This window comes from Camellia sinensis, chromosome 15 (assembly GCF_055761805.1).
Source record: "Camellia sinensis isolate YWXY chromosome 15, ASM5576180v1, whole genome shotgun sequence".
In the NCBI taxonomy this organism is placed as follows: domain Eukaryota; kingdom Viridiplantae; phylum Streptophyta; class Magnoliopsida; order Ericales; family Theaceae; genus Camellia; species Camellia sinensis.
Window position 1 is genome coordinate 68,558,817 of NC_138975.1, and position 72,089 is coordinate 68,630,905.

Here is a 72,089-nt window from a genome sequence, read left to right on the forward strand (position 1 = left end):
GAGCATTAAGGGTCATATTTGACCAGTTCCATAAAGGAACCTCTGGTATTGAGAACAGATAACATACAAAAGCCATGGTATTGTTACCCCAGGTGAGGGCCATGAGACCATGGTATTGCCACCCACAGGCAAGGGCCTTGTGCTCATCGACCACGATGTTATTACCTCTAGGCAAGGGGCCATGTGCTAAGGATACCACGAATACATTTCAATATATGGACAATCATTCATTGACACAAAACATAGCATTTCAGAAAATAGAGCATTTCCTGTCATATCATATAGGAAAACACTTAAACGTAAACATACCTTTACAAAGTTATTACTCACATGTGGCTCCAATAGCAAAACAAATACACCAGACAGATCAGGTGATTAATGGCACATGACCTACACGAACACAGAACGGATACGAATTGACACACACACTCGAAATTTCTTTAACTTAGTTCTTTCTTATCTTGGTGTGTTTCTGGTTCTTATCCTCATTATTATGTCTTAATCAGGGCTTAAGAATGCCTAAGATGCAATGAGGATACCAAAATGTGATTCAAAACACTTAGTCAGATTTGCTGAAAACAGGGTCTTCGCTCAAGCAGAGGTTTAAACATAAGGGTGGTCGCTCGAGCAATCTGTAAACTCTGCAAAAGTACTGGTTGTGTGAATTTCTCGCTCGACGGCCGCTCGAGCGTGAGACTAAGATCTTCACTCGAGCGCAACTCTGGTCGCTCGAGTGGTCTATAAAACTTGTAAACTTCGGCGAGTATGCATTTTACGCTCGAGCCAACTTTTAGTTGCTCGAGCAGAACTACAAAACAAAGAGTGGTCACTCAAGCAAAGAATCTGTCGCTTGAGTGGTACGGCAGAACTCTGGAATTTTCAGATTGATGTTCTAAGTCCAAAACTCAAATTCAAAGCTGCAAAACATGTTCTTTTGGGCCAAAAACTTGAAGAAACATATGTACTCCTGTAAAACATTGTGAATTCAAAATCATTTTGCAAAATCATAGCCCAAAAGCATGCCAATTCTTTAAAGCCAAATCAAAACTTCATATCTAGAAAACATGGATGCAATGTTTTGTGCTCTTTGCTTCAAAAACATGAATAAATAAAGCGATAAATGCCAAATCATGTTGAGTTCTTAGTGTTATGCAAGTATAGACTCATGCATGTATGAATTCTTGACAGTCAACTACAAATCTTAGTGGATTATGCATGCACGGTTAAATTATTCCCCTTTTCTTCTTCCTTGGCTCAAGTCATGTCTTTAATCTCTATTTCCTTTTGAATTCTTACGTTTGGTGACTCAAATACAAAGTTTAAGAGTTGGATTTCTTACCTAAGCTTTCCAATTGGACTCTAGACAATTAATTCTTGAATCTCCAAGCCAACTCCTCTAAACTTCTTCTAATTCTCATTCTTTAGCTTGAATTTCTCTCCCCTTAAGTTCTCTCTTACTCTCTCACATTTTTGATGAGCAAGAATGATATGAAGAGGTGTGTATTTTGAAGGTTCTTGGGTCAACTTTAGCCTTATATAGGGTTAATTAGCATTTACTAATTAAGAGTGATTAACACCAGTTAATCTAGCTTAATTTAATCAATTTATTCTAATTAATTTGTTCCAAATCGAATTTCAATTGAACCTACCATAATTTTCTTGAAATCCCAAATAACACATAAACCATGTCAATTTCACATTCTATGGCCGATAAGGCTTTCAATTCGCTTACCGAGTCAGAGATACAGACATATATTCCTACCATGAATAGATATAAACACAAAGAATGGAACACACATGCAATTAATTCAGAATTTCACTTTAATTGCTTATTAGGCATATTTACTCATGGATTATAGGCTAATCACAGGTCGGGGTTGTTACAGTTTTCTCTCCTTAAAGAGTTTGGTCCTCCAAACTCGAATTACCTTCATTTTGGAAGAATGTCGGATCCAAAGGGAACAAGTCAGGGTATCTCTTCATCATATCCTCTCTTGTCTCCCATGTTGCATATGACCCTCTGTGGTTTTGCCAATCCACTTTCACCAAAGGAATTTCTTTGTTCCACAATCTTTTGATTTGGTGACTGTGGACGCGCCCCACAGGCTTTATGCTTTTCCACAGTTCGGACTCATTTGTCACGGTTCTTAATTTGACCTTGCAAAGTGCAATACAAGACTGATAAATCACCAAAGAGTCTAAATCCGACAAATCGTTCTAAAAAACTGGTTTTAGAAAAAAATGCCAAACATGGACTATTTTGCCAGATACAAAGTCGCCACCTAAATGTTTTATTTTAGGAGAATTTAGGAAACCCTGACTCGTGCCTAAGGCCACGTGTCCGTCATCACCAAAGTTGCCTCCGCTCGGGAACTTGGGTACGATTGGAGAAGGTCACTTCGTGAGCACCCCCGCTCGCCCGATCAAAGATCGACCTCTACTAACCATGATATCGAGTTTTGAAAACCTTATGTGCTCTTATTCTAGTTTATTAGCCTAGAATTACTATGGGATGTGCACAACATACAAGTATAGACTGGATTGCCTAAATTGGAACAAAGCATCGCATATCCATTTGTTTTGAAAATGGATTGAAGTTTGCTAGTCGCGAGTAGACTAAAACAGGGGTTTCGACGAATTATTCCAATTCAAGCAACCCAACCTTCACCCACAGGCATTTAGGAAGTTATATCACATAAGCAGATAGCCTCATGGAAAGCATGCTATCATGGCAACACTCACACTCATGCAGGATGCTAAAGTATAAAAACTTACCTAGTACTCCGAGCTAAAACAAGAAACTAGTTAGGAATCATGCATGATCCTAGTTCATGTTAAGATGGCTAATGCAACACATGCAAAATGCAACTAAAATAGGCTCGGCTATTCTAAGAATGGCATGTGAAATGCGGCAACTCAATACACGTATTCAAGTTGGAATTGAAATACTATGCAATTAGTATGATGCGCCGAGCCTGGTGCGTGCAATACAAATGAATCTATGCAAACATGCTAACATAAGGTATGCTAATCGAAACATGACCTAAAACTAACCATCAAAAGCAGGTAAGTAAAAGGGAGAAAGACGTGGGTTTGGAAGACATTCACACACGCACACACACTTATCACAAATTCGCCCTCTCGACGGAGGGTTCGAAAGAATAATACAAACGCAATAAATAATTAACTATCTAGCTAATTAATTATTACAAACCCTTAATTAATTAACAAATTAATTATAAAGTAAACTAACAATGAAACTCAAAAGGCTACCGCAGCTCTGCCTCGAAATTATTGGATGATGCATGCTCGATTTGCCTTGCTCGAAAACTCGTTGCCATGCCTCTGTTGCCTCTCTTTGCACTGTTCTACACCTCTGAGAATTGTAAAAATCCTAAGGTTGCTTCTGAACCACTCCCTGATCACTTTGGGAAGCCACCGGCCAAGAGAAAACACCACCGGCCATGGAAATATGGTCATCGACCAAAAATAGGATCACCAGCTGGATATTTGTAGTCGGCCGGCACTGAAAGTTGCCGACCGGCCATTTCTTCCTACAGAAGACTGGTTTTGCTGTAACAGAGGATAGACAGTGCATGGCATGGAATTTGCAAGCCAAATGTATGCACGAACCACCCTCCCTATCATGCTATGGACTCAAGGGAGTATGGCTCTCGACCCTCGGGCCACCAATCACGCATTTCGATACATGATGGCCAAAGATGTCAAGTGTGCAAATCAATATGAATGAATGCAACAAAACAAATGAATGCTACACACTCTATCATGTGGAATCAAGAGTGTCGGCGACCGAGGATTGAGGTACGTTTCGTCACTTCAAGTACGAACGTCCCTCATTCCTCATATTTGGTTTGACACCCCAAACCAAACATAATGCAATGTATGTGTGCCATGTACAATGCAAAGCATGTAACCAATGCAATGCAACATAGAAATGTAAGACAATGTAACATGAGTTATGTCAAATAGAGTGTGATGCAACCTAACATGCAAACATCATGGCAATGCAACAAGTATGCAATGCTACAATGCAACCTAGATATGCACTACAAGAATTAACACTTTTGGCAACAAAAAAATTGGTCGCTAAAAGTCAATTTTTGGTCGGCAAAAGTTATCCGCGACCAATTTTTTTGGTCGCTACTTTGGTCGCCAATTGAGGGTCGGCAAAAGTAATTCGCGACCAAAATTGTGGTTGGTCGGCAAAAGTTAGATTTCGCGACTAAATTTTTGGTCGCTAAATATTTAATTACCGCGACTAATTTATTGTCGCCAAAACACTTTGGTCGCGAAAAGTGATATTTTCCCGACCAAAAAGTTTGGTCGCCAATTATCACATTCAACGACCAAAAAGTTTGGTCGCCAATTGTGACATTCCGCGACCAAAAATTTTGGTCGCCAATCGTGACATTCCACGACCAAAAAAAGTTTTGGTCGCCATTTGTTACTTTTCGTGACCAAAACTTTGGGTCGGCAAAAGTGAGTTTCCACAACCAAGAGCTGTTTTAGTCGGCAATAGATGTATTTTTTGCGACCAAAACTCTTGGTCGGCAATTGTCATTTTTTGCGAAAAAAAATAATTTATTTGTCGCGACTAATAAATTGGTCGCCAAAGCAAGAAAACAATACACCTGTAATTCCTAATAATTCATTCAATCCATAATAAACCTATAATTTTAAAGCATCATTCAAATTAACTGAATCATTAACATTCGACACAATACATAATTCATTAACATTCGACACAATACAACTATTCTAAGTTTTCATTCACAAGTCACATCCATCTTGCATAACAAATTGAAACAATACATAATTCAGATTTACAGCATCAAGAAAATTGTTTAATCCACTAAGTTGCCTTGATAGCCAATCAAAAAATCCTTGCGCCCTTCCGTGCCACGCTTCGCATCCATCAAAGCAGTAGTGATGTAAGGCACCTAATAAAGAAACAGAATTGGAAAATTTATCAGAGAAGCATGATAGTGGCAGCAACACTGGATTGCAAACCCGTATCTTTGCAAAAATCAATTAAATCCTATAAACATGTACATCGTATTGAGACAACTACCTGGCATAATAAAACTATACCTGTTGCTGTACCTGCAAATTTCAGTACACGATGATTAATAAGCTAACAACCATAACAAATACAGGCATAGTTAACTATCAAAGCTCCATTGATTCAGTTCACTTTTATATATGATTTTTTAATAAAGTTGGTAAAGTTTATTTTAACGAATAATACCACAGATTAATTAAAAAATGAATGATTCTGATGGTCTTAGCTTTAGATTAAACTTTGGGTTGTAGATGAGCAGCTTGAGCAGACATTCAATCAGCACTGATGATCAAGGCCCCTAATCTAAGTAATCACACACAAAAGATTAACGTGTACCAAAAAAAAATATAAATTTGCAGTTCACATAAATAAGGTGGCATAACATTTGTGCCTCCTTTCCGTTCTCTTTCCCAAGACATCAAGGGAAAGCATATTCATCCATTCTGCTACCCTACCTACTAGATATGATATGAATGAATACATCTGACGAGTTTTCCTTAAAAATAATAATAGAAAACAAAATTCCTTAACCATAACCAGGGAAAACTCCAATAAAAAAAAATCACATTCATTTGAGCTATCACCTTCAACATTTCAGCTACTGTTGTTAGTTGATGGATTGTCAGTTGTGTTCTTCTGCTGTTCTAAGTTTACCAGGTGTATACCATCAAATAAATGTGCTTTCTTTGCTAAATATGTAAATTTTTTTTTTGTTGGCATTAAACCCCAACCTTCTCCTGTGCACCAAGCAGAACAAAGAAACTTTAAGAGGGGAAAAAGTAGTAACCTCCATTATTGAATGATCTCGTTCAGCAAATGCAGAACCAACACAACCTTGGAAAAATTTAACCTGCTTCTCCGCTTCCATATTCTGAAAAGGAAAATATAAATAAATGGAATCAGATTACAAGGATCAATATTATGATGGCCAACCTACCCTGAAAAATATCCCTATTGGATGCCTTTCTCTATCCCTACTGAAAACAATGAACCATACCACTGTCAATTTAGACTCTACAAGCCAATCATTAGTTTTCATGCAAAAACAAGACCGTCTTATCTTACAAAAACAAAGGTTGAGGAGCAGCATTAATTGATGTTACTTTCCAGTATTAAGACAGCTTATTACCATTATAAATGATAAACAACCAAAACAAACAGCAATAGAAAAGCATAGAACATTGAAGGATCATAGAACTCTTTTAAAACAGCTTATTATGAAGGATCATAGAACTCTTTTATTATGATGGCCAGCATTATGAAGGATCATAGAACTCTTTCCAGTATTAAGGCAGCTTATTACCATTATAAAATGTGTAAATTCTTGTAGTGTGTGAAACCCTCCACAATTATGAAGGATCATAGAACTCTTTTAAAAAAGCATAAATCCACTATCCATATTGACACTTGTATCGTGAGCTTTTGGAAGACGATTTTATGAATTTGGTATCCCTTGGACCAAACACAACATTGAATCACGACCTTATTTTCTGCTGATAACTCTAATGTAGTCATAACCATTGATTTTAGGTCATTTCCCAAGGAACAAAGAAAATTATATAACATAGGTATCTAGTAGGCCACACATAACTCTTCCACTTCCACACCTCAATGTAACAATGGCACAATCACTTTAGACCTAATTTTGGAGTGTCCATATCTTGAGGGTAAAGCGCTTGATACAATAGTAAAGGTTAAGGAATCAAGCATCTGGCAGCAGAATGTGGTTCAAGTATAAGGACAAGCCACTCTTTGAGGTTGTGCCTAAAGGCCCAAGGTTGGGTACTTTGTGCACTTTGATGGAACCACCACTTAAGATAAGTTTCTTCTACTTTTTTAGTTATTCAAATACCAATTAAAATACAGGATGAATGGCCCACTCTAGATGTATGGCAATTGACCAACCAAAAGGAACAATACTACAGTAGAAGAATACAAAGGAAAGATCACCAAGTACAGATGAATTTGCAATGGAAAATCCACTTTTAAGTGTTCAAAAACTATGGTGGTACACGGCACCACATCTGATCTATCTCTCTCTCTCTCTCTCTCTCTCTCTCTCTCTCTCTCTCTCTTACACAGACACAAGCACATTCATAAGTGGTACTGTTCAACGCTTCTTTAATGCATTTAACTTTTGTCTCATCTATTCATTTTTATGCATGTTTTGGATGTACACAGACAAATGTGGACCATTAGATTGTAAGTCAGAGAACAAGTTGGATAATAAGCTGGCATGTAGAAGTACTGAATGAAGATTGACTAGAGGATTACTCACTTATTTGAGCTCCCAGCCTTCTGCACACCTGATTTGAACAATCTGAATCACATAAAGGACAAACGTTAAATAATGAGATCAAATATCCTGAGAAACTTCCAAAGTTCAGATTAAGTGCACAACGATACAAACCCATTACTGAACATATCTAAAGAGCCAGCGATCATAATCCGTGCATTATTTCTAGCCTGCACCATATAAGAATTTTTAACAAATATGATTCAAGTTTGGTAGATCTCAATACAAAAAGTTAGCATTTATCCACTTAAAATATCTAAACAAAGACTTGAACCGTTGTCAACAAATATGATTTAACTATAAGTTTGGTAGATCTCAACCAAAAAGTAAGCATTTATTTATTTACAATAGTGAAAGACAAATAAAAAATAAAAAAGACTTCGACCTTTGTCAACTATAGTTAAAGTTCCAAAGTGAAACCACATAAAAAAGAAATTGGTGCAGGAAATGATTAATGCAAATGCAAACCATTCATGAATTACTTATTTCAGTTATGGGCAAATAAATATTAGATGGTCAAAGCACCCAAAACAAATGTTAAAGAATATGAAGTTCAGACATCCCTGCCAATAAGAATTTTTTTTCAAGAAAAATTTCACAAGAAATTAACTAAAAATGTTAAGATATAGGCATATAGCATTTTTTGATCAGCAGATATAGGCAAAAAGCATTACAGAGATCGCTTAAACAAACTCCAAGGCAGAAAGAAAACTTGGATTTTGGATTAGCAGAATATGTAGAAGGAACAGCAGCAACATACCTAAGGTTATATATAAGGGTTGGCTTAATGAATAGAAATTAATCTCAATTTCACACGTCTCGACTATATATATATGTGTGTGTGTACTGATTGGACTTGTCCAGTGAAAACCAGTTTGATCAAAAATCAAAACTAGCACTTTCTTGTACAATTCAACTGACAGCAATGTACAAGAAATGTTTCCCTCACCTGTTATGCAAGCAAAAATCTAGTACTCTCTTGTACTTGTATCTATGTTTGAGGGTAGGAGGTGAGATGATCCAAATGCAATGCTGTTAGACAACTAATCTAAAAGCTTAAGCAGATGGAGAGGGTTTGGTTAAGCATTTCAATCATCAACATTGGACTAAACATAATGAGAAATTATTTCCTGTAAACCGTAACGCCCTTCAAACCTGACAAAGGCTCTAGAAACTTGCCTGATAATTCATATGCATTATCCAAATGTAGAATAATTAAGGAAATAAAAAGTGAGTCTCAAAGCATATCAGCTACCGAGGCTTACTGTTCAATGAAGTTAGTGATGTGTACAGACACAGATAATAAAAATAAAAATAAAAATAAAAATAGAAAGGCCCTAGATAATTTTACTGAAGCACTTGTACGAAAGAAATCTTTACCATTTTCTGGTGCTGATTTAAAGCTTGTAGTTTATGTTGCTCATATTGATTTCTTCTGCCTTCCTTCTTTAGCTGCTTGAGAAAAACGTCATCAACAATACATTCAATGATATACGTGCATACCATAAATAACATGTTCAACTAGTTTGCCTCTTTCTTTTTTTTTTTTTTTTTCCTTTTTGATTAATTAAATCTGAAGCATGCATAAGTTAAAACTTTTATAAGTGAAACATGTTTGCTTTTTAAAAATGAAGAATCCCAGGTTACATGGATAACTGGGAAACGTCAAGTACCTGAAGCAATTCCGTCTCATGAGAGGCCTTCCTGGGACAATAGTTCACCACCAAACATTGTTAAATCAATCTGCAAAATAAAGTTCAATTATTTGATAAGTAAAAATAAGATAATTTGGAGAGAAAAAAAAAAAAAAACTGCTTAGAAAACAGAATTCAAGACAGGCTGTTCTTATACAAGCACTCTGTATAAAAAGTTTAGGTGAGTATATATTTCTTTTACCAGGTACACATCCATAATGTATAGAGTCTGCTATGCGATCACTATTGACTTGTGAACCACCGGGCATATGCAGAACTTCGTGGTATAGAATTTCTGTAGGTATACCAAATGTCCAGTGCCTCTAGTTATTCTGTTGTTCTGGGTATCAAGTTCTGTGTCATTCTCTCATTCACTTGCTAGTGCAGCTCTCATTTCAGAATTGCGATGACCTGCCCAAAAACCAAGCATTTTCCTGTACATTGTGCTAAGCTGATATTAGTAGGAAATTTATGAAAAGTATTGTTCCTTCCACTAACATGAAGTTTAATTTGCAATTCGGTGGAAGCATAAACACAATGTCTAATAGATAGTGAACCACAAAAACATCAAGCAAGCTAGACATTTGAACAGAAAGGCCATGAAGGATCAACGCCAGGTCAAATCAAGCAAAACAAAGTCTTATTGGACCTTGTCCACCCCTTCAAAATAAAAAAAAAAGTATGCTCAAAAGGACTTCTGCAGCAAGATTTCTAATGTTTGAGCAATAAAATTTATTATGACCCTTTGACAGTAATGTTCAATAAATTACTAAAAGGAAAAACAGAAAGACAAGAAAGAAAAATAGTGGCTACTATGGAGATTTCATTATTATAGATAAGAATATCCGCTGTGGGTTACCCTGCTGAGCTTAAAGGATACATTATAGCAGATGGCATTTTCTCTATTATAACTACGACCTTCAGATGGTAATTAAGTGCCCAAAGAAGATACACACACAACAAAAATAAAATAAAATCATTATGTTCTGCCATTAGATGCGACAGACTATAGCATGTTTCCTTTACCACCATAACCCACTCTTCCTTCCCCACTATAGACCACAATGATTGGTAACAAAATTTGGAGAGAGAAAAATTCATAACATAATCCTAAGGGTTTGTAATTAAGATTTTATTTATTTATTTTATGGTGCACCCTTCATAAGTATTGGGGAGCGAGCTTGCACTGGCTACTATTCAAGATCAAGACAAAGCTAGATTTATAAATGAAGATATGAATCAAGATCTAGGAAAAGGAAACATTTATCCCACAGGAAAGAATTAAGTCAATAAAGAGAATTAAGATGCCTCTTTACAAAGTTGGAAGTGATATCATACCACTCAACCTTAGGAATGTGATGAGAATACCACACAGTTGCATCAGTTGCTATTATAAACAATGAGAACTGAAATAGTTGGCTTAATCTACAACCATACCCAAAGCCATCTCAACAAGAAGTAAAATAACTAGAGCAAGGAGCCATGCCTGCATAATCAAGATAGTTAACTATGTCGAAATTAAAAGACATTGAAATGAAAATTAAATAAGAAAAAAGAAAATAGCAATTAAAGAATAAAAGAACCACTTAATTGCTTTCTCATAAATTTCTTGTCAGTAAAAGACTTCCAAACAACATAGCTCTTATTGGTCAATCAAATTTCTTGACAGTTGCTCAAAGAAATTAGTAAATGGAAATTTTTGAAGCCTTGTAAGCGTATTGATGTTTACTTGTATTCTTGCAAGAATTTAGGAGAGAAAGAGAGTTACTTGTATTCTTGACAGTTACTTGTATTCTTCCAAAATGTATGCCATTAAGAAAATTTTACTACCATTCAATCCAAGTTCTCTAGATGTGGGAACCAATTCAAGCTCTTGTAGAATTTCCAATAGAGAAAACTCAAATTCATCCACAAGAGCCTAAGAATTGAAGTAGTTTTAATTCAACAACACAAAATAGTTAACTAATGCATTTAGTTGTAGTACCTTCTTAAGGAAACTAAAACCCTAAAATTGGAGTTAATCAATGAGTTCATGTTTTTCCACATACTCGTCGTACACCTAACCTAATCATTATTAAAATGCCTTTATTCTCATTGTTAATAGGTCTACAGTTTGAAATGTCCAATTAAGATGCGACGCAGAGAGACAATAATGTGTTTGGTTATCTTGGAAACGACTTTACTTGGAAATGACTTTAAAGCAACAGAATCATCTAGTAGCATATGTTGATCATCTTTGACAATAAAAAATATTTAATGAAATTGTTGCTTCAACTTTCAGATTCATTGAAAATGATCTTGGCTTTGAGTCACATCATCATCACTTTCTACATCTTTTAATTTTGTGAATGCATTACACTCTTAAAACTTTATTTAGATGCGTTTTATATAAATGGTAAAATTAATATCACATTTCCCTAATTGATTAACTAACTAGCTTCAATCAAATATGAGTTCAGGGTATCCTCAATTGAAAAATGCAAAAATTATATTATCATAACAACTTCAAAGCTTTCTCAATCAGAGGTTATGAGATTTATTGTTCGCGTCAATTAATTTCTTAAAGAAGAACAAGAAGAAGAAAGCGTTGCTATTGATTCTAATCGTATCTAAGCTCACAGACTCTTAGGTTTCAGGAGAACCTCAGTTTACGGCAATCTCCATCATCAGCGGTGCATTTTGTAGTCATTGCTCATAGAGTCAGTCCATTATTGTGAGAAGTATGCTGTTGAAATTTTTTTACTACGTAGTTCCAAATTTAAATTTTTCGCCTCCATGTAATCCAAATTCAGTAAATATTTTCTCAAAACTGCAGTTCAAAGCTTCTCAATCATGAGTAACACTCAATGAATAAGCAGCAATATTGGCCATTTTTTCATATCAACAGTCTCAGCTCCAATAAGTAATTGTCTATCACTGCAAATCAAGACCTCTCATATAATTTAGTAAAACAATACTTTAAAGTTCCTACCAAGAACTTAATTTAAGAGCAAAGACAACTAATCAAGACCTCTCATCCTATATTTAGTATAACAATACTATAAGTTCCTAAAATAACTTAATTTTATGAGCAAAACGTTTGATGCCCTTGTTCCAGCCACTCTTCACATTACAATGCAGATCCATACGAACGCAACAAGTACAGAAAGAACAAAAATAACCAATATTTTCCCTATAATATTTACTTGTCAAGAGGATATTGATCAAAATTGATTTAAAAAAATAATCTATAGCAAGGAAAATTTTCGCCCTGATGAATTGTTATGTTCTGATTTTTGACAGCATAGAGACAAAATTGGATGACAAAACAATCAGAAACAAGACCCATAATAAACTCATCTTCAGTTTCATAAATAGCATACACATATCACCTAATTAATAACATCCACAGCAAAAAGAATAATACAAACAAACAAAATTCAAACAATTATCAGAGAAAATATAGATAAAACAGAGCACAAGAAGCTTAATTATTTACCATGAATTGATCGAGCTCCTTATCATCGCCAATGCTACCATGGCCGAGACCCGAATACTTCCCCACCACGTGCTGCGATTGAGCGAGCTGAGCGTCAATCCTCGGCAACTGATCCACCAGTGTTGCGATACGCAAGCACGCAACATGAGCCGATAACAACTGCTCGTAAAGTGGATGCGCCAGAATTTCAGATTTGAGCCTAGCACTCTGCCAATTCATAACTCCCTCGCCACCACGAACATCGCTCCCTGTTATCTCTCCTCCATTGTTCTCCACTTTATTGTTGTTCAAATCAGCCGATTCGTGCGATATCGAAGAAAGGGACCTCGTCGGTCGCCGCCTTCCCTTGCCTCGATGTTGCCTCCCCTCGCCTAGCTGCCGGAGTCGTCTGCTGGAGTCGTCTACCGGAGTCACATCGCCTTCATCTCCATGTCGTTTCGTCTCTGCATCTCTCTCAAAGACGGGTTGGGTTAGGGTTATGCAACAAATGAGAGAGAGAAAAAGAGGCTGAAATTCAAAGGGAAAAAAAATACAAAACGATTGAGAGAGAGACAGAGAGAGATGAGCGCGACTGAGAAGAAGAAAAATGAGGGAAATTTTGGGGGGAATTTTGGAATAATTTGTTAAATTTTTTTTTTTTCAAACGTGGCAAATGGGCGGGTCTGAACGAGTAAAAATAGATTTTGTATTAAAAATTTGTTTCAATTTTTGAAAATTATTTTTTTGAGTTTTTAATTAGTATTTTTTTATTTTTAGTGAATTTTTTAATATTTTAATCAATTAAAAAAATATTTAAAATATTTAAAAAATCAACAACTAATCAAGCTATTTTTTAATTATATTTGGTTCTAATGCTCGGTTTTCTCAGCAAACAAACAGAGAAGAGAAAATTTTCAAAAAAAAAAAGAAGAAACAATTTTGCATCAAAAACAAATATACAAACACAAGGGTCTAAAAGTAAAATAAGAGAGAAGCACAGATCGATTACAAAACAAATCAATCAGAAAGTGTATGTATGAAAATCAAATGATAGAGATTAAAAAGAAAAAAATCAAAAAGTATGTATGAAAATCAAATGATAGAAATATAGATATTATTATTATTTTTTATTTGGTAGAAGTAGGGGTAATATTTTAATGAAAAATATTTTCCACTAAAATAAAAGTTTATTTTCTGTGGTCAATAAAAAATATTTTTTTACAGCCTATTTTTTTTGGTTAGTAAAAATCATGAACTAATTTTTTGTGGTAGAGGAAAGGTAGCGACATTAGTGGTGGAGGTGGTGGATAAGAGATGATGGTCGTGGTGGTGGTGATGGCGAAAAATATTAGTGGTGAAGTTGTGGTAGTTGTAGTGTAGATGGAGTGGAAGGGGTGAAAGAGAGGTAATGGTAGTAGTAGCGGCAGTAGTGGAGTGGTGGCGATGGTAGTAGTAATGGTAGTCGTAAAGGTGAAGTGGCGACAGTGGAAGTAGTGGTGGTGGTGGAATGACGTTTGCAGTAGTGGTGAAGGTGGTAAAGGAGATGGGTGGTGAGAGAGAGAGAGAGATGAGTGAGAGACGGATAGAAGAGATAGAGAGAGAGAATAGAGCGGGAATGGAAAACAAAAACAGGCGGGAATAAAAAATATTTTTTTTTGTCAGAAATGAAATTTAAATAACAAAATAATGTCGTTTAACTTTCTTTTCTTTTTTTTTTTGCGACGGGAGTTGCCGTCGTCAAAAAAAAATATTTTTTGTTAAAATATATATTTTTTTGTAATTAATGATTTTTTTTTTTGTAGAGGATAGAAAGTGGCAGTAGTGGTGAAGGTGGTGGATAAGAGATGATGGTGGTGGTGGTGGTGGTAGCGGCGAAGGAGATTAATGGTGAAGTTGTGGTAGTGGTAGAGTAGATGAAGTGGCAAGGGTGAATGATAGGTAATGGTAGTAGTAGTGGCAGTAGTGGTGAAGGTGGTGGATAAGAGATGATGGTGGTGGTGGTGGTGGTGGTGGTGGCGAAGGAGATTAGTGGTGAAGTTGTGGTAGTGGTAGAGTAGATGAAGTGGCAAGGGTGAATGAGAGGTAATGGTAGTAATAGTGGCAGTAGTGGTAGTGGTGGCAATGGTAGTAGCAATGGTAGTCGTAGAGGTGAAGTGGCGACAGTGGTAGTAATGGTGGTAGTGGAATGGCATTTGCAGTAGTGGTGAAGGTGGTAAAGGAGATGGGTTGTGAGAGAGAGAAAAATGAGTGAGAGACAGATAGAGGAGAGAAAGAGAGAGAGAGAGAGAGAGAGAGAGAGAGACAAAGACAGAGTGATGAGCAAAAGAGAGACAAAGTGGTCGCTAAAAGTGCATTTTCTTGTAGTGGATAGATAAATCGAGAGGGAGCTCAGTAAATAGAGAAGATAGAAGGGAGAGAGTAAGCAACGCGAACATAGTGGGAGAGAAAGAGAGAGAGAAAGAGAAGAGAGAGAGAGGGATAAAAAGATAGAGAGTGAGAGACAGAAAAAAGATAGAGAGAGAAGAGAGATGAACGAGAGAGAGATAGAGAGAAGAGAGATGAACGAGAGAGAGAAAGAGAAGAGAGATGAGCGAGAGAGACAGAGAAATATGAGAGAGATAGAGAGAAGAGAGATAAACGAAAGAGACAGAGAGAGAAAAGAGATGAGAGAAGAGATAGATGAGTGAGAGACACACACAGAGAGAGAGAGAGAGACAGAGACAGATAGACAGAAAGAAAAGAGTGATGAGTGAGAGAGAGAAAGAGAAGAGAGAGAGGAAGATGAAAAAATAGGTGAAAAGATATAGACAAAGAAAGGGGAAGAGAAAAAAATAGTGAAAAGAGATAAACGAGAGAGAGACAGAGAGAGATGAGCGAGAGAGATAACGAGAAGAGAGATAGAGAAGAGAGACAGAGAGAGATGAGAGAGATAGACAGAGAGAAAGAGAGAGAGAGAGAGACAGACAGACAGAGAAGAGTGATGAGTGAGAGTGAGAGTGAGAGTGAGAGAGAGAGAGAGAGACAGAGAAGAGAGACAGAGACAGAGAGATAGAAAGATGAAAAAATGGGTAAAAAAGTTTCGTGTCTAAAGCCTCATTTTCTAGTAGTGAGTCATCTCTATCATTCATGGGTAGAATAGAGGTGCGGATTTGGGAATTGTATATTTTATATAAAAATCAAATTGAAATATTTTATACAATCACACCTATTTAGGGAGTGTGATTAAAAAGTAGTAATGTATATATAATCACACTTTAATTAAAATGTGTGATTAAAAAATATATATATAATCACACTTATTTAAAAAGTGTGATTAAAAAGTAGTAGTGTATATATAATCACACTTTAATTAGAATGTGTGGTTAAAAAATATCTATATAATCACACCTATTTAAAAAGTGTGATTAAAAAGTAGTAGTGTATATATAATCACACTTTAATTAGAAGGTGTGATTAAAAAATATATAAATAATCACACTTTAATTAGAATATGTGGTTAAAAAATATCTATATAATCACACCTATTTAAAAAGTGTGATTAAAAAGTAGTAGTGTATATATAATCACACTTTAATTAGAAGGTGTGATTAAAAAATATATAAATAATCACACTTTAATTAGAATGTGTGGTTAAAAAATATCTATATAATCACACCTATTTAAAAAGTGTGATTAAAAAGTAGTAGTATATATATAATCACACTTTAATTAGAAGGTGTGATTAAAAAATATATAAATAATCACACTTTAATTAGAATGTGTGATTAAAAAATATATATATAATCACACTTGTTTAAAAAGTGTGATTAAAAAGTAGTAGTGTATATATAATCACACTTTAATTAGAATGTGTGATTAAAAATATATATATATATATATATAATCACACTTAATTGAAAAGTGACATAAAAAATAAATATTATCACACTCAATCAAATTAAGTGTGATTAAAATATCAATCTAATTTTTTTTATCACACTTCCAATAAAAGTGAGATCTTTTTTTTTTTGTCAAAGTGTGATCTTTAACTATTTTTGTAGTAGTGTATGCTAGGAACCTTTGACAAAGAAAAAAATAACTGAAACGAAGGAAGTACAAAGGAAATAGAACAGAGATTCAGATAACAAATTGAGAGAGAGAGAGAAATAGAATATAGAGCAAAGAGCGGACAAATCTACCTGAGCTAGAATGAAGAGGCGATGGTGTAGCACAACAACGGTAAATGGCGAAAACCTGACGGTCGACAAATACCTATGCGAGTGTGCGATTGTGAGAGGGAGAGAATTTCCAATCGTGAGAGAATGGCTGTGCAAGGTGAAAATCGTGGAGATAGAATAGGGGTTTTACCTAGCAGCAAAAAAAAAAAAAACAGAGAGGGGAAATTGGGAGAGAAGGTAAAAAACAAGGTCTTGTTTGGTTTGAGTTCAACTTTCTATTTTATTATTATTATTGTTTTTACTCATCCAAAACAAGCTTTCTACTCTTTTTAAATAAATTTTAAAATTAAAAATTATTCATATACTTTATAAAATTATATAACATTGATAAGTACTTTTGAGTTTATTTGGTTTCAGTTTTCTGAATTTAATTTTTTAAAAATTGAGTTTTTTTTAGTTAATATTTTTAAATTTTAATTATTTTTTAAAAAACTTTTTTAGATGCACCTTACTTAGATGTATCTAAAAAGTAAAATATTTGTGAAAAAATATTTTAAAAAATTAAAAAATACAAAAAATATACAAAATTTTGTTTTTTTTTAATTTTTGATATTTAGTGAATTTTAAAAAAAAATCACAAAAATTATACTTTTTAATTGTATTTATGTTATGTGTGTCCAAAAAATTTCATTTCCCCCCTCCTGGTTGTTCAAATTTCCCTCCCAAACTTGTGGCGACCAAAAGACCAAATTAGTCGCAGAAAAAGTACCTTCGCCGACAAACTTTTTTAGTCGCCAAATCTCAATCAACGGCGACTAAAATATTGGTCGCTAAAAATACAAATTTGGCGACTAATTTTTTTTGGTTGCTGAAAATAAATTATTTTTGGTCGCCAAAAAATATGTGACCTTCCGCGACTAAATTTGTAGTTAGTCGGGAAAAGTATACCACTTACTGCGACCAACTCATTTTTTGGTCGCCAAAATATAACCTTCCGCGACCAATAATATTTGGTCGCCAAAAACAATGATCATTCGCGACTAATTAATATTTGGTCGCCAAATGTCATTTTTTTGCGACTAAAATTTTTTTGGTCGGCAAAAGTGGTCGCCAAATGTGTAAATTCTTGTAGTGATGGGAATACACAAAGTCATAAGCATGCAACAATGATACCAACCATAAAGATGCAACAGCATGCAATGCGGTAAGCCCACAACAATACATAAATACATGATCCATGGACTTACACTAAGGATGGATAGGCTTCAGCCATGCCCAAAACAGTGGCAAAAGTGCCAAGAAATGATGGACAAAACACACCCAAACGTGCACATGTGAAGGTCCAACACTTAGGCATGAAAAGAGTCGACTCTCAAGCACATTAAGAAGAGACAAATATGGACAAATCACAAGCATGACAAGCTCTAAAAATGTGTAAAGGATGATGCCAAATCAACTAAGCAAGACAAACATGGCATGCTAATGGACTTACAGCTAAAAGCTAGCCCAAGGACTTGAACCATGGTCATATCAACCAAGTTCTAAAGGACTAAGGTGACCCAAAACAATCCCATGGCAAGCCAAAATAATGCTAGAACATGCATGGGATGAGGCCAAAACATGCTAGGAAATGGGTGCAAAAATGAGGGGCATTCAAAGCCACAAAGAGGGCACTCCACTACAACTACTTTAACCACATATGGCCTGGATTATTCAAAGAAAAAAAGAGCTATAATATGCCAAAAGGAGCCCCAAAACACGATGAGAAGGCCTCCCAAAGACCTAATCATGGAGGCATACACAATGGTCCAAACATGGAGCATAAGACAATAACTCTTCAGAGCATTGAAAGGACGGTAAATGCAAGCATACAAGCATGGAGCATGGACTGAAATGGCATGATAAGTGATTCCAAATCACTGAAATAACCCAAATAAAGCATGCTCATGACTCATACACTCAAAGCTAACAAGCTAGGATACATGGTGACTATACAAAACATGGCAAATATGATTGAATCAACACCAAACGTAGCTTAATCATGTCACAACATGACTAAAAGCTTCATGAAATCAAGTTAAAACATGCAAGCATGATGGTCTAAATGCATGGTATATGTTATGACAATAGAGGGGATTACAAAGCAAGTGCATGATGCATGCAATAGGCCATCGAACCAACATGAAACAGAGGTATAACATGATAAACTAACACCAAATATCCTCTAAAATGGAGCCAAATAAAGCTATGCAAACATGCTACCTTTATGAGCCCTAAATGCAAGCAAATGAGTCATAAGGGGAGAGGGGTGTCCCTCCCCTATACAAAACCTCAAAACCACTTCCCTACCACTGAAAATCCTCTGGATTTCAGTGGTGAGAAGGTCAAAACAAAAGGGTTACAAAGCCCAAAGAGGAAGGCACAAAAAGAGACCAAACAAGGCCTGAGAGGGGGTGGACGACCCTCAACACAAAAGTGACCTTAATGAAACATCTTAAACATGAAAATAAAGAACTTTTATCAGTAATATACTAAGCTCGAAACAATATGAAAATAAGTCTAAAACCTTAAGCAAAAATGGGAAATAAAAAGGTAAGTTCTCACCCTTGAAAAACACTTCAAGAACACCAACTCCAGTACCTCTTTTTGATCAAAACCCAACTCAAAACTCTGAAATCAACCCCTTAAAACCTCAGCAACCAAAGTATAGTGTAACACTAGGTGTTTTAGTGCAAAACTAAGAACAAAAACCCCTTTTGAACACTATTACACACACAAATATAGAGAGAGAGAGGGAGATATAGAGAGAGAGTGATATATAGGTTATATCTCAGAGTTTTCCACCCCTGGTGAGGAAGGGGAGGTCCTCATTTTATAGGAATTTAATTCCTAAGCTTCTTGGAGAAGCTAACATAAGGGAGCAAATCCCTCCATACACGTGTATGGAGGGGGTGTATCATGGATGCTAGCTGTGACAGCTGGCATAAAATATCTGCCAAAAGCAGATGGAAAGGGGTCGGCTGGGAAATATGGCCGGCCGGCTGACCAAAAGAATTGCCGACCGACCAAAAAAGTTGGCCGGTAGCAATAAAACAGGGCCAATGGCCTCAAGCCAAGGCCGGTGAGGTGTGGGGATGGCCAACAAGCCATTCCTTGCCCTCAGAAGCAAAAACACAAGTGTTTGGTATACAACCAAGCACAAAACAAACAAGTCGAGAGGTCTTGAGGCAAGGCGTGCAACCGAAACCTCCGAGAACTCAAGACGAACACGAATATAGATGATCATCGAGTGTTCAAACGATGACATCCAAGTCTTGAGGACGGTCAAAAATGGGGTGTCTACAGTGATTCACAATCTGAATTGGCCACTATTCGTATGTGTAATCATCTTCAAAAGTGCATGTGTTGGTTTAGTGACATGTAACAAATCTCGTAGATAGTCTCCAAGCATGGATACGTGAAAAACATTATGCATATGTTCCATGACCGGCGATAAGGCTACCTGATATATCACCGGATTGATTTTCTCAAGGATCTCATACGGCCCAACATATCTCAGTGCCAATATGCTTTTCACTCCAAACTGCATTTGCCCTTTCATAGGGGTCACTTTGATAAACACATGATCCTCGACTTCATATTCTTGATCTCTTCTTTTGAGATCCGCATAACTCTTTTCGCGGCTTTGTGTAGTTTTCAATCTTTGTTGAATCAATTTCACATTTTCAATCATTTTTTTGCACAAGTTCCGGCCCCAACAAAGGTCTATCACCTACCTCGGCCCAACAGATCGGAGAACGACATTTTCTACCATACAAAACTTCATAAGGAGCCATACCGATACTCAAATGGTAGTTGTTGTTATACACAAAGTCAGCCAATGGTAAGTAGGTCTCCCAATTGCCTTGGAAATCTAGGGCACACATTCTGAGCATATCTTCTATAGTCTGTATTGTTCTTTCTGATTGGTCATTTGTTTGTGGGTGATATACACTGCTTAGTCTTTTGCTGTAGACTCTGCCAGAAACTTCAAGTGAACTTAGGATCTCTGTCAAATACAACAGATACTGGCACACCGTGTAATCTCATAATCTCATTCACATACATGTTCACCAATTTATCTGCATTATAAAAAGTTTTAATAGGCAAAAAATGGACAGACTTAGTTAAACGGTCAACAATGACCCAGATAGAGTCCATACCTTGAGAGGAGCGAGATAGTCCAACAATAAAGTCCATGGTAATATGCTCCCATTTCCATTCTGGTATTGGAAGCGCTTGAAGCAATCTAGTGGGTCGTTGATGTTCAACTTTAACTTGTTGGCAATGCAAGCATCTAGCCACAAAATCAACAATGCTTCTCTTCATTCTAGGCCACCAGAAATTCAGCTTCAAGTCATGGTACATCTTTGTGTTTGTCAGATGCATAGCAAATTTTGAATTGTGAGCTTCAGTCATAACACGTTTCCTCAAGTCAGAACAATCCGGTATACAAAGTTTCTTATGAAATTTCAGCACACCATTTTCAATCACAAATCCCGGCCTCGATTTTGAGTCAATTTCATCCACAATCTTCTTCAACCATTCATCTTGCAATTGTTTCTCTCTAATTTCTTCGATAATTGTAGGCTGAGCAGAAATGGTAGCTAAGATCTCGCCCTGTTCAAGCAATACAATTTCAATCTCATTCTTCTCCAAGTCACATAACAACTCTCTCTAACCGGTGAACAAACATGACAAATTCCCAATCAATTTTCTACTCAATGCATTTGCAACTTTGCCTTCCCTAGATGATACAAAATTTGCAAGTCATAGTCTTTTATCAGTTCAAGCCATCGCATCTGTCTCGTGTTTAACTCCTTTTGAGTAAAGAAGTATTTGAGGCTTTTATGATTAGTGTGCACTTCACAAGTTACACCGTTCATATAATGTCGCCGAATTTTCAAAGCAAGCACCACAATTGGTAATTCAAGGTCATGAGTTGGATAGTTCTTTTCATGAGAGCGGAGTTACCGAGACACATAGGTAATTACCTTTCCATTTTGCATTAATACATATCCCAAGCCTCTGTACGAAGCGTCACCGCAAATTTGAAACCCATCGGTACCATTAGGCAGAGTCAAAATTGGTGCAGTTACTAGCTTGGTCTTTAACTTTTGGAAGGCAGATTCCCTTTGATCATTCCAATCAAATGGCGTAATTTTCTGTGTCAGTTGAGTGAGTGGCAAAGCAAGTTTGGAGAAATCTTTCACAAATCTGCGATAATAGCCTGCAAGCCCCAAAAAACTTTGAACTTCTGACACATTGATTGGTCTTGGCCAGTCTACAATAGTTTCATTTTTTTGTGGGTCAATAAAGATGCCATCTTTATCGATTACATGCCCTAGAAAGCTTACACTATCAAGCCAGAATTCACATTTAGAGAGTTTTGCATACAATTTCTTTTCTCTCAAAATCTGTGAGGTAGTGCTCAGATGATTCTCATGTTCTTCCCTGCTTTTGGAGTAAATCAAGATATCATCAATAAACATAACTACAAATTCGTTAAGAAATTGTTTGAAAACCCTATTCATTAGGTCCATAAAAGCTGTAGGTGCATTAGTTACCCCAAATGGCATTACCAAAAATTCATAGTGCCCGTATCTAGTCTTGAAAGCAGTATTGTCAATGTCTTTTGCCTTAACTTTTAATTGATGATAGCCTGATCTAAGGCCAATTTTGGAAAACACTTGGGCTTCCTGGAGTTGGTCAAACAAATCATCTATTCGGGGTAATGGACATTTATTCTTGATAGTTACTCTATTCAATTCCCGGTAATCTAGACATAACCTCAAGGACCCATCCTTTTTCTTAACAAACAAACTGGAGCACCCTAAGGTGAAATGCTCGGTCAGATAAATTTCTTGTCTAGCAATTCTTGGAGTTGGACTTTTAATTCTTTCAGTTCAGAGGTTGACATTTGGTAAGGGGCCTTAGAAATTGCTTTTGTTCTGGATACTACATCAATAGTGAATTCAATTTCCCTATTAATTAACTCCATGGGTAGGTCATTAGGAAACATGTCAAGAAATTCACAAACAACAGGAATAGTTTCCACATTAGCACCATCCGAAGATAGCGTCAATACACACCAGAAGTAGCCCCGACAATATTTCTCAATAACTTCCTGGCTCTTATAAACGAAATCAAGTACGGCAGATGTAACGTCCTCAAAATAATAACATTAAAACCCATCAAATTAGACATGCATTGGTATAAAAGATAAATATTCTTCTATTCATCAGAGTAGTTCTTTACAAAGTATTACATGTTAACAACAAAAGAAAATGCCCTACGGGCTTACAGCTTTCCAAGTTAACACTTGGTTACAAAAAGAAGAGTACTACCTCAATACATATTAAGCCCTTGGCTTGAATTTACATGTAATACATCAAAAGAAAGCAAATAACAAAGCAGTCTGTCTGCCTCTAGCCTCCCAAGCTATGTCCTTGGAGGTGGCATGCTACCTGTACCTGAAAATGATGTCCCATAAAGGGTGAGCCACAGCCCAGTAGAAATATACTAAACCAGCTATGAACAATGACTAAAAGATTAGCAGTTGATAGATGGCCAACACAAATACATCCACATATATCACATTTCGGTTTCATGACATTAAGTCCATGTTACATTTCATTTCCCATGTCTTTTCCAACTTTGAGTTTGAAAACAAGGCTCAACACCTAGCCAAATACCTTAATGAGATTTAGACTCATCTTTAAAACACTTTCGAAATTCATGAGGGATACACATTTTAATGCTGTATCAATAACACATAAACCATTCCACACTTTGGGAAAGATACACATTTCGGTGCTGTATCAACAGAACATAGAATCACTTCTATACTCCACAATTGATAACGATATACATTTTAATGCTATATCAAATCAATTCAAACACTTCCATAATCAACACTTGATACACATTTTAGCGCTGTATCAATGTCACACAAAATCCGGTTTAGAGGTCCATCCCTTATCTTCCCCTAAACTGTAGAGTACATCCCCTATCTCATCCCACACAGCACATGTATATAAACATAGATCATATACAATCAATCAATACATACAATTAATGTATTATTCCGGTCGCTATACTCAGTAGCATACTTAATCGATTAGTTTTAGTTTGCCTAATCATCATGCAGTGTCTACAACAATCAAGACTATCCTCCACCGATAGCCCAAAGCAGTTACTTCTATACCGAAAATAAATGCACCAAATGGAAATATAATCGACATTTCAACTAGGTGAGCGATAAATGAATCTAACTACACCCTTTATTCCCATACACATCCAATTCCAACATTCTCAACTTAATTTCTCTTTTCTTCAAATTAATTATACCAATTAATTTATCAATGTAATTAGAGCATTTCCCATAATTAACATCACAACCCTAAGGTTCCATTTTCACCAATAATCCAATATTAATCTCATTTCTCTATGCCAAACATGCATATAAATTTATATAAACAAAACCCCCAACTTTTTGTAAAATTACACAAAGGCCCAAACTTTCTAAAAATTACCCAACAACCCCCAACTCATCAAAATGCTAAAATTTAAAGACAAAATTCATGAGAAGGAGTAGAATATTCCTACCTCGAAGTTAGAGCTCAAACGGGAAAGTTGAAGCAAACCAAAATGCTCCAAATTCAAAGATCCATGGATCAAAATGGAGCCCTCGACGATCCACACACTTTTTACAAAGGCCGGAGGATATGGAGACACTCTAACTAGATCAAACCCTAGAGAGAAGGGAGTTTCTAGAGAGAGGAGCTCTCAAAATATCTTTTTAGAAAGTAAGAGAGAGAGAGAGAATATAAAAAGTGATTTTAAAATGCCCAGCTGCCAACTGATATACGACATTCCCGCTCGAGCGGAGAACACAACGCTCGAGCATCAAGAACAAAAAACTAGGTACGCTCGAGCGCAAGAAGGCCCGCTTGAGCGCCATGACACAAGAATAAAGTACATCCGCTCGAGCGCGAAAACCAGTCCGCTCGAGCATAGATTTCCCCCTCCCAGAACTTACACCAAAAAGTACTACCCGCTCGAGCGCGACCGCTCGAGCGTAAAAATCACACCTGCAGAAGTTTTGCAGGGACACGAAATACTGGGAGTGTGCAATATCCGCTCAAGCGCAACAGGGCCCGCTCGAGCGGAACGACCAAAAACCTGGCAACAAGATTTTAGACCAAGGTTCAACCCATCTGTTCGAAACATGCCCAACACATCCTAAAACTTAAAAAAATGGAATTAAAGGACGAAAACAAGATAGATACAACTACCAACTCCACGGAACCGAGTCCGGAATACAACAGAACAGTAAAGGGACAACTGGGATCACTATAGCGGAGGAACTACCCCATTCCCAGTAAAGACAACCTTAGGCACACCGGGTGGTCGAAACATAACTGATTTATTCACATAATCAATGGTGGTATAATATTTAGTCAACCAATCTATACCCAGAATATAATCAAAATAAGTAAGATCCAACGGTAGCAAATCAACATATAATAACATATTGTAGCAATCCCGGTTTTGACCCGTCTTTATGTTTTGTTCCGGGCTCGGGTTGGTATGGTTTTAAACAGTGTTACGTATCTTAGTTCCCTGTATTCCCCATATTTTGGTTATTGAGTTGTAGCGGTGTGTTTGGAATAGGTAATGTCTTATGTTTGTATCAGGTTGTAGCGTATCATTCATGTTTTGCCAATTCGCTGACTTTGATGGGGATCGAGCTGCCCAGTCAGCTCACGGGGGTCCGAGGGCAGTGCCTTGGCGTGGTCAAGGGGTAGCGCCCTCGAAGCAAAAATACAAAATGCATTCGAAATTGCTTGTCCGCTCAAGTGGCCATTTATGCACTCAAGCGGAGAATGTTTGGTTCCAGAAGTTTGACCTGTCTGGAAAAGTACTGGGAAGGTGTATTTGACACTCGAGCGGGGCTTTCCACGCTCGAGCGAGCAATGTTATATCAGTTCGTGAATCTGATATTTCAGACCACTTTTGTATATCTCTCTCTCTAAAAATATTTCCTCTCCCTTCTCTCTACATTTCTCTACACAAACTAGACCAAAAACCTTGATTTCTCAAGATCCACTTGAGTTTTGCCATTGCTTCTTGATCAAATTGAGTTATCATCTCGAGGGCTTCGTTGTGTGCGTTGAAGATCAAGTTTAGGCATCGTTGATTTTGGAGTTTCATCTCTATTCTTCTTCAAACTTGAGATAGGGAATTTTTTTGAGTTATATATATATATATATATTTTGCAAGATGTAGATGATTTTCAAAATCATCCTTTGATAGCCTTTTGAAAGTTGATTGTTGATTCAAGAAGTTAAGCGATTTTGAAAGTAGGTTTGTCTCTTGTTCTTTTAAAAAGATCTTATGGGTCTTGATCTTCGTTGATTGAAGAAAAAAAGAAGATGATTTTGAAAAGTTTTCTTTCAAAAGATTTTGGTTGTATAGTTTTGGTGAGAAAACCTAGAAATTGGGAATTTTTAAAAGAGATTGAAAATTCATGAATGATATTGTTATATTTATTTTATGTGTCAAAATAATTGGAATAAAAGTATTTATATTCATCTTATGAAATTGGCATATCAATTCATTTGATTACATTAAATTTTGAAAGTTGATTTGAAAACTTGCATTGAGAAAAGAATGTTGTGAAACAAGTTTTCATGGAATGGTTTTGGGGTAAACACATTGGTAAGTCTTGATAGGTGGTGTAGATGATATTGAATAAGTTGGCCTGAGAGTCCGGGGTGAAAGACCGAAAATCCGCGCGGATAGGTGTCAAGCCTTCCGTTTAATACCGGTAAAAATGACAATTTGGTAGTACTTGTATAGTCGACTTGCAGACATCGACCTAGGGATTACCAGCGTCGTATTTACCGCCCTTGAAATAAATTGTTAAGTTTTGAACAATTGAAATTGCATGACATCATTGAGCATGATGGTTTTCAAAAGATGAAAATGTGGTTTGTCTTCAAAAAGGGCACAACATGGCATGTGCATTTCATCTTTTGAGACTTGTATAAAATGTATATACTTTGTTAAGAATTTCCTACTGGGCTTTATGCTCACCCTACGGGATTTTTGTGCAAGAAAAGATGTGGTGATTCCACCCAATTAGGGGCGTGGAAGTATGTGTGTTGGAAGTACAATGCTCTCATTTTGCGAGACTCTATTTTGTAAGCCAAGGGCTGTATTTGTGTGGGTTTGAATAACCGTTTTGTGTAACCGGACCTAAGCGTTGGAAACTTGTAAACCCATGGGGGTATCTATTTGTTTATTTATTTGGTTTTGGATTAAACGTATAATCACATTGAGTAATTAATTGTATCATGTAATGCAAGTGTGGAGAATTATTTTTGTTTTCCTTTAAAGAGCCATGATGGTTGTGTTATCATTTGGGCATAGGAAATTGGGGCGTTACACATATCCTCAACCATGATGTCACACACAGGATATACATAAGCACATAACATAGAGCCTCCAGATGGTATAGATACATATAAAAAATAATTCAAAGGTTCTAAAGGTCTAGTTAATATTCGAGAAAAAGCATGCGACACAAAAGAGTGCGTAAAACCAGAATCTATCAATACATAGGCACGTTGAGCACAAATAGAGATCATACCTGATACCACTGACTCGGTGTTCTATACACCACCAGGTACTAATGCAAAAACTCGGCCTTGCCTTTGAGTTTCTCTCCCAGTATTGGTTCTCACATTTGTTCTGGGTGCAGGAGCAGATCCGGCTGAACTTGTCACAAGACGGTTAACATCGTCGGATCTCATCAGACAATCTCTAATCATGTGGCCAGTCTTCCCACACCAAAAACAAGCACCTGATGCACGATAACACGTGCCTTTATGCTTCCTCCTATATTCAGAACAAACTGGCATAGATCCACTACTCTGACTAGAGCTACTGGAGGATCTTGTGTTTTGCTTCTTTAAAAACGGCCGACCCTTTTTGAAATTGAATCCGGATCTCTTACCTCTTCATTCAGTTGTTAGAGTTTTAGCTTGTTTCATTGCTGCTAGAGTGGCCTCTGCCATCAATGCTTTGTCAAGTACATCCACATATGTAGGCAACTTCAAAATGCTTACTCGATCAAACACGTCCAGATCTAAGCCCTCTTCAAATTTCCGGGCCTTTTTGTAATATGTGTTGACCATATAAGGAGCAAATCTGGCTAACTCAGTGAACTTAGCCTCATACTTGGCTACGGACATCTTGCCTTGCTTGAGTTCTTTGAATTATGACACTTTACGATCTCTGAAACATTGGGCAAAATACTTCTCATAAAATACCACTTTAAATTGGCTCCACGTCATAGTCCCACTACTATCTCGGATAAGCATCCACCATCGTCTAGCTTCTTCTTTCAGAGTATAGGTGGCCAAAAGAACTTTCTACATTTTCGAGCACGGGAACACTTCATATATCTTTTCAGTCTCTAGCAGCCATGTTTCGGCTTTCAACGGCTCAATACCACCGAAAATGATTGGCGGCTTCATTTTGTTAAACTTCTGTGTCAGTGAAATAGTGTCAGTGTTTTCCGGCTCAATTGGCACTGGAGGTGGTGGAGGAAGCACAAGTTGTTGTCTTTGTTACTGTCTTATTGTTTTTGTCAAAACTTCTAACATTTGTTCCATTCGGCTCATTCAAGCCTCAGAAGATCCAGCTGTATCATTACTTCTTGTATTTTCCTTTGCTATAGGCAAACAAGATAATAATAAACATAGGTACAATAATCTCGTTCTCTGTATCCAATTCCAATTCAATTTGTTTCATATTCATTCAAATTTGTTCACATCATTTCATTTTAGTTTGAGTATGTTCAAACAGTTCACACACTCATACATGCGGATGGAATGCCCCTAATCCTTTTCTAGGACATCCTATAGCTCATATCGACCTGTGTGAGGTATAACGCGTGCTCTAATACCACATTGCCACGACCCAAACCCGCCCCTATATGTTTAGCATTGTACTCGACTAGTAATCCTGGGATTACCCAAGGCCTTTGAACAAGTTAACTTAGAAATAAGGGGCTGCAGAAGCAGATATATAAAACATACATAGTCCACGGAGCTGTGCAGACATACATGGGACAAAAATTTTAAAACTGATATACATGAACCCACATATAATGTCATAAACATATCCATTCTGCATTATCATTATACAAAAAATAAGACAAAAGAGTTGCTTACAAAACAACAAAAGTCTTAATTTTATAACTTGGTTCGCAAAACTCGACCATTAAACTCTTTCTGAAACCTCCTCAAGAGGCACAAAGGTTGGCTGACAAAATAGACCTCCAAGCAACCATCATTGAGCCTAGTCACGTTCCTGATCCCCTACATACATAATATAAATAGTGAACGAAAGCCTAGTGAATAATAACAGAGTAAAAAGGTTTATGAATGATGTCCCATATCAGATTCAGAAAGTAGAGTTCAAATTAGAAACATATCCATATTCTTATTCATAGTTCAGAAGCATGTACTTATTCAATTTCACAGATGATCATACGTGGTACACCCATTAGCGCTAATAGATCAGATACAGACCATTAAGGGTCATACTTGACCAGTTCAATAAATGAACCTCTCGTACCGGGAATAGATAACATACTTAAGCCATGGTATTGTTACCCCTGGGCGAGGGCCATGAGACCACGATATTATCACCCCCGGGCAAGGGCTTTGTGCTCATAGACCATGGTATTATTACCCTCAGGCAAGGACCATGTGCTAAGGATGCCACGAATACGTTTCAATATATGGACAATCATTCATTGATACAGAATATAGCATTTCAGAAAACATAGCATTTCTTGTCATATCATACAGGAAAATACTTAAATGTAGACATAGCTTTATGAAGTTATTACTCACAGGTGGCTCTAATAACAAAACAGATATAGCAGATGGATTAGGCGATTAATGGCGCGTGACCTACACAAACACAGAATGGATACGTATTGAAACGCACACCCAAAATTTCTTTAACTTAGTTCTTTCTTATCTTGGTGTGCTTTTAGTCATTATCCTCATTATCATGTCTTAATTAGGGCTTAAGAATTCCTAAGATGCGATGAAGATGCCAAAATGTGATTCAAAACACTTAGTCAGATTTGATGAAAATAAGGTCTTCGCTCGAGCATAACTTCCTTCGCTCGAGCGGAGGTTGAAACATAAGGGTGGTTACTCGAGTGGTCTGTAAACTCTACAAAAGTACTGGTTGTGTGAATTTTCTGCTCGATGGCCGCTCGAGCGTGAGACTAAGGTCTTCGCTCGAGCGTAACTCTGGTCACTCAAGTGGTTTGCAAAACTTGAAAACTTCTGGGAGCATTAATTTTATGCTCAAGCCAACTTTTGGTCGCTCAAGCAGAAGTGCAAAACAAAGAATTGTCGCTAGAGCACAGAATCCGTCGCTCGAGCAGTGAGGTAGAATTCTGGAATTTCCAAATTGATGTTCTATGTCCAAAACTCAAATTCAAAGCTGTAAAACATGTTCTTTTCGGCCAAAAACTTGAAGAAACATATGTACACTTGTAAAACATTGTGAATTCAAAATCATTTCACAAAATCAAAGCCCAAAAGCATGCCAATTCTTCAAAGCCAAATCAAAACTTCTTGTCTAGATAACATGCATGTAATGTTATGAGCTCTTTGCTTCAACTACATGAATAAATAAAGCGATAAATGCCAAATCATGTTGAATTCTTAGTGTTATGCAAGTATAGACTCATGCATATATCAATTCTTGAGAATCAACTACAAATCTTAGTGAATTATGCATGCATGGTCGAATTATTCCCCTTTTCTTCCTCCTTGGCTTAAATCATGTCTTTAATCTTTATTTCCTTTTGAATTCTTACATTTGGTGACTCAAATACAATGTTTAAGAGTTGGATTTCTTACCTAAACTCTCCAATTGGACTCTAGACAATTAATTCTTGAATCTCCAAGCTAACTCCTCTAAACTTCTTCTAATTCTCCTTCTTTAGCTTGAATTTCTTTCCCCTCAAGTTCTCTCTTACTCTCACATTTTTTATGAGAAAGAATGATGAAGGTGTGTGTATTTTGAAGGTTCTTGAGTCAACTTTAGCCTTATATAGGCTTAGTTAGCATTTACTAATTAAGAGTGATTAACACTAGTTAATCTAGCTTAATTTAATCAATTTATTCTAATTAATTCGTTCCGAATCGAATTTCAATTGAACCTACCATAATTTTTAAAAAAATCCCGAATAACACATAAACCAAGTCAATTTCACGTTCTGTGGCCGATAAGGCCTTCAATTCGCTTACTGAATCAAAGATACAGGCAGATTTTCCTACTATGATCATATATAAACACGAAAAATGCAACACACATGCAATTAATTCAAAATTTCACTTTAATTACTTATTAGGCATATTTAATCATGGATTATAGGCTAATCACATGTCAGGGTTGTTACACAAGCTATAATGAAACATTTCTTTGAGATTTCCAAGGGTTTAAGTTAAAAAATAGCCCCTTAGAAACATTACACCGGCAGTTAAAGGGAGAATCAAACAAGGGATCATTCTCAAATAAGAGAGATGTAATGCCTTGGTAATGAATCTTCGAAGAGATTAAACCATTTAGCACATAAGGGGTCTCTTTCTTATACTTTGAACGGTAATCCCGTGTCGGATACAACTCTTAGTAAAAAAGAAGCAAAAGAAATGAGGGAGATTGCAAAGATGATTATGCGAAGTTGATTATTGCAAAAGTGAGACTATTTGCATGCAAACTAGATAAATAAAGCTATCAACTCAAATGAATCGGTGTCTAAGACCTAAACCATCAAATCCATGAGGACTTACAACACTACAAACATAATATTCAAAGCATAAACTATTTAAATGAATTAAACAACCCCTAAAACCCAAAAATTCGTACCTAAAATTACTTCAAAATGGTGGAAAAAGTGAAGGGAAATAGGGGAGAACAAGCAAGGCAAGCAAGCTTAAGGAGGAGAGGCTAACCGCTCCCTTTTTTGTAGATTAGGAATCACATATTTCAGCCCTTTAAAGTAACCTCCAGCAATGCACAAACTCAAGGAAAATGAAGAAGATGATTAGTAAAAAAAAAAAAAGGAAAAAGATGGGTAAGAAGTATACCTCTTTAAAGAGTATGTATTGTTGTCAACCAACCTTGATTCCTAAGCACTCTCAAGCTCTTGAATTATGGTCTCAAAGTCTCAACCAAAGCTCCCAATCTAAGCTCTAATGGTGTATCTAATATGTATATATATCTCAAAGGTGATATAAGAACAAAAGATGTCGTGCAAGGGAAGAAAGAGCTCTCAAATATCTTTTAAACTCTTTAAAAAAATTTTGACCCTCAAAACAAAGGTCTGAGCTCATATTTATAGAATTTGAGGCAAATAGGTCATAAATATCTTCAAAAATGGACAGGTGGCGAATTCTCGCCTGGAACACTGTTTGAAGCCCAAAAGGCATGGCCGGATCCCAATGGCCACAACCAGCCCCAAATGAGGCATAGTCGGGCCCCAATGTGGCTCCCTTGCCTCTCAGTTCTAGGTTCAATGTAGGTGGGCACAGTGCTTAAAAATGGGTTTATATGGTAAAAACATTTTAGGTATAGAAGGTTGGGATTGTTTAGAGCTCGAATTTGGATTCCTTTATTGAGAATTCAAACCACTTACACAATGTAACCTTCATCATCAAGTGCCCAGAATAAAACATCCAAGTTTTACGGGCGGTCAAAAATGGAGTGTCTACAAGCGCATGTGAACACGCGGCCAAAGAAACGTGTCCACACGCCCTCACATGTTAGTTCTTGCCTTGTACACGTGACAGACAGGTGTCGCGCTCCTACGCGTGCCACGTGGCGTGCTCGCATACCTCCAGTATGCGCATTGCTAACATCGGCCGCACGCAGTGCACTGACGTCAGCTGCACTGGGCTAAGCCGTGTTGGTACGTTGTCCAGCCGCACTGCTAAGCTACCATGTTTTGCTAACGTCACGACCCGCTAAGGTGTGCTACGCTGCGCTGACCCAAGCCACGCTAGTCCCAGCGGCGTTGCGTCAGCTTCCACGTGCTGTTAACGTCAACCCCAAATTCAGATTTTCTTGTTTTCCCAAAATTTCTCAAAAACATCAATTTTGACCCAAAAATCTTTGAAAAGCCATAATTTTTTCAATTTAACTCCGATTAAAGCCCATTTTATATGGATGTAAAGCTCAGGAAGAGTGCTTTCAAAATATGTAAATTCGAACTACTAAAAAAGAAACTTTTATACTAATTTTTGAGTTAAAAAGTCTGTTGTATTGGAATTTTATAAAAACTAGGGTTTTCTAAAAACCTTTTCAACATGCCATAATTTTTAGCAATATTAAAACAGATAATATTGATTAAACATGAACAAAACTAATTTATGGCATGCAAATCATGAGACAAAAATAAGCAATACTGCTCTGATACTAATGAAGGAAAATATGCAGGTATTCATATTACCTAATGCAGAAACAGTTTGGATCAGATGCTTGGATTACGAACCTCGTCTAGAAAACCCTCTATCGCCAGTTGAGAAGCTGCCAGAGTTTCTCAATGTTGTATCCACACTCCAAATCCCTAGGTTCTCTAATGGTGACCTAAGAGGAAAGAACATAGAGAGAAATCTACAAAGTTTTTTCAAGTAAACTCCCACAGTAATAATACATTTCTTTTCTCTATATCAAATATATAATATATATCTCTGTAGATAAAAGTGGAGTTCTAGACACCCAAAACAACTCAAACACTTCATTAGATAATTCCTTAATTATCTTATTTATTAAATAGTGTGAATTATCTACAACCCATAGGGACACTCCATGGGTTATGAGCCGGGTCAAATTCGACCCAATTTCCAATAGTTTCCTTATTGCTCAACCTAAACTTTGTGCATATTATAGTGTTACTACATTTCATTCATTATTTAAATATAAAGAATTAACACCTTAGATTGGCTTACCATCTGAAAGGCAAGTTCCATGTTTTCAAAAAGAATGACAACAATAGGAGATTGGTTTTCTGTAATGCATGTCAAAGTCTTCATATCATTAGTGCAAACGCAACTATGATTGTTGAAACAAAAATTAAATCACACATATAAATATCATTTATTTGTATAGAAAATCAAACCACAACGCAACATTGTGATTATTCATTTTGCGTACAGCTTTAATACAATAATGAACACCTAGGTGTCACAATATGATTTGCTTCTGATTCAAAGAAGAATGACTATTGCTTCACAAAGTCGAGGCAACCCACCAATGGACAAATTTCTAGAGTCACAGCCCCTTTGGTATAATTATTTCATATCAAGCAACTACTTAACCATATTGTAGACAATTACTCACTTCTATGGTTTTTTTAATGTATCTTACAAGTTTTGGTGCATTTGAGTAGTTTTACTATGTATTAGGGTCCTCAAATATCTAGTTTATACCATTTTGAAAAGTCAGATTGTTATCATATATAAGTGTAACATGCCCAAGGGGTACTGGCACGCGTTAAACAGTTCAGACTCTCAACTTCTTGGATCTAGTCTCATGAGTGCAATTTGAAACATAAATGAGAATTTGAAAACTTTTATAAAAAATCCATTTTATTGCAAAACATTTGCCATAAATGGACTACATTACCAGATCTTAGAGTTGTCACCTAATATTTTAGGAAAATTAGAAAATCCGTGACTCATGCCAAGGCCACTGTTTGTCATAACCAAAGATGCTTGGCTCGGAACCTTAGGCATGAGAGGGGAAGGTCATTAATGAGCAACCCCAATCACCCGATCAAAGATTGGTCTCTACTAAACCATGATATGAGTTTTATTTTCTTTATATGTTCATATTTAGGTTATTAAAGAAATCCTACAATTTACTATGTGAAGCATACGTGTATAGGCTATGCCATTTATTTTGAAACAACTTGATTTCATGTGTTTCAAAAGAGTTTTGAAGATGTACAACTCAAATAAATTGAGTTTACAAACATGAAAATAAATATCATTCCAAATTAAGTAACACAACCTCCATCCACTGGCATTCATAGAGTTATATCAAGTAAGCAAATAGCCTCATGGTAGGATGCTTAAACATAGTAAGAAAAACACACACAAGCGGGATACTAAAGCATAAAAACTTACATATTTACCGACGTCCCACAAACAGCTACAAAACAAAGTTAGTGAAATATGCATGATCTTATATACAAAATCCTAATGCAATTCACTCATGAGATGCAACTAAAGATTTGACTTCTAATATATGACATATGAATTATCTTAAGAACATGGGGTAGCACACTAATCACATAGGAAATGATTAAATCCACAAATGCAAACTTAGCCAAATCATGATGCAAAACGTGGATAGAATGAAAAACAAAATATGATGCATATTCACAAAGGAAAGCAAGTAAAAGTATGGAATAGAGAGAAGCGGGGTGGATAATTATTACAACACTTGAAAGAATAATTACAAACCAAATGAGAGAGAGAGAGAGAGAGAGAATATTACAACAAAAATAAAAAAAAAAACCCTCACAAAACACTCAAAAGAAAATAAAATAGAAGCTTCATGTGTCTTGGAAACCATTGGAAATTGGTCAACATTGAAAGACTATGCCGTTTTGTCCAAAAGAAGCTAACCGGCCAACCAACTAGGCCTAGCAAAACTTGTCTTGTTGCAACACCGAGAAAAGAACAAACAAGAAATATGTAGGTAGCTCAACTGACTACTTTCGGTTAGATTACAACAAAACTAATATGAAACTAAAGTAAGAAAACAAATATAAGATAAAAAGTGCAAGAAAATAAAGGAATTAAAATTTAATCACTTTACAACAAAACAATATGAAACAAAAGTAAGAAAACGAAGATGAAATAGAAACGAAAGAATTGAAAATTCACCTTCCAAAGAAAGAGTAAACTTCTTGTTTCCAAACTTCCTCTTGATCACCCTCAAGTTTGTGTGAATTATGTTCTTAATCCTCAATTCAAGAGCTTGGAATTTGAGGTAGAACAATGGTTTTGAGGTGAATGGTGATAGATGATTAGTGGGAATGGTGGGGTGTGATTATGAAAGTGGATGATATGTGGGGATGGTGGGGTATGATTAGGAAAGTGATAGTGAGTGGGGATTGTGGGGTGTGATTATGAAAGTGGATAGTGAGTGGGGATGGTGGGGTGTAATTAGGAAAGTGGATGATGAGTAGGGATTGATGTATAGGAAATTTGGTTGTGGAGATTAAAGAGCCAAGATTCTTTTGGTAGTGGGGATTAGTGAATTTTGGATGAAAAATAATTTGGCCAGAAAAGTGTAATAGTTGGGATTAAAACTCAAATTTCATCTATCCTACTAAAAATTCTGTGAGAAACACATTCTGATTGTCATCATATGGTAATCAAAAGAAAGCGCCCAAGTCTTTCGGTGTCAAAATGGGGTGTCTACAGTTGCCCCTCTTTGACAGAACTCGAAGTCATTTTGTAGCACTTGTGTCCTTTAAACTATTGGAGAGTGTATTTAATTCCTTTATTTTCATTTTGGGAGTCGTTGGAGTCGTATCTTCATTTTGGAGGAGTACAATTCATTTTAGACTTGTTGGGATTGTTCGTTCGCATTTGTTTTCATTGAAAAGTTCTTTGGGAACTTGGAAAATTTATTTAGGTGTCAACCCTAGTCTTCCTGGGGGTCGACACCACCTTTTTTCCTTGCTCTTAGTATCTCTGCTGGTTTAAGGGGTCGACACCACTGGTTCCAAGGGTCGACCCTTGTGTGCTGTTGTGTTCTGAGTGTTGTTACTGAAATAAAGGGTCGACACCACTAGTTCCACGGGTCGACCCTTGTTTGTTGCGCACATTAATGTCTTAGCTTTTCTTCTTGAGGGTCGACACCACTGTCTTGAGGATCGACCCCTATGAGTAAATTTCATATTTTTGGGTACTGTTTGGCCCTACTTTTGGTTTTGACTTTTTCTTTTCATTGGCTTTGGGGCTATTATTCTACTAATATAAATAGGCTCCAAACACATTTTCCTCATTATTTCTTCTCTCTCTTTCTCATTTTCATCTCTACACCATGTGCCTCTCTCTTCTCTCTCCAAACTCAACTTTTTCACTTAGATCTTTAGATCTACTCACCTAGAGCTATCTTTTCACCATGGTCCTTTGAGAAAGATTGTAGATCTCATCAAGGGCTTCCTTTTGATTCAAGTAGTTCGTGGTTTCATCACCGGCAATTTTTGGGTTGTCTTCTCTTCGCTTCAAGAGGTAGAGATTTCTTTGCTCATTTTCAATACCTCGTCTATAAATAGACATGTGGTAGATTTTATTGCATAAAAACCATATTCATTATGGATTTCCTTAAAAGTCATGAAAAGGAATCTAGATTTTGATATTTGTGATCGAAGTTGATAAGTTCGTTATTGTTTGGGTTAAGTGGGGAGCTATTTAACGTGTTTATGTTGAGAGGAAGGAAATCCCTAATTTAATATTATTGACTTCATGGATTTAAAAAGGAAGTTGAATAATCTTTTTTATTTTGTTAATATGGATTGTATAATTGTGTTAATATCTAAAATGGAGAAGTAAACATGGTATTCAAATTGTTTGGATTAATCATGATGAGTAGGGTTGGGTTATGGCTTTGGCATCAAGGATGTGGTTTTTAATTAAATGAAGAGAATGAACTTTTAGAAAATGATTGGAGTAGTGCGGATTGGAAAATAAGAAAATTTGGTTTTTGGAAAGAAAGTGAAATCATAACACTTCATAAATTAATAATAAGGTCGGATTTTGAAACCTTTACATATTATTATTGTTATTGGACTTAAGGTCTCATGAGAATTGTATTGTTGTCTTACGTGTATTTAATACATATGCTTGGAGGTTTTGTCCTTGGTCATCGGTGGAGGATAGCATTGTTGTGTTGAATAATATTGTGTATGTAGTACACTTGTGTTATTATGCATTCTAGTATGTTGAGATGGTTGGAAATGTTCATGCCCTGAGAATAAGATGTACCATTACCTTCCAACTAGCGCTTGGAGAATTGGCCACGCTTAGAATGAGAGGTATCAGTACCTTCCAACTAGCGCCTGGAGAACTTGGCAGAGGTACCATTACCTTACAGCCGGTGTTTAGTAAATTAGCAAAGGTACCATTACCTTCCAGCTTGTGTCTAGTAAATTGGCATTTCGTTATGGAAAGGTGTATCATTGGCTTACCGTGCTTAAGGTAGGTAAAGCATTGCTTCGTTTTTCATTTTATCTCGGTGTATCCTTGTATATAATGAGTAGGTGATGGTTATGGTTGGGTGAGGGCGGGTTGCTTTATGTGATAGCGTAGTAATCATTGTACATGTATTGATTTTGTATTCGTGTTAGGACATATATGTATGTTCACAGGCGTATTAGACGAGTTGTTGAAAGTGCTTCTTGACCATGGACTTAGGGCCAAGGGAATGTGATGAATGTGTCAGAAGTGAACGTTTGTTTTGTATTGAGTGTAAATAATGAGAAGTAATCTAGTTTTTGTGAAAGTATTTATTAAAACAACCAGTTGTGATGCGTTATTTATAAATGGAAAATGAGAAAGAAAAGTGAATTGTTTGTGTTGTTGGCTAAATTGAATGATTTTGAGAAAAGTACTTGTATAAGTATATTTTCAGTATAAACCGTCACATTGTGTGTATGATATGATATAAAGCATTCATGATCATAGCCATCTGTATGTTGTTATTATTTAGGATCATGTTGAGATCCCTACTGGACTTTATGTTCATCCCACGTTGCTAATCCTTTTTCAGGTGAACGTCGAGAAGTGTTTCAAGGTCGAGGATCTTCTTTATCTGTTGGCCACGGGGCCTTTTATTTATGGACGGAATGCCATTGATATAAAAGGGTTAAGCCCTTTCTTTTAATGTAAAAGATGTAAGCCTACGAGCAATTTATTTAATTATAACTCCTGTTGCATTCATATTCTACTTAGATGAGAGAATCTTTATTCATGTGTTTTTGTTAATATAAAGAGATTCCACATGTTATCTCTAAAATTGAATCTATAATAATGGTTTGGTAATCGAATCCAAGTAATAAAAAGCGGGGCGTGACACATTTCATAACGTGAGTGAAGGTCAAAGCCTGAAGACAACCCTTTTGATAAGTAGTAAGATTTGGGCAAACAAACAAGATGCAAATGCACTTGGTTGAACCTGAGGGTTGCCTACGTATCCCTTTGCAAAGAATCAAACCAGTGTAGTTTAGGGACAAAATCTAAATGATATGCAGTTGAAATACAATTTGATAGCTGGACTTACACACTTCACGAGGCCAGAGGTTTTGAAAATTCATGATCTATAATGCAATGCAACAGGTAATATGAAGCATAACAAGGGATACAACCCAAACACATCCACATAAGAGAATCAAATGTAACCGATGAATATTTTTAACCTATAACCCAAAACAGGGAAGGTATTAATCGGTGGATAGTTTCAACTAACAATCCAAAAAAAGGGAGGTATTAACCAATGGTGATTTGGACTACCAACCCGAGAAAGGGATAGTTTCATTATCCCGAAAAAGGCTAGTATAAACCGAGTAGTGTTGACCTGCAATCCAAAAAAAAAGGGGGCTAGAATAAATTGTTGAGAAAGGTTGTAATCAAATGTTGATATTAATAGATTATAGCCAAGTGATGCAACAGTGTAACCACGCAAATGATATGCTAGTGCAACTGAAAATTGAATTTTTTTTGCTTGTTTCTTTTTTTTTTTTTTTTGTCATGACTTATGCAATGCAATATGATAGGTGGTGAGGCAAGCCTTAGGCAAATGAAACAAACAAACAGGTACAATCCAAACACACTTTACACGGGAGGTGAGAAGAGGAAAACACACCAACCATGCTAAAATTATGAGAAGAGGAACAAACTCCAACCACATTGGAATCATGAGAGGAGGAAGAACATACTCTAACCGCGTTAAAATCGTGAGAAGAGGAACACACTCCAACCATGCTGTAATCATAAGAGGAGGAACAAACTCCAACCATACTGGAATCGTGAGAGAATGAAGAACTTATTCCAAACACGCTAAAATAGTGTGAGGAGGAACAGACTCCAACCACACTGGAATCGTGAAAGAATGAAGCACACACTCTAACCATGTTGAAATCGTAAGAAGAGAAACACATTTTAACCATGCTGAAATCATAAGAGGAGGAAGAATAGATTCCAAACAAGCTAAAATCTTGTGAGGAAGGACATACTCTAACCATGTTGTAATCGTGAGAAGAGGCACATAGTCTAACCATGCTGTAATTGTTAGAAGAAGAACACACTCCACCCATGCTGAAATCATGAAAGGAGAAAGAATAGACTCCAACCACGTTGAAATCGTGAAAGGAGGAATAACACATTCCAAACATGTTGCCATTGTGTGAGAAAGAACACACTCTAACCACGTTGTAATCGTGAGAATAAGAACACACTCCAACCATGATAAAATCATGAGAGGAGGAATTGTGATGATGAAATGATGACAAGCCTGAACACGTTTCACGGGGTAAAGGTTGAATACAAAGAGAATGTGATGCGACAGATGCACAAGGACAATGCGATGATGTGATGGACATACAAAGAGCAGTGCAATTATGCTATAGATGCACATGAACAGTCTAATTACACAATCGATGCATACGAATGGTTTGATTATACAATTGATGCACAAAAATGGTTTGATGGAGGCAAAACAAATGAAAAAATTTTGGTTTTCAATATTTTCTTCTTTTTCTTTTTTTCTTTGTTTTTTTGTTTGTTTTTTTCCTTTATTTTTTGAAAATTTCTTTTTCCTTTTTTTTTTCAATTTTTTTTTTAATTTTTGATTTTTTTTTATTATTTTTGATTGTTTCAAAATTCCCTCCTCCCCCCCTTTTTTTTTTGCTTTTTGAATTTTTCAAAATTTTCTTCCAAAATTTCCTTTTTTTTTTTGAAAATTTTCTTTCAAAATTTCCTTTTTAATTTTTTTTTTGAAAATTTTCTATACATATACGAGTACAAAATACAAAATACGTATTATATACATATATACAAAATATATACACACAAATACATACATATATACAATACATACGAACTATACAAACATATACATACATACACACACGTATATACAAATACCTATACGATATACACACATATACACAATATATCTCTCTTTCTCTTCCATGTTTCTGCCTCTCTCCTGCCCCTTCGTCTCTGTCGAATGTCGCGTCTGGCACGCGATTTCAATAATCGCCGCACCTGGCCGACAACAGCTAAATTGCCCCTGATTTTCAACAATTGCCTCAGCAATCCCTCCTTGTCTTCTTCTCTACCGTCTCCTTTTTAACCACAACTTGCGAGGGAGATAGAGCAAAAAGGTTGCAGCTCTTTCTTTCTGTCATTACTTTGCAAACCCCACTATGTGTTTCTCATTACTCTCCCCTAACATGGCCTCTTCCTGCTGTACTCTCACTCTCTTCCCAGACCTTAATGAATCTCTAATGGAGATTACCAACTCCTCTGAGCCTCCATAAAGTGCCCCTGCCCCTGCCGCTATCCCTATCCCTGTTCTCAACTTTCCTGAGCTGTTAGTCGAGCAAACAATTGTAGCGCCATCTGACATCAATACTAACCATTACACGTTAAAATCATGTGTGGAGACTATGACTGCGGTCTCCAATTTGTCCCACAGGCTGCAAGGTAGGACGAGTGAAGTGCATTGGCTAAATGCCCAAATCTCCTTGTTCTAGTGTATGTACAAGGACGCTCGAGTAGAGATTAGCGCATTAAAATTGGAGAACAAAGAGCTAAAACGACAGGCCACCTCTATGCCCGATTCGGAGTACCTTTGCACTCCTCATTTGATGGCCAACGGGGAATAATCTCTTTCGGAGGCTTTGTAAATACTGAAGCAGAGTCTTCAAGAGCTTCTAAGGAGTAAGGATGTGGCGAGGTGATCGACGATATAATCAAGTGACGAAGTTATCTATAGCGATCCCGGTTTCCCCTTTTCTTTAACTGTTATATCCGGACTTAGGTTCCGCGGAGTTGGTTGTCGTGTATATCTTGTTTACATCCTTTACTCCTTGCATTTGAGTCTTGGGTTGTGTTGGGAGAGTTTGTTACAAGTTGGTTGGACTTAGAAACCAAGAGTAGTTGCCCAGATTTTGGCCTTCACGCTCGAGCGGGGATTTTGACGCTCGAGCGGGCCCTTCGTTGTCGTCTGTCCGCTCGAGCGGGGTTTTCGACGCTCGAGCGTAGTTTTCCATCTTCCAGTATCTCCTCTGTAGTGTTGTGCGCTCGAGCGGGAGTTTTGACGCTCGAGTGGGATGTTGTGTGACGCTCGAGCGGGGAGTGTTGACGCTCGAGCGGAGACCTGGTTCTGTAAAAGTTCTGGGAGTGTGTATCCGCCGCTCGAGCGGGATTGTTGACGCTCGAGCGGGAGTCTGTGAGTGACGCTCGAGCGGGGGTTTGGACGCTCGAGCGGGGTGACTTTTATATAAAGCCGAGATCCGACCTTTTTGTTCACTTTTCAACATCCTTTCTCTCTCCTACTTTTCCAAAAAAGTATTTTGAGAGCTCCTCTCACTAAAACCCTAACTTCTCTCTTAGGATTGATCTAGTAGGAGTTGTTTTCTCACCTTGGGCCTTTACAAAAGTTGTGTTGATCGTCGAGGGCTATCTTTTAATCTGAAAATTTCGGGATTTGGAGCATTTCCGTTTCTTCATCTTCTTCGTTGAGCCCCATCATTCGAGGTAGGGATAACCTACTCCATCTTATGAGCTTTGTCTTTGAATTTTAGCATTTTGATATGTTGGAGGTTGTCGGGTAATTTTGAGAAAGTTTGGGCCTTTGTGTAATTTTACAAAAGTCGGGGTTTTAAATATATAAACCTATATGCATGTTAGGCATAGAGAAGTAAGATTAATGTTGGTACATTGATGGAAATAGAACCTTCGGGTTGTTTTGTGAATTATGGTAATTTGCCCTAATTGGTTTAAATTAATTAATGCATATAATTAATTGAAGAAAACGAGGAATTGAATTGAAAATGTTGATATATTATCCATTTGTGCATTTATTTCCTGCTTAGAAATAATTGCTTTGGGCTACCGGTGGAGGGTAGTGTTGATTGTTGTAGACAATGCATGATGATTAGGCAAACTAACACTAATCAATCGGATGTGTCATAGAGTATGACGGTTGATAGAATACATTAACTTTATGTATTGAGTGATTGTGTATATGACCAATGTGTTTATATGCATTATGTGTAGACAGTTGGTAGAATACATTAACTTTATGTATTGATTGATTGCGTATGTGATTCTGTGTTTACATGCGTTATATTGTGTATAGAACCTTTGTGTTTATATGCATTGTGTAGAGGAGGAGATGGGGGATGTACTCCGCAGTTTAGGGGAAGATGGGGGATGTACCTCTAAACCGGATAGGATTGGGAGGAGATGGGGGATGAACTCCGTAGATACAGCTCATATGCTGGTCTAGTGAAGTGTAGACACAGCTCATATGCTTGTCTAGTGAAGTGTGGATACAGCTAATATGCTTGTCTGTTGATATGTGATATGCTTATCTATTGGAATGTTGATATAGCTCACATGCTTATCTGTTGTAGTAGTGATATAGCTCATATGCTTATCTATTGAAAAGTCTGTTTGATTTGATATAGCACTAAAATGTATATCATCATCGTTTGTGAAGTATGGAAGTAGTTTATGTGTTATTGATACAACACCAAAATGTGTATCCACTGTGAATTTTGAAGATGTTCTAGTGATGAACTATAATCTCATCAAAATGTTTTGGCCAGAGTACTGAACCCTGTTTTCAAACTCAAAGTTGAATAAGAAATGAAAAGTGAATTGTAACATAGGTTTGGTTGTCATGGAATTGAAATAAGATGTAAATGGAAGTGTAAGTATCGACCACCTATCAGTTGCTAATCTTTTAATCATTGTTCATAGTTGGTTTAGTATATCTCTGCTGGGCTGTGGCTCACCCTATATGGGAACATCATTTTCAGGTACAGGTAGCATGCCGCCTCTACGAACATAACTTGGGAGGCTAGGGGCAAGACATACTTTTGTTGCCTTATTTTCCTTTTGATGTATTACATGTAAATTCAAGCCAAGGGCTTAATGTGTAACCGAGTTAATACTCTCTTTTGTAACCAAGTGACAACTTGGAAAGCTGTAAGCCCGCAGGGCATTTACTTTTGTTGTTAACGTGTAATACTTTTGTAATGAAGTACTCTGATTAATTGAGGGAATGTGGATCTTTTGTATATAAATGTATGTTTATATTGATGGGTTTAATGTTATTTTTTTGAGGGCGTGACATTATCTGCAAATGAAGTCAGTATCACCGGGCTGCCACCAGTGATCCAAGAAAATTCCTCTATCTTTTTTTTGTTTTGTTTTGTTTTTTTTTTTTTTTCTTTTCCCTTGTTCTGTATTTTTGGTTTTGCTTAAGGAAGGAGCTCTAATGCTTTAGATTTTTGGTTTGTTTTTGAAATTTTCTTTGTTATCTCTGTAATGCCATAATCGAGGCGTCACCCTGAATGTTCAATAAAAAGTTTTGTTTTGCACATCATAACAATGGCACAGCACTTGAAAACCATTTTGCTTTGAATTTTCAAATTGAGAATGATTGAATTTCAATGAATTCTGAACTGAATATCGAGCCTATAACTGACCAGAAACCCAAAATATAACTCAATGAAAGGAAAACAAAGCAAAAACCAGCCTAAACGCACCCCTTTGTGGTTGCCGGAATAAAATGGACACAAAATAGAACAACACTTGTCAACCGTCCGACTGAAGGAGATCACCGGAGACAACTACTGTGCACTTTCCGGCGAGGGAGTTAACAATGGAGACTTTCAAAAATACGGGGGAAAGACAAAAAACCTAACTCAACTGTGCTCCTAGTTTATCACTTTGATTATTTTTTTGGATTTTTTACTAAAAAGATTTTGACCAACATGAGAGTTAGACTAACATGCTTGTTCCACTCTCTGTGTTGAAATCATGTTAGTCAAGCTGAAAATTTTCCCTTTTGGATCCAAGAAATGGTCAAGTTTTTGAAAAACTAGAATAATTTTCAAAAAAATTAGTTAACGTCAATAAAAATCATCAAAATCTATTTTCACAAATGGCCACTAGCCGACCAACATGAAATCAACCCTTGAGATACACAAACTCAAATTAGATAACCTGAGCTTAGTTTGTCTTGCAATTGAATCTGCCATAAAGAAGCAATAGGACAATCGAATTGAATAAAGATAACTTAATTGAACATGGACAACATAGCCAAGTTAAATAAGGATAAACCAATCAAACATGGACAAGACAAGAAAGTTGAAAATGGTTAGGGCCGAACTTCAAAATAAAGCTGCCTACGTATCCCACAGATAGGAATCAGGCTTAACGTAGTTCCGGCTAAGGTTCACTCGGGTATTAACACTCTCCTTTTATGCTCTAACTTTTGCCAAAGTCTCCGTTTTAGGTTTTCGACCCTACGACCTTTTTCTTATTTGTTTTTTCATTTATCATGTTTTCATTTTTTTTATTTTTCATTTTCTACTTTTTTTTTCTACTCTAACTTTTGCCTAGGTCACCGTTTTGAGTTTTTGGCCCAGCGAGCCTCTCAAGGGTGGTACTTTGTTCTAGCTTGTCCATCTTGATTGGTTATGAGAACTCTAGGCCATCTAAATCCATGAGAATGGCTACTACACTTGACCAGATAGACATGATGATGTAGGGACTCGGTTAATTAGGTTTGAATTTGCCCATAGGGTCATGGACAGGAACTTAATTGTCCTTCAGCACTAGATCTTCTTCTCTAAAATTTTGGGATTTGAGTTTCTCGCCGGTCTCCATAGGCTTGGGAAACGACTCAGTTTTGAATCTTTGATCACATCCGACCTTTTTGCCCATTGTTCAAGGATTGCTTCCAATTCATCCATGTAAGCCTCATACGTTGGTTGATCATTGAACATTCTGAATTGAGGTTTGCAAGCTAAGGGGGTCAGGCCTCTAGTCGAGAGGGATCCTATGCTATACAATCTCATGATCAATTCCAGACATGTCTTCATAGGACCACGCAAAAACATTTTTGAAATCGTTTAATGAAGTGACTAATCGCTCGTGCTCTTCTGAAGACAATGTAGAACCAATCTAGACCAAGCTAGGATCCTTCTCAGTACCCACATTAACAGAAATCATCTCATATATCAAGGGCTTAACACACCTCTCTTCCTCCCTGTAATAACCCCGATCCATAATTGATTACTAATTCGTAATTAAGAATGCTAACTAAGTGGTTGGAATGGAATTATGTGCTAATTGAGTAATTTTTTTTGCTATTTGACTTTCTATCTGTTACTCGTAGAAATATTTGTCTGGAATTCTGCTTTATCTGAAATTGAATGCCTTATCGGCACCCGAAACTAAAATTGGTTACATGAATATGTTATTTGGGATATTTAGAACACTTTGGTAAGTTTAATTAAAAATTGATTCAGTTTGATTAATTAAGCTATATTTAATTGGTTCAATGTTCTAATTAATATAGCATCACAACTATATATATGTGAGTTATAAGCTCATTTTGATCTCAAAACCCTTCATTCTTTAGAGGAAAATTATGAGAACTCATTCTAAAGAATATGTGAGTTCACTTTTAGAGAGAGAAAGGAACATATTGAAAAAGAATTTCAAAGTCTTGCTTGAATCCATCAAAATTTAGCAAGAACAAGAATAATTCGAGACTCTAGGTAAGCTTTTGGTCATCAATTCATGAAGATTATGTGTCTAAATGTATAAATTGAGTTTAGGATGAAGAATTTGGTTGTAATTCGTACATGCAAGTATATATAAGTGTTAAATCATCATGTTGACTATGAGCTTCATCATCTATGTTGAATTTGGAGCACGAAATGAACATTCATGCATATTTGACCAAGTTTTGTGAGTGAATTCCATGTTTATAAAGTTTGGAAAGGAATTAGGAAGAGAATTCTACATGCATGCATAAACATGTTGAGTTTTGCCATGTCAAGTTTGATTTTGACCATTCATGTAGAAATTATGTGTAATTGGCACATGCATGTTTGAATCAATGCATTTTATCTCTTAAAATCATGTTTTGAAAAAGAGTTTGGGACATATATGGAGCTTTTGAGCTTAAGTTTGTTAAAAACATGGGATTTGAGAAAAAGGTTTATAAAGCTTATATGTATGGGTGTTTTGAGCCCAATTTTAGTTAAATTCATGAGTTCTGAGCAAAGAGTTTGTAAAGTTTTCAAGCTTTAAAGACAAGCCATGCATGAATTTGCATTTGAATTTGCAAGTTTGACACTCAAATTCTGTTATGGAAAACCCAGAAAATTTGCAGACCGCTCGAGCAAAAATTACAAGCATCTAGTAGTTTTGCAGTCTGTTGCAAACTTCTCCATCGACCACTTGGTGGCTCGAGAAAACCCTTTGTGTATTGTTTGGCCACTTGAGTGAAGGAGTTGTGGCTCGAGCATAAAATGAGACCATCCAGTACTTTTGAAGACAGAGCAGTCCACTCGAGTGACCGAAGGTGTGCTTGAGCGGTCAAGCCATTTTCAACATATTTTAGAAAAACATTTTGTGTTCATATTTTTGTTCACATCCTTTTCTGAGCATATGTAGGCATGAATTATGAGTCATTAAGGAATAATAAGCTAAGGAACAACATAAGCAAAGTGAATTAGAAAATATGAGACGAATCTGAATATGTGGTTCACGTGTACAAGTGATGAGTAATGGACTGAATAAGAAACCAATGCAAAGAAAGCTAAGTAGTAATGGCCATATGAATGTGTAATGATAAGATATGTTTTGTGTTATGCCTGTTTGTGATTGTAGATCGAGATTTGAGGACTGATCAATTATTTCTGGAAGCCCACTGTAAGTAATGTTATTGTAAAGATATGTTCATATGAATTATGTTCGAAATGTTATATGATAAGTTATGATTTCTGAAATAATATTTTGTTAACGTGAACGAATGTCCTATTTCAAATCTATTATGGTATCCAAAGGAAGTCCCAAGTCATGGGGGATGGCATATTAATGCGGGTCCATGACATATGTATGATTACAAGATCTCGTTAGCCACTTGACAAAGTGGTAATGTGTTTAATCGGTATCCAAAATCAATTACTCTAGTCAGAAGACGATATGATAAGTTCTGTTAGATGTACCATTATTATGTTTTAATATGAGAATTGATTCTGTTATGACCTGGTTTATGAATATGATATGTTCAGAATTCATTCACTAACCTCCTTACATTAATGTCATTCACTGGGCATTAGCTCACTGTTTGTATATACATATATATATATATATATGTAGGTGAGCGAGTGCAAGATCAGGCCTGAGGGCTCCTATCTGGATCTGTGTTTTGTCAGCCAACTTACATGCCTCCTGTGGAGTTCCCCGAAGTGTAAAGTGGTTATGTTTTGTGAGCAAGACACAAGTTTATTTTCTTTGTTTGTTGGGCAAGTTTGTGTACTTTGTAAATAGGGCGAAGTCTCGTCTTGGTTTATTTGTATATAAAGATGACGTATGATTGGGGTGATGATGACGTATATAATATTTGCATATGAAGTTTAAATTTGCTCAGTCCTATATATGGCTGCACAGCTCATTGGACGATTATATTTATGTATTTGCTTTTGCTAGTCCCTTATTTCGTGATTCAGTTCCAGAGGCTATAGGTAAGCTTAGAATTATTGGCCGATTATGACACTAAACCTATAGGGGTGGGTTTGGGTCATGACAGAGTGATATCAGAGCACAAGTTATACTATACACACGAGTCCATATGAGCTATAGAATGTCTTAGAAAAGAAGTAGGGACATTGCATTTTCATGTGTGAGTGTGTAAATTTTTTTGTACATGTTTCATAAGAAAATGAAAATGAAAACCATGAGCATAAACAAAAACGTTATGTGTAAGAATGAATAATTTGACTTCGATATTGAACATGAAACTGATATGAACATGAACATAGGTTATTGGATGACATACATGTATTGGATATGAAACTTATGTAATTTGTAAAAATTATTTGCCTATGTTTACTATTGTCTCTGCTTACATATACATAAATGGAAGAAATGAGAAACGTAGATGGATTTAAATCTTTTGATGCTAGAAGTAATCGACTAAAAAGAATGGTTGAAGCCTTAATCGAATCTATGAGACAACAACAACAAAGACAATCACCTCTACCTCTTCGCCGTCTCCAATACAAGTTGAGTCGATTAATAATGATATGATAACTCTGACACAGAAATACAATAAAATGAAGCCATTGGAATTTTGGGGTGGTATTGAACTGCTTAAAGCCAAGGTTTGGGTTTTAGAAACTGAGAATATATTTGAAGTATTTCCATGTACTGACATACAAAAAGTTTTGTTGGCAACATTTACACTTAAAGAAGAAGCTAAAAGATGGTGGATGTTAATACAAAATGATAATGAGGGTATGACATGGGATAGATTTAAAGAAATTTTCTATGAAATAGAGCACTGATGTCTGAGGCAAACATAATAGCATTGAAAATATCGAAGTCAACATCATCAACGGAATGTGAGAGTAAGAAACAAAAGAAACAAAAAGTTGAAATGACCAGTAATTCGATGACCTCCGTGAATGAAAAATCCAAGGCAAGAACTTTTGACAATGTAAGTCGCGGAAGCAACGTGAACAATGATATACCTATCTGTAGAGAATGTGGGAAACAACATTGGGGAATTTGTCACCGCCTATCTAGAGCCTATTTTAAATGCGGAAAGAGAGGACAATTGGCTAAATCTTGTCCACAAGCCCATCCGAACAACAATAGGCGTAATGCTAGTATGACTGGTTCTATTCCTATACCTAGAACAAATATAATTTCTATTCCCGAGGGAAGCAATCCTAGGAAAGGAAGAGTTTACACCCTAGTTCCAGAAAATGCCCGGAACACTTAGACGCCTAACGCAGGTACTATTTTAATTATGTGCAAAATGTACGTGTAAAAAATCGATTTGGGAATTCGTATAACCTTTGGCATGAGATAAATTGTTAATATGTTAATTGAACCAACTAAATTATTAGATCATGAACCTATGCTTCATGCCTTGATTTTTACTGATGTGTGAAATATTATTAGAACCGATGGGATAGAACTCTAATTATTGAACACTCTTGAAACTCTATGGATTTCACAAATTACCTATGCTATGGAAAATGTTTGGACTTACATATATATACCTTTGCTTGGGACGTTAATTAATTCGAACTCAACACACTCTTTTGTATCTACTGCATCATGAAATTATTGCCTTAACTATTGTATCTGGGGAGTTTGTTTTGTGTTGATCCATACATCGAACTTGTAAAAACGTACTGGGAATGTTATTTGATTCTAGACATGCACATATATAACTATACCTTTGCTCAGAATGATTTGTCATGTTTTTTGTTTTATTAACTAGACCACCGAGACTATGACTTTGGGATTGTGCGACTAAGGTGGGCACCCCAAATGATGAACTCTATATTCTGTGAGACTGTGCACTATGATTGTTAAAAATTGACTAGACTAGTGAGCCTATGCTTTTGTGACTATGACTGATTTAGGACTTCAACATAACAAACTCGCTATTACGTGCCACCAAAGAACTTTGTATGATATGTTATTGTGTACCGCATACCTACCTAAAAGACATATTAAAGAAATACTATATTGACTATGATACATACATCTTAATATTGAACAACTGCATGCCTGTGCACCTACATGTGCACTTATTTGGAGAATGCCACATTGTATATGACCTAAAACACTTTGATATGAACTAGTATGATGTATGACGCTGATGTGATTTTGAGAACCAATGAACTTAGAACAATTGTGGAACTATTAATTATGCACCTAAGCAAATGAAGTATGAACTATAGAACCAAATGTACTTCGTTTGAAAATGATAGGGATAGAACTTTTATTTGATATAATTTGATAGAACTTTGGTTTGATAAGACTGTCACACTCCAAACTTGCCCCAGAAAGTTCGGTATGACCCAATCAAAAACAGACATATAACCTAGCACATATGGCATATGGGGCCTTGTCGGAAGCACAAAATATTAAAAGAATATTAAATCAAACAAACTCCATTGAGCTATTTCTAATATGCCAGGATCTCATACATCACATGCACCATAATAGGCCGATAAGGTCCAAAAAAAAAAAAAATATTCCTTAGCAGTACTTATACACAAACACATATACATACCCAGCCCTATAATCGGGCATGTACAAAACTATTGAAGTTATATACATTCATCCTTAGGTGGCCAATCAAAAGTAAGCCAACACTCCACAAACTTCACAAAATAAGTGGCCTTGGATAGTGCCTGGACATACGAAGGTTGACAAAAGAAACCGGGCGTCATGGGTTAGAACTAACCACCTGGTTGGTTACCTACAGAAACAGACATATAGAGAGTGAGCCAGGCTCAGTGAATAGTAATATTTAAATGAAACAATGCTTAACTTGAAACATGACATATATCAATACATATGGAAGTGCAGAGATCACATGGTTAGCCTGATTCTGTGTTCATTTCATAACGGCCTTAGGCCCAGACTTGAACATAAAAGCTTGAAACATCACATCTTAAATCATAATGGCTTAAAGCCCGTGAACATGGTGGCATAATGCCCTTGAGCATGATGGCAAAAAGCCCTTAAACATGGCGGCATAAAGCCCTTAAACATACTTATACGAACTCAAGAGGTGTCTCACACGGATTCTAGAGGTGGCTCACGTCGTAGCACTTAGTTCCGTGTAGCACTTTGTTTCATATCATAACAACTCATATTGAATGGCCATAGGCCCAGATTCTTATAGAAGGAAGGTATTTCATCTTTTCCATTTCTTCTTTTTTTTTTCTTTTTCATACATACACTATACACTTGAAACATTAACATAGTTGCATATCATGCATAAACCAAATGCTAAGAAGAATCATTAGCCATATGTAAAGCGGATAGTGATACTACTACTCACAGTGTTGTGATGAAGTGCTTGTTCCTCCCGGAGTGTGCCCTGCACGCATTCCACCTTTACAATTTAGTTTCCTTTTCATATCAAATTATTTTCTATTTCGTTTTACTTCGAAGGAATTTATACATATTAAAAGACATCAAATACATATTCCGACAACATTAGAGGGTTCTACACGTAAAACGGAGCGATCCACGTTTTTCAGCATGGGCCGCACGTGCGGCTGTGAGCCCCGCACGTGCGGCAAAATGCCCGCACGTGCCTTTTAGACAGTGGCCAAGTCCCTGTTTTTCACCATTTCCCACACGTGAAGCCATGACTCCCGCACGTGCGGCAGCACCTCCCGCACGTGCGGCCATGACCCCCGCACGTGCGGCGATTCTGCCCAAAATTGTCCGAAAATTCTTGCAAAATCCCACCTTTTGGAAAACATGAACAAGGCTCAAAATAACTTTCCTAATTGGTAAAACATGACCCAAATTCATATAAATACAATGACAGTTACATACATCAAACTAATATACTTTAGTTCAACATACACAAGTCCATAAGAGTTCTTTCTTTACATGCCCATAAGTATACTTTGACATATAGCCATGCTCACACACTTGAGTTCAAAGTAAGATGATAAAATATAACTTCTCCATGGTTAATTTCAATTGAATCAAACAACCAAGTAAGGTTATCTTGTCCATTAACTTCTTACACACATATAGAATCATCATTCCAACCTCTAAGTGACATGATCATGAAGGTATTTCACACATCCTAAGAAGAAGAGTTATGGGAGTTAATTGAGATAGCCTTATACATACCTTGTGCTTAAACTTCCTCAAATTCCCAGCCTTTTTGATGATCTCCTCCCTCTACCCTTCAATCTCTCTCTCTCCTCACCTTCTCTTAGGAGATATATGATTCCTAAGTCTTAAGGTCAATAAGACTCTTATAAGCATGTATATATATATAAAGCTTGAATAGGGACGAAAATTAATCGTTTAAGCATCCCCAAATTGAAATTTCACAGAAGCGCTTAATATTACTTAAAAATTATGTTGATTACATATGTGAAATCAATTTCGGTTAATTAAGCCTCTAAGGCTTCCAATTTCTGATTTAAGCATTCTCATGTAACAGATACTTGTCTTGTTAAACAGATAGACTCCCTTGAACATGCCTTTAACATGGAGTTCACTTTCTTATCCCTAATTTCTCATAGAATTTCACGATGAGCATTCAAAAACTTAAAACAAGAACTGGGAATATATTAGAAAACTTATACGAGGGTCGGGTTATTACACTCTCCCCCCCTTAAATAAGTTTGGTCCTCCAAACTTGTTTTACCTTAGGGTAGGAACAAATGTGGATACTGACGTTGCATTTCCTCCTCTCTTTCCCAAGTCGCGTTAGTTCCGTAATGCTCTTGCCATTCCACTTTTACCATTGGAATTTCTCGATTTCGTAATTGTTTCACTTGTCGGTCCAATATGCGGATTGGTTTTTCCTCATAAGTTAGCTTGTCATCCAATTCAATTTGGTGGTAATCAATGACGTGTGACGGATCCGGAAGGTATCCGCGAAGCATAGAGACATGAAACACATTATGTACTTGACTCATATTTGGCGGGAGAGCAACTCGGTAGGCTACTGGACCTACTCTTTCCAGAATTTGAAAGGGACCAATATAACGGGGTGTCAATTTACCTCTTTTTCCAAACCTTGGGTGGCCTTTCATCGGAGTGACCTTTATAAAGACATGATCGTCCACTTTAAATTCTAAGTTCCTCCGTTGGTTGTCTGCATAACTTTTCTGTCTACTTTGAGCAGTTTTCAATCTTTCCCGAATAATTTTAACCTTTTCAGTGGTCAACTGAACAATTTCAGGCCCGAGTAAGGATTTATCTCCAACTTCAGCCCAACATACGGGAGAACGACATGGTCTTCCATACAGAGCTTCATAGGGTGCCATTTCAATACTTGAGTGGTAACTATTGTTGTATGCGAACTCTATCAATGGTAGGTGGGTTTCCCAACTCTCTTGAAAATCTAACACACACATTCGGAGCATATCCTCTAGAGTCTGTATCGTTCTTTCAGATTGCCCGTCAGTCTGAGGATGAAAAGTTGTGCTGAACTTTAACTCTGTACCCATGGCTTCTTGTAAACTCTGCCAGAATCTGGAAACAAACTTCGGATCTCTATCTGACACAATTGAGACCGGTACACCATGCAGCCTTACAATTTCGTTCACATAAATTACTGCCAATTTGTCTGCATTATATTGAGTCTTCATAGGTAAGAAATGGGCGGACTTAGTTAATCGGTCCACAATGACCCATATTGAATCCATGCCTCGAGGAGTCCGTAGTAACCCCACGACGAAATCCATGGTCAAATGTTCCCACTTCCATTCTGGGATTGGAAGGGGCTGTAGTAACCCTGCTGGCCTCTGATGCTCCGCTTTCACTCGCTGACATTGCAAACATTTAGAGACGAACTCCGCGATCTCTTTCTTCATACTTGGCCACCAAAAATTTTGTTTCAAATCTCGGTACATTTTGGTACTCCTTGGATGTATTGCGAATCTTGAAGTGTGTGCTTCTTCCATCAGTTTATGTTTAAGCTTCAACACATTGGGGACACATACTCGATTTTGGAATTTGAGAATCGAATCCACTAAACTGAACCCCGGTTTTGGTTTTGCCTCTAACTCATCACATACTTTCTTTAGAGTATCATCCTCTATTTGATGTAACTTGATTTCTTCAAGTAGAATCGGTTGGGCCATTACTGCTGCTAATACTACCTCCTGTCCATGTATCACAAGCTCCACATTCATTTTATCCAACTCACTTATCAATTCCTTTTGTTCCGTAACCAGGTTAGCCAAACCTCCCATATTTTTCCGACTAAGAGCATCTGCAACCGTGTTGGCCTTACCAGGATGATAATGGATCTGTAAATCGTAGTCTTTAATTAATTCTAACCACCGACGCTGCCGCATGTTCCATTCCTTCTGGGTAAAAAGGTACTTAAGACTTTTGTGGTCGGTGTAAACTTCACAGGTAGTACCATACAAATAGTGCCGCCATATCTTTAAAGCAAAAACTACCGCCGCGAGCTCGAGATCATGCGTGGGATAATTCTTTTCATGGGGTTTAAGCTGTCGTGAAGCATAGGCGATAACCCATCCACCTTGCATAAGCACACACCCTAATCCTTTATGGGACGCATCACTGTAAATTACAAACCCTTCGGTGCCAGACGGTAAAGCCAGAACTGGGGCTGTGGTTAACTTCATCTTCAATTCCTGGAAAGCAGATTCCCGCTCTTTTGACCATTCAAATGCAACTCCCTTTCGAGTCAATTGTGTAAGTGGCACAGCAATTTTGGAAAAATCTTGAACAAATCTCCTGTAATAGCCAGCTAACCCCATAAAACTACACACTTCGGTCACATTGGTAGGAGTCGGCCATTTCATAATCACCTCAATTTTGTGTGGATCAACAGAAACTCCTTCCTTTGTGATAATATGCCCCAGAAATGCCACCTCGAGTAGCCAGAATTCACATTTCTTTAGCTTTGCATACAATTTCTTTTCCCGGAGGGTTTGAAGAATTAAGCGAAGATGGGTCTCATGAGCTTCCGCATTCTTTGAATAAATGAGGATATCGTCAATAAAGACTACTACAAATTCATCCAAATAGGGCTTAAAGACACGATTCATCAAATCCATAAAGGCTGCTGGGGCGTTAGTAACTCCAAAGGGCATAACCAAAAATTCATAATGACCGTACCGGGTTCGAAAAGCTGTCTTCTTAACATCGTCAGCCTTGACTTTTAATTGATGGTACCCAGACCGTAGGTCAATCTTGGAAAAGACTTGTGCCCCTTGAAGTTGATCAAATAAGTCATCGATTCTTGGTAATGGATACTTATTCTTGATTGTGACTTTGTTAAGTTCTCTATAATCGATACAAAGCCGGAGTGTTCCATCCTTCTTCTTTACGAACAAAGCTGGTGCACCCCACGGAGATACACTCGGACGGATAAATCCTTTGTCCAGTAAATCTTGCAACTGCATTTTTAATTCTTTCATCTCAACTGGTGACATTATGTACGGAGTCTTAGAAATGGGTTGAGTTCCTGGTGCTATTTCAATTGTAAATTCAATTTCACGGTCTATTAACTGTCCTGGTAATTCTTTTGGAAAGACGTCCGGAAATTCACAGACAACTGGAATCATGTCGGTATTCCCATTCGCCACTTGCCCCTCTAGAACACTGCATAAATACCCCTGACACCCTTTTTGAATTAATTTACAAGCCCTTGCTGCAGAAATTAAATAAGGTGGAGAAGTCACTTCATGTCCCTGAAAGGTAGACTCTGATTGTCCCGGAGGGTGGAAACTGATTTGTTTAGTCAAACAATCTATAGTTGCACCATATTCACCCAACCAGTCTATTCCCAGAATAATATCAAAATAGGCCATATCAAGGGGTAACAGATTGGCATATACCCGAATATCCCCAAGTTGGAGTTCACAAGCAACATATACAGAAGTACAAATCATAGGGCCTCCCAAAGGTGAAGACACACACAACATATAAGACAGTTTCTCTTCAGTTTTATCTAAATTAGGACCAAATAGTTTCGACACAAAAGAGTGGGTGGAGCCAGAATCAAATAAGACATGAGCGAAATGACCGTGAACAATAAATATACCTGACACCACTGTTGCCGCATTTTGCACATCTCCCGGAACCAATGCGAGCACCCTGCCCTGTCTCGCAGTGTCTTTATTATTAGTAAGTTTAGCAGTTGCCTTGGTGTTGGAAGTTGGTGCAGACCCCGCTGAACTTGTAGCGGTCCTATTATTACTCTGTTGACTTCTTTAAGGGCAATCCTTGATCAAATAACCCGTCTTACCACACTGAAAACAGGCTCCAGACTTCCGATAGCACGTCCCACGATGCTTCTTCCCACATTCCGGACAAGTCAGCATTGAATCCTGGCTAGGGGTAGTAGTATTTAAATTCCCTAAAGTCTGCTTCTTGTTTGGTGGAGTAGGTGACCCCTTCGACCATTGAGTATTTTGCCTCTTCCCTTTCCATTCCGAAATTCGACTCTGAGTAGCGAGATTCCCTTCCGCTATAACGGCTCTCTCCAACACATCAACGTAAGTGGGTAACTTCAACATGTTGACCTTATCCAGGATAGCCCTCCGCAATCCCCCTTCAAATTTACGCGCCTTCTTATAATCCGTGTCCACCATATGAGGTGCAAACCGAGCTAATTCTGCAAATTGGGCTTCGTATTCGGCGACGGTTTTGTTCCCTTGTCTGAGAGTTTCGAATTCTATTACCTTCTTATCTCGCATGCTTTGAGGGAAATACTTATCATAAAACAATTCTAGGAATCTTTCCCATGTTAATCCTAGGTGTGTAATCCTTGTAAGCATCTACCATCTCCGCGCCTCATCCTCAAGTGTGAAGGCAGCCAGTTGCACTTTTTGAGCTTCGGTGCAAGGAAAGACTTCAAATAATTTTTCTATTCCCAACACCCATGCCTCAGCTTTCATTGGTTCTATCCCTCCTTTGAATGATGGGGGTTGCATCTTTTTAAACTCCTTGGTCAGAGCAATGGTTCGATCTTCAGCATGGAAATCTTGTACTGCCGATGGAGGTACCGGTGGTGGTGGTGGTGGTGGTTGTTGTGGTTGTTGTTGTTGTTGCCGTAGGGTCTCCGCCATTTCCATAATCATTCTCTCCATTCTATCCAGCCGGGCAGAAGTAGCATCTTCTGTATCTTTTGTCCTTGTTCTCACCATTGCCTACACAATAATCATTTATATACAATAAACATATTTCAAAAGTGTTAGCATTATCAGAGTAGACTTAACGTTGCCATCACTCTTTCACATACTTTCAGGATGTCATGCAAGATGCCTAAAGCTTTTCTAGACACCCTAAAGCTCAATGGATCCGTGTGTGAGATAGCAACTCGTGCTCTGATACCACTTGTCACACCCCAAACTTGTCCCAGAAAGTTCGGTATGACCCAATCAAAAACAGACATATAACCTAGTACATATAGCATATAGGGCCTTGTCGGAAGCACAAAATATTAAAAGAATATTAAATCAAACAAACTCCATTGAGCTATTTCTAATATGCCAGGATCTCATACATCACATGCACCATAATAGGCCGATAAGGTCAAAAAAAAAAAAATATTCCTTAGCAGTACTTATACACAAACACATATACATACCCAGCCCTATAATCGGGCATGTACAAAACTATTGAAGTTATATACATTCATCCTTAGGTGGCCAATCAAAAGTAAGCCAACACTCCATAAACTTCACAAAATAAGTGGCCTTGGATAGTGCCTGGACATACGAAGGTTGACAAAAGAAACCGGCGTCATGGGTTAGAACTAACCACCTGGTTGGTTACCTACAGAAACAGACATATGGAGAGTGAGCCAGGCTCAGTGAATAGTAATATTTAAATGAAACAATGCTTAACTTGAAACATGACATATATCAATACATATGGAAGTGCAGAGATCACATGGTTAGCCTGATTCTGTGTTCATTTCATAACGGCCTTAGGCCCAGACTTGAACATAAAAGCTTGAAACATCACATCTTAAATCATAATGGCTTAAAGCCCGTGAACATGGTGGCATAATGCCCTTGAGCATGATGGCATAAAGCCCTTAAACATACTTATACGAACTCAAGAGGTGTCTCACACGGATTCTAGAGGTGGCTCACGTCGTAGCACTTAGTTTCGTGTAGCACTTTGTTTCATATCATAACAACTCATATTGAATGGCCATAGGCCCAGATTCTTATAGAAGGAAGGTATTTCATCTTTTCCATTTCTTCTTTTTTTTTTCTTTTTCATACATACACTATACACTTGAAACATTAACATAGTTGCATATCGTGCATAAACCAAATGCTAAGAAGAATCATTAGCCATATGTAAAGCGGATAGTGATACTACTACTCACAGTGTTGTGATGAAGTGCTTGTTCCTCCCGGAGTGTGCCCTGCACGCATTCCACCTTTACAATTTAGTTTCCTTTTCATATCAAATTATTTTCTGTTTCGTTTTACTTTGAAGGAATTTATATATATTAAAAGACATCAAATACATATTCCGACAACATTAGAGGGTTCTACACGCAAAACGGAGCGATCCACGTTTTTCAGCATGGGCCGCACGTGCAGCTGTGAGCCCCGCACGTGCGGCAAAATGTCCCGCACGTGCCTTTTAGACAGTGGCCAAGTCCCTATTTTTCACCATTTCCCGCACGTGCGGCCATGACTCCCGCACGTGCGGCAGCACCTCCCGCACGTGCGGCCATGACCCCCGCACGTGCGGCGATTCTGCCCAAAATTGTCCGAAAATTCTTGCCAAATCCCACCTTTTGGAAAACATGAACAAGGCTCAAAATAACTTTCCTAATTGGTAAAACATGACCCAAATTCATATAAATACAATGACAGTTACATACATCAAACTAATATACTTTAGTTCAACATACACAAGTCCATAAGAGTTCTTTCTTTACATGCCCATAAGCACACTTTGACATAAAGCCATGCTCACACACTTGAGTTCAAAGTAAGATGATAAAATGTAACTTCTCCATGGTTAATTTCAATTGAATCAAACAACCAAGTAAGGTTATCTTGTCCATTAACTTCTTACACACATATAGAATCATCATTCCAACCTCTGAGTGACATGATCATGAAGGTATTTCACACATCCTAAGAAGAAGAGTTATGGGAGTTAATTGAGATAGCCTTATACATACCTTGTGCTTAAACTTCCTCAAATTCCCAGCCTTTTTGATGATCTCCTCCCTCTACCCTTCAATCTCTCTCTCTCCTCACCTTCTCTTAGGAGATATATGATTCCTAAGTCTTAAGGTCAATAAGACTCTTATAAGCATGTATATATATATAAAGCTTGAATAGGGACGAAAATTAATCGTTTAAGCATCCCCAAATTGAAATTTCACAGAAGCGCTTAATATTACTTAAAAATTATGTTGATTACATATGTGAAATCAATTTCGGTTAATTAAGCCTCTAAGGCTTCCAATTTCTGATTTAAGCATTCTCATGTAACAGATACTTGTCTTATTAAACAGATAGACTCCCTTAAACATGCCTTAAACATGGAGTTCACTTTCTTATCCCTAATTTCTCATAGAATTTCACGATGAGCATTCAAAAACTTAAAACAAGAACTGGGAATATATTAGAAAACTTATACGAGGGTCGGGTTATTACAAAGACCTTTGTTTGAACTGATAGAACTTTAGTTTGATGACACACACTCTAAACTTTTGTTTGATCTGACCGGATGGAACTTTCTTTTGATGTAACTTGATAGGACCTTCGTTTGATTTGATATGATGAGACTTTTACCTAATTTGGGAACCATTATTTGAGTTGATTATGTTTATGGAGGATTATGAATTGCTTATGACCGAATGACCGGGTTGTATTGCTAAGGGAACCAATTGACTAAGAACTTGAATCAATTTTGAACACTTACGAAGAATGTGAATTGTCAATAGCAGACTATGTGATTATGACATGTGATTAATTGCTTCAGTATTACCGTTACTACCGTGAGCTTGTTTGAATAAGAGAATGGTTGTTTTTGTGTTACTGTACTTAGAATTTGATGTTATGGGACTTGTTGACAGCAGACTAGTTTGAATGTAAACCCTGACTACTTGGAAGTATATGAAATCAGTATGTTCTATGATTGATTGCTTATGTATTAATGTGTAGTACAATTGAATCTGTGGAAATTGAAGCTGATGAATAGTATATGAATGGTTACTTCAAAATCACATTTATTGCCATGGGATTAATACATGAATTTGCTTTGTGTATCTGATAACTTCTAAATGACCATGAATAATTGTGATGAATTGCTAAATCGAATACCGAATTGAATTATAAATTGTTGAATGACTGGGAAATGAACCAAATTTCCATAACAAAGCTGAAGGTGGAGGAAACCACTTATGAAAATGGAAAACAGTGTGAACCCAAGGCATCTGATTTGCATCTGATATATATATATATATATATAGTAACTCTGATCTGTATCTAATGTATTTATGGTAACTCAAGTCTGGAGGACCAAACTTCTTAAGGTGGGCAGACTATAACAACCCCGATCCGTAATTAACTACTAATCCATAATTAAGAATGCTAACTAAGTGTTTAGAATGGAATTATGTGCTAATTTTGTATTTTGTTTGCTATTTGACTTTCTATCTATTACTTGTGGAAATATATGTCTGGAATTCTACTTTGATATGAAATTGAATGCCTTATCAGCACCCAAAACTGAAATTGGTAACATGAATATGTTATTTGGAATATTTAGAACACTTTCGTAAGTTTAATTAAAAATTGATTCAGTTTGATTAATTAAGCTATATTTAATTGGTCCAATGTTCTAATTAATGTATTATAGCATCACAAGTATATATATGTGGGTTATAAGCTCTTTTTGAGCTCAAAACCCTTCATTCTTTAGAGGAAAATTCTGAGAATTCATTCTAGAGAGAGAATGAGTTCACTTTTAGAGAGAGAAAGGAAGAGATTGAAGAAGAATTTCAAAGTCTTGCTTGAATCCATCAGGATATAGCAAGAACAAGAATAATTCAAGATTCTAGGTAAGCTTTTGGTCATCAATTCATGAGGATTTGTGCCTAAATGTATAAATTGAGTTTAGGAAGAAGAATTAGGTTGTAATTCATATATGCATGTATATATAGGTGTTAAATCATCATGTTGACTATGAGCTTCATCATCTATGTTGAATTTGGAGAATAGAATGAACATGCATGCATATTTGACTAAGTTTTGTGAGTGAATTCCATGTTTATAAAGTTTTGGAAAGGAATTAGGAAGAGAATTCTACATGCATGCATAAACATGTTGAGTGTTGCCATGTCAAGATTGATTTTGACCATTCATGCAAAAATTATGGGTAATTGGCACATGCTTGTTCGAATCATCGCATTTTATCTCTTGAAATCATGTTTTGAAAAAGAGTTTCGGACATGTATGGAGCTTTTGAGCTCAAGTTTGTTAAAAACGTGGGATTTGAGAAAAAAGGTTTGTAAAACTTCTATGCATGGGAGTTTTGAGCCCAATTTTAGTCAAATTCATGAGTTTTGAGCAAAGAATTTGTAAAGGATCATGTATTTAGATTTATGGAAAAGTTTTCAAGCTTTAAAGACAAGCCATGCATGAATTTCCATTTGAATTTGCAAGTTTGACACTCAAATTCTGTTATGGAAAACCCACAAAATTTGCAGACCGCTCGAGCGAACATTACAAGCATCTAGTAGTTTTGCAGTGTCACGCCCCAAACCCGCCCCTAAAAGTTTGGGCATGACCACCTCAGAAACGGACCTAAAACCTGATGAATATAATTTATGGGGCCTGAACGGAAGCATGTAATAACATATAATAGAGTAACATAATACCCATTGAGCTACCACTACCATGCCAGGATCACAAATTTCATAATGCAGATAAATATACAGAGACGTGCATCTGAAGATAGCTATGTATATATACATATACATCGATCTTAACAGACATGTAGGGTACAAATTAAAAACTTAACAAAACTTCATAACTTGAACAATCAACATCTAGGAGCTTGGATACTCAGGGATTGACAATTGGGTAGCAAAAGCTACAAGTTAAGGTTGACCTCCAGTTCGAGTGCCTACAGAAACAAACATAGAGTAGAGTGAGTCACGCTCAGTGAATAATAGTACATAACAATTCAATGCTCAACGTCAATTATAACACATATCCGTGCATTTATCAATAAAGAGAACATATGGCTTATTTATTTCTATATTTATAGCAAAGTATCTTTTTCAGAAAACTTGTCATATCTTGAATATTCGGGGTTTCATAGTGCAACTAGGCATTTTGGGAAAATCATCCAGAAAGCGTCTCATGTCATAAACATATCAGAAGTTCATAGCATTTTTCTTATGTCAAAAATTACTTATCATATGAAACATTTCGTAACTCAAAATACGGATTTCATTAAACATTGTATAGCATAGTCATGTTCAAAATCATTTATACTTAAAGTATCGTTTACAGAACGGCCTTGGCCTCAATCTTAAACACAGTGGCTTTAAGCCCTTAACAAAATGGCATGAATCCCTTAACAAACGGCATGAAGCCTTATCAGAATGGCATAAAGCCCTTGAAACACATTGGCATTAAAGCCCTTGAAACATATGGCATAAAAAGCCCTTGGAACATCTGGCATAATAGTCCCTTGAAACATATGGCATAAAAAGCCCTTGGAACATCTAGCATAAAATGCCCTTGAACATAGATTGGCATTAAGCCCTCGAACACATAGATATATGAACCCAAGAGGTGTCTCACACGGATTCTAGAGGTGACTCACGTTGTAGCACTTAGTTCCGTGTAGCACTTTGTTTCATACCAGAACGGCATAAGCCCTTATCAGATTGGCATAAAGCCCATGTAATGGCATAAAGCCCCTGTCTTACATGTATGAACTCAAGAGGTGGCTCGTACGGATTCTAGACGTAACTCGCATTGCAGTACTTAGTTCCATACAACACTTTGTTTCATACTCATACAAAATGGCCATTGGCCTCATAACCTTCACATATGTATGGACTCAAGAGGTGGCTCGTACGGATTCTAGAGGTAACTCGCATTGCAGTACTTAGTTCCGTACAGCACTTTGCTCCATACCAGAATTTCATAAGTCTTAAAGACCGAATCATCATATCATGTCTTAGCATAACATAATTGGAATAGTAGTAGAAATAATTCCAGTTTTCATGGACTACCATTATGTAATAAGGCCCATAAGTTTCCCATAGCTTGGTTACAAATTAATACGGGTACCTCGCAGACCACTGAATAATAATAATAATAATAATAACAACTGTTAACTGAGGCCACATATATCATTACCATATGCTTAATAAGGACAGAATAACCCACATCCTAACATGAGTCCCATAAGAATGTTACACATCTGCATGTTTGTCATAGGTTCTTAACGACCTTAGGTCCATATGTATCACAATGGACTAATCTTAGTTTCATACAGATACTTGGTTTAAAGATGAACATAATTCCATATATTCATTCAGAAACGACGTGGTTTGCTTATAAATAACAGAGAATTACTATTCATTATTACCAGAACATAGTCATTTCAAAGTCATACCGATGTATGCCAATCTTTCAACGTTCACATTGACTTTCAATCATCATAAATGTTCGTGTAACATGTTCGTGTAACACTTACAAGAAACAAAGCGTTAGTGATCGTAGTTATCAATGATAAATAAAATGTATATCTTCGTACTATTACTCACAGTGTTATAACGACGTGCTTGTTCCTCCCGAAGTGTGCCCTGCACACATTCAAACTCACATATTAGCTCATTTTCCATATCAAATTACTTTCTATTCCGCTTTGCTTTGAAGGAATTTATCGATATCGAAAAGGCATCAATTATACATTTCGACAACATTAGAGGGTCCTACACACAAAACGGAGCAAGTCATACTTTTCAACATGTGCCGCACGTGCGGCTAGGATCCCCGCACGTGCGGCGGCCAATCCCTCACGTGCGGCCCGCACGTGCCTTTTATTCAGAATCAAAACTCCAATTTTGTTCTTCTCCTGCACATGCGGCGATTGGCTCCCGCACATGCGGCAGTGACTCCCGCACGTGCGGCGATTCTGCATTTTCCCAATCCGAAATTCTGCAATATTTCAACCCTTGGTGCATTTTTAAGGGGTTTAACTTGGGGCTTTTATGGCTGATTCATGGTTCATTCGTGGTTCAAAAAGCATATAAATCAAGGTACAACACACAACCTATTAAACTCATGAACACCACTTAATTGACTTGGACAAGAACATGGCATAATTGAAGCTCATTAACATAATTTCATTCTTAAGGCTCTTAACTTCACAACTTCACACACACATGTATAGATATACAAAAACATGGCATAAGCATGGGTAGATAACTTGAATTGGGTCCAAAATACACATATAGTAGAATTATCAAGCCAAGTCTTCAACACACACACACACACACATCCAAGATTTTATACAACATCAAAAGCTTCCTATTTCAAAATTGAGGGAGAGGATTGGGTTAGGGGGATCCAACTTACCTCGGCTTCAATTTCTCTCTACTCTCCCTTGATCTTAGCCTTTCTTCCTTTTCTCCCAAGACATATGTTATATGAAGTGTCTAAGTCTTGAGGCTTCTCATAGGCATACATATATATATATATATATATATAGATTGAATAAAGACGAAAATCAATCGTTTAAACATCTGAAATTGAAATTTTACAAAACTGCCTAATATTACATGAAAATTATGCTGATCACATATATGAAATCATTTTCAAATAATTAAGCCCTTAAGGCCTGCAATTTCTGCTTCAAACCTTCTAATGTAACAGATACTTTTCTTGTTGAACAAATAGACATCCTTAAACATATGGGTCACTTACTTAACTTTAATTCCTCATAGGATTTCACAATAAGCATTCGAAATCATAAAAGAGGATCCGAAAACATAACAGAGAACATGTACGAGGGTCGGGTCATTACATGCAGTCTGTTGCAAACTTCTCAATCGACCACCTAGTGGCTCGAGCAAACCCTTTGTGTATTGTTTGGCCGCTCGAGTGAAGGAGTTGTGGCTCAAGCGTAAAATGAGACCATCCAGTACTTTTCAGACAGAGCAGTCCGCTCAAGCGGCCGAAGGTGCGCTCGAGCGGTTAAGCCATTTTCAGCATATTTTAGAAAGACAGTATGTGTTCATATTTTTGTTCCCATCCTTTTCTGAGCATATATAGGCATGAATTACGAGTCATTAAGGAATAATAAACTAAGGAACAACATAAGCAAAGTGAATTAGAAAATATGAGACGAATCTGAATATGTGGTTCACATGTACAAGTGATGAGTAATGGACTGAATAAGAAACCAATGTAAAGAAAGCTAAGTAGTAATGGCCATACGAATGTGCAATGATAAGATACATTTTGTGTTATGTCCGTTTGTGATTGTAGGCACGTGCAGCCCAAGCCCCTGCATGTGCAGCCCAAGCCCCTACACGTGCTGTCTTGCCTTCCCCCCAGGAATTTCACTAACCGAACCCGAGACAACTCTGATCCAATTTTGCGCCTTTCGAAACAAGCAAAATTCAACTTCAAAGCAAAATAAAGGCGAGAATCTGAAAAAAGTTTCAAGAACAGTGAACCCAAATGGTTGACAAGACCTTAAATTAATACTCGACGCTCCTAACACGAGTGGGCTAATCACAAATTAAAAGGAAAACAAGACGAGTTATGTAACAACCCCGAACTGTGATTAGCCACTAATCTATGATTAAGGGTACCTAATCAATAATTAAGAAGAAATTCAGAATTAATTGCATGTGTAGTTCCTTATTTGTGTTTATATCTGTTTGCTGTAGGAATACCTATTTGTATTTTTATTTTGTTCCGTGTATTGAAGGCCTTATCGGCATCCGATCGTGAAATTGACTTGGTTTATGTGTTGTTTGGAATTTTTAGAACATTATGGTAGGATTAATTGAATTTTGATTTGGAATCAAATAGTTAGAATAATTAATCCGAATTAGCTAACCTTAACTCAAATTAATTAAGTTCTTTAATTAGCCTATATAAGGCCTACGTAACACCTTAGAGTGATATCATCTTCACCATTTGGACATAAAAAACGTGAGAGAGAGAGAGAGAGAGAGAGAGAGAGAGAGAGAGATCAAGTGTAGAGCTTGGAAACCGAAGGAGAGGAAGAAGAATTGTAGAGAATTCAAGGTGTTGAGCTTGGTGACTCAAACTTTTGGGCATCTAGAACACAATTAAGCTTCTAAGGTAAGAATTTCTAGCTTCTAGTTTTGTAATTTAGTTGGTTAATACATGGAATCAAGTGAGATAGGTGAATTAACACGGGAATTGAGCTAAAAGATGGAATTGAGAACCGATTCATGCATGCATGTGCATATCATGAAGTTTTGGAAGTTGATTTCAAAGTTTTCCCACACGTATGTTCATATTTTGGACTTGTTATGAGAATTCAACTCCTTTTTGTACTAAACATCCCATTCTACCAAGATTTGGAAAGTTTGAACTCAAGAAAATACATGTATGTTATGTTTTCAACATTCCAAGCTTGATTTTGCACAATTCACATGCTTTTGGGCTTTGATTTTGCGAAATGATTTTGAATTCACAATGTTTTAGAAGTTTACACATGCTTCCTTAAGCTTTTGGCCCAAAAGACCATGATTTATAGCTTGGAATTCGAGTTTTGAAGCTTAAAGAGCAATCTAGAAATTCCAGAATTATGCATCTCTGCTCGAGCGACCACTCTTTATTTTGCACTTTTGCTCAAGCGACAAAAAGTTGGCTCGAGCATTAAATTCATGCTCCCAAAAGTTTACAAATTTTGCAGACCGCTCACGAGTTGCGCTCGAGCGAGGACACTATTTGCTCAGTCTTACGCTAAAGCAACCGTCGAGCGTCCGTCGAGCGAAAAAATCATGTAACCAGTACTTTTGCAGACCTAGGGACTCGCTCGAGCGTACGAAGTGACGCTCGAGCAAGGTGCCTTGTTTTTGAAAATTTTGCTAAGTGTTCAAAATGCATTTTGGCATCGTCATTGCATCTTAAGCATTCTTAAGCCCTAACTAAGACATAATAATGAGGATAAGACTTAGAAACACACTAAGAACGAAACGCAGTGAATTAAATGAATTCTGAGCGTATGTTTCAATGTGCATCCATTCTATGTTTGTGTAAGTCACGCGCCATAGGCTATCCGGTTATCTATTCTGTCTATCTGCTATTGGAGCCAACTGCGAGTAATAACTCTATAAAGTTATGTTTGACTTTAAATATTTTCTGATGATATGAAATGATCTATTTTCTGAAATGCTATTTTCTATATGAATGAATGGTTGTCCAATGTTTCCGAAATGTATTTGTGGCACCCTTAGCTTTAGATGACATTTGTTATCTGTTTTGTTACGTCCCAATTATGGGCCAACTGTACGTCTCATGAGCCAACTGTTATGGATCCTTATGTATACGTCCCATTTATAGGCCAACTGTACATCTCATGAGCCAATTGTACCGTCTCCGTGCACGTGAGTCAACTGGATGCCTTTATGGTCATCCCTTTATGGGTTAACTATTTCTACTAGTGCTAATGGATGTACCACGTATGATTAACTACAAATTCTAATTATGAGTATAATTATGAATCTGTTTTTGTTATGAACTCTGATTTCTGAACATGATTATGAATGTTTTCTGAACTATTATAGACAACATTCATTAAACCCTGTACTCTGTTATTATTAACCGGGCTCCTGCTCATTGTATTATTTATGTATGTGGGCGATCAGGCGCATGGCCAGGCTCCATGATGATCGCCTTAATTTCTATTTTGTCGACCAACCTTTGTGCCTCCAGAGGAGGTTCCGAAAAATGTCAAGTGATCATTTTTTGTGGACTGTGTTTAAGATTGTGTTTTCTTTTTGTGAATCTCGAACAAGTTTCTATTTACCTGTATATCGGGCTAAGTACCATTTTAGTTTTATTTGTATAAGTGAGTGGCGCAAGACTACTGTAATTATGATGTCACGTATATGTATATAAAGTCTTGATATTTCTCTCCCATGTATGTCTACATAGCTCTATAGACTATGTATGTTTTATATATATCTGCTTCTGTAGCCCCTTATTATGTATTAATATGTTCTGAGGCCTTTGGTAGTCCCAAGATTACTGGTCAATTACAACACTAAACCTGTAAGGGCGAGTTTAAGTCGTAACAGGTTACATACCCGGTCATCACAACCTCTCCACCTTAGCAAATTTTGTCCCCAAAATTTAGAGACCAAACAAAAGGAACACCTATACCTCAATAACCCAAACAGTGGGAAAGAATCTGAATGGTGTAACAAAGACGATCTTCATCTTAGAATTTACTCAACAAACACTATTATAACCAACAACATGGAATTCAAATAACAATCTCCATATTCCAAAATCACAACAATTTCAACCATGGGTAATCGGCGACACCACGCTCGACTCTCACTATATCGATTCAACAATTGTATGGAGGCTTCAGCGTTGACATCACTCCATCACCAACATCCTAGTTTCCCGGCCATAGCCACGATGCCAACCACAACTAATATGATAATCACAAGCATGAGGTTCAACAACAATAGCGAAATTTTTTTTTACAACAATTCTCATGCTTGAAAACAACAACAATCAAAATGGCACGTAGTTAGCAATTCAAATACTTCATTCCAATTATTAAGAGAATTTTACAATTTAGGACAAATTAAACGTTCTCAAATAAATCGAGATACTTGGAGCGGACTTTCGCCTCTCGTTCCCACGTTGCTTCTTCAACCCCATGGTGTCTCCACAACACCTTCACTAATGGTATAGTCTTGCCCCTCAACACTTGCTCTCGGGTGTCCAAAATTTGAACCAGTCGTTCTTCGTATGAGGCATCATCATCTACCTCTAAGTCAACGCAATCAAGCACATGTGAAGGGTTGGGTTCATACTTTCTAAGCATAGACACATGGAACACATCATGAACCCCAACAAGTTGTGGCGGTAAGGCTAAATGGTATGTCACTTCCCCAATTCGCTCCAATATCTCAAAAGGTCCAATAAACCTTGGAGATAATTTCCCACTCTTCCCGAATCTCATCAAACCCCTCCTCGGTGAGATTTTAAGAAACATATGGTCGCCAACCTCGAAAGATAGAGGTCATCTTTTCTTATCAGCATAACTCTTCTGTCGACTTTGAGACGTAACTAACCTCTTTTGAATGAGAGCAACTTTCTCGGTCATCTCTCTAACAATCTTTGGCCCCAACATCGGTGCATCACCCACCTCGGCCCAACAAACTCTACAAAGTCAGTCATACAAGGGCTCAAATGGTGCCATCCCGATACTAGCCTGATAACTATTGTTATAGGCAAATTCAATCAACGGTAGGTGCCTCTCCCAAGACCTCTTGAAATCAAGGACACAAGTTTTAAGCATGTCCTCCAAAATCTAAATGGTACACTCCAATTGCCCATCAGTTTGAGGATGATAAACGGTGCTAAAGGTCAACTTAGTTCCCAACGCCTCTTGAAATTTTTGCCATAACTGGGTGGTGGAACGAGGATCTTTATCTAAAACAATGGTCACTGGGACCCCATAAAGTCGAACTATATCTCTAATGTACAACTCTACCAAATAATTAACTGAGTCACTAGTGCGCATAGGAATGAAGTGTGTAGACTTAATCAATCGATCAACAGCCACCCAAACTGCATCATTGCTCTGTTGTGTTTTAGGAAGCCCAACTACAAAATCCATGGTGACATGCTCCCATTTCCACTCGGCTATTGGTAAGGGTTGTAGCAAACCCGCTAGCTTTTGGTGTTCGCCCTTCACTTGTTGACAAGTAAGGCATTTTGAAACAAATAAAGCGACATCCCACTTCATTTCCCTCCACTAAAACTGGCAACTAAGGTCATGATACATTTTTGTGCCTCCAGATATACCACAAGGCATGAATGATGAAATTCTCAGAGAACCTCCTCTCTAGAAGATTCTGGTACAAACACACCGTCTAGATATCTCACACTCAAATCCAAGTGTATGTTCAAACCCTTCTCTTCCTTCCCCGTTGGAGATTCTAACACGGATTGTTTTCACCTCATGATCACCCTGTTGTGCCTCTATGACTCTACTAATCAAGGTAGGTTGAGTAATCAAAGTAAACAAGGTAGCACCCTCGCTGGACTTCCCCAAATGCAAGTTAAACTCACCAATATCGCCTAGCGTATCTCATTCCCAAAAGGCCACACTTGCCAAACTACTCACAGATTTTTGACTCAAAGCATCGGCCACTACATTAGCCTTCCCCGGGTGATAATGTAACTCAAAGTCATAATCCTCCACAAATTCCATCCATCTCCACTGGCGTAAATTCAAGTCTTTTTGGGAAAATTGGCAACTAAGATCATGATACATTTTTGTGCCTCCTAGATGTACCACAAGGCATGAATGATGAAATTCTCAGAGAACCTCCTCTCTAGAAGATTCCGGTACAAACACACTGTCTAGATATCTCACACTCAAATCCAAGTGTATGTTCAAACCTTTCTCTTCCTTCCCCGTTGGAGATTCTAACACGGATTGTTTTCACCTCATGATCACCCTGTTGTGCCTCCATGACTCTACTAATCAAGGTAGGTTGAGTAATCAAAGTAAACAAGGTAGCACCCTTGCTGGACTTCCCCAAATGCAAGTTAAACTCACCAATATCGCCTAGCATATCTCATTCCCGAAAGGCCACATTTGCCAAACTACTCACAGATTTTCGACTCAAAGCATCGGCCACTACATTGGCCTTCCCCGGGTGATAATGTAACTCAAAGTCATAATCCTCCATAAATTCTATCCATCTCCACTGGCGTAAATTCAAGTCTTTTGGGGAAAACAAATATTTTAAGCTCTTATGGTTGGAGAAAACATCAAACTTCTCACCTTGCAAATAATGCCTCCAAATCTTCAAGGCAAAAATTACCACCGCTAACTCTAAATCATGGGTGGGGTAGTTCTTTTCATGAGTTTTCAATTGTTGTGAGCCATAGGCCACAACCTTCCCCCCTTGTATCAATACACAACCAAGTCCATCCCGGGACGCATCACAATATACAGTATAACCCAAACCCCTTTCCTGAATTATCAAAACCAGTGTGGTAGTCAATCTAGTCTTAAGCTATTGGAATGACTTCTCACAAGTTTCATCCCATACAAATTTAACACCCTTCCTTGTCAACTTGGTCAAAGGTGCAGCTAGTCCAGATAAATCTCTTACAAAATGGAGATAATACTCGGCTAACCCCAGGAAACTCTGGATTTCAAATGCATTCTTAGGTTGCTCCCAA

The 72,089-nt window shown here is 37.1% G+C and overlaps 2 protein-coding genes across 3 annotated transcripts; both read right to left on the minus strand.

Moving 5' to 3' along the window:
- Positions 1-5,687: 5,687 nt before the first annotated feature.
- LOC114274333 (uncharacterized) lies at positions 5,688-16,889 on the minus strand. Of its 2 annotated transcripts, none has more exons than XM_082909307.1 (6): positions 16,709-16,889; positions 9,276-9,507; positions 8,760-9,122; positions 7,494-7,549; positions 7,362-7,403; positions 5,688-5,954 (listed from the first exon to the last, which is right to left on the minus strand). In XM_082909307.1, the coding sequence occupies exons 3-6, from the start codon at positions 8,892-8,894 to the stop codon at positions 5,876-5,878; spliced, it is 312 nt and encodes a 103-aa protein (XP_082765433.1). In that variant the 5' UTR covers positions 8,895-9,122; positions 9,276-9,507; positions 16,709-16,889; the 3' UTR covers positions 5,688-5,875. The 2 variants fall into 2 exon arrangements, with proteins under 2 accessions (XP_082765433.1, XP_082765434.1); XM_082909308.1 differs by lacking the exon at positions 16,709-16,889 and adding an exon at positions 12,552-13,171.
- Positions 16,890-20,716: 3,827 nt separating this feature from the next.
- LOC145813038 (uncharacterized) lies at positions 20,717-57,350 on the minus strand. Its single transcript, XM_082908299.1, has 6 exons — positions 56,900-57,350; positions 55,923-56,824; positions 54,026-55,280; positions 21,721-21,956; positions 21,208-21,346; positions 20,717-20,808 (listed from the first exon to the last, which is right to left on the minus strand). Exons 1-6 carry the CDS (start codon positions 57,348-57,350, stop codon positions 20,717-20,719), a joined length of 3,075 nt encoding a protein of 1,024 aa, XP_082764425.1.
- Between the last annotated feature and the right edge of the window lie 14,739 nt (positions 57,351-72,089).

Excerpts from the sequence above, each read along its gene's own strand:
- LOC145813038 (XM_082908299.1), bottom strand. The coding sequence starts at position 57,350 with ATGCGAGATAAGAAGGTAATAGAATTCGAAACTCTCAGACAAGGGAAC. Across the intron at positions 56,825-56,899 it reads TGGAGCCTGTTTTCAGTGTG|CGGGGTCTGCACCAACTTCC; the intron begins GTAAGACGGGTT and ends CTACAAGTTCAG. Across the intron at positions 20,809-21,207 it reads GGGATTTGTGATTGAAAATG|ATAAATTGGTGAACATGTAT; the intron begins GTGTGCTGAAAT and ends TTTATAATGCAG.
- LOC114274333 (XM_082909307.1), bottom strand. The coding sequence starts at position 8,894 with ATGTTATTTATGGTATGCACGTATATCATTGAATGTATTGTTGATGAC. Across the intron at positions 7,404-7,493 it reads TTAGATATGTTCAGTAATGG|ATTGTTCAAATCAGGTGTGC; the intron begins GTTTGTATCGTT and ends TATGTGATTCAG. Across the intron at positions 5,955-7,361 it reads AAGGCTGGGAGCTCAAATAA|AATATGGAAGCGGAGAAGCA; the intron begins GTGAGTAATCCT and ends TTTCCTTTTCAG.